The sequence below is a fragment of the Aquarana catesbeiana genome, linkage group LG08 (genome assembly GCF_042186555.1).
Source record: "Aquarana catesbeiana isolate 2022-GZ linkage group LG08, ASM4218655v1, whole genome shotgun sequence".
Lineage (NCBI taxonomy): Eukaryota > Metazoa > Chordata > Amphibia > Anura > Ranidae > Aquarana > Aquarana catesbeiana.
In genome coordinates this window covers 275,417,630-275,489,718 of record NC_133331.1, presented here as the reverse complement: position 1 = coordinate 275,489,718, position 72,089 = coordinate 275,417,630, and the positions used below count along the sequence as shown (strand labels likewise).

Here is a 72,089-nt window from a genome sequence, read left to right as displayed (position 1 = left end):
TATATATATATATATATATATTCAGTGCTTTTCCCGGATTACCTGCATGGTCCCTGGCCATCTCTATGACCCTCGGAGGCTGGAAGCAAAGTCGTGACATCACTTCCAGTGCCGGCAGATGTAAGCTCTGTCGGGTTTTTTGCTGGGAAGCCTGAGATTGTTTGTTTGTTTTTTTTTTTTTCCAGCATAGAGGAGAGATGTGGGGACTTATAGACCCCGGATCTTTCCATAAAAGCCCTATTACAAGGGATATTTACATTCCATGTAATAGGAATAAATGTAAACAAAAACATTTTTTTAAGGGATAGTGTAAAAAAAAATTGAAAGCCCTCGTGCTCGCACTCAGAAGCGGACACATAGGTAGGTCAAGCGTGCATATGTAACTGGTGTTCAAACCACACATGTGAGGTATCGCCGCAAATGAACGAGAGCAATAATTCTAGCACAAGATCTCCTCTAACTCTAAACTGGTAGCCCGTAAAAAAAAAAAATTAAAGTGTCACCTATGCACATTTATAAGTACTGAAGTTTGGCGCCATTCCATGGGTGTGCACAGTTTTAAAGCGTGATACGTCAGGTATCTATTTGCGTAACCTCATCTTTCACATTATACAAAAATAAATTGGGCTAACTTTAGTGTATAATTCATGAAAGTATTTCTTTTCTCCAAAAAAATCGCGTTTAAAAAATTGCTGTGCAAATACCATGTGACATAAAAAATTGCAACAACCGCCATTTTATTCCCTAGGGTCTCTGTTAAAAAAAATATATATGTTTGCGGGTTCTGAGTAATTTTCTAGCAAAAAATCTTTAATCTTGTTCAAAGTGCACTACATTGTGGCCTCATCATACAGACAGGCTCCCCAAGCCAGTGTTTACAAAATAAAAAGAGCTTGCAGGGAAAACCAATTTACCTACTTGCCGCCCGCACCTACAGGCATCACCCCGGTATGAATCTTTTCAGAAGTGATTTGATTGGCTAATTAGCCACTCTATCACTTCTGTGGGTGCCAGAAGGGGGGGTACCCCCCTCCCAAGACCAATGCCAATGCCTTTCCCGGACTCTACCTTCCCATCGCAGAGCCCGGCAGTGATGTGGGCGACAACATTTGCTGCACTGAACAGAGAGAGGAACTGACGTCATTCCTCTTTCTCTGTAACCCCGGAAACCAGGAGCAACGAGTATTATCCTCACTTTTGGTTCCGCCTCTTTGTTTACCTGGCTGCTAGCAGCCAATCAGACCAATCTGTGGCTAATCGGCTGCATGGGAGGCTAGAGGAGAGATTTGGGGTCTAATAGATAGATATAGAATATGTGGAGGAGCCCAGCTTGACCCAGGCATAGCATTGTTGAACATATTTGTTGGCAAAAATTGAATAGTGTTAATTAGACGTTATTGATCCCAAATTTCTGCTTTAACAAAGTGATTTCCATATCAATACAGTAGTGGCCAAAAATGATTGGGACAAGTATTAAAAATGCTGGGGCCACAATGATAGTCTTTTCTATTTGTTAACATTCAATTTGCAACAGCAATGAGCTCTAAACTGTGTGTGATTGTTAACCAAAAATCTAAAAATATGTCCCATTTTCATACACAGGAAAGTCTCAGCCAAGAGGAGGCCATGCTGAGCAGCCAGACTGAATCCCAGGTTCCTCCCCTCCGCCCTCCAACTAAATGGGCCAGGAAGTCGAGGAACCTGGATGAGGCCATGGCTGTGTTTCTCAGGCATGCCACAAGTGCTATTAGCATGCCCCCTGATGCCCAGGAGGCTTTTGGATGCATGATGGGCAACAAATGAAAAGAGATGGAGGAGGACTAGTGCAGTATGTGTGAAGAGATCATCCTTCAGCCCCTCAACAAGGGCTTGTCCTTGCTTCCGAGCATGCGTGTTTGTACGTTGGACTTTTGTCCGACGGACTTGTGTACACACGCTCGAATTCCGACAACACACATTTGTCCACGGAAAATTTGAAAACCTGCTAGCCAACATTTGTTGGCGGAAAGTCCGACAACAATTGTCCGATGAAGCATACACACGGTCGGATTTACCGCCAACAGACTCACATCGAACATTTCCGGTCGGAAAGTCCAATCGTGTGTTTGAGGCTTAAGTTGGGACTCTACAAACCGTTGGGGGAAGCCCTGGCGATTAGATCGCGTGGTGTCAGATGCGCCAATTCCACATTAAAAAAGGTGAATAAAAGAGGCACGCTTGTTTAATAATTATCCACGTACAAGTGGTACCCCTTTTCGAATAAGGGTGACACCATGTCCCACACAATCGTACCAGCACCTCCCTATGTAGTCTGGGCAGTTCTCCGGCTCCACATGAGCTCTTCCCTTGTAAACCATAAAACTATATGTATAGCCTGTTGCTGACATCTTGACCCGCTATCTGGCACGCTTGCTGGGAAGGTACTGTTAGACAAGCTGCCAGAAATTTTAATCAGGGACTCACCAACACAGACAACATGATCGATAGTAAACAAGGCTGCAAACAGGGGCCGAATTTCGTACAGCAGATCAAATCCAGGGTCACCTCGAGGACGACACAGTGCATTGTTGTTGAAGTGCATAAATTGCAAGATCTGCTCGTATGGTGTCCTGGTCATGCAAGCAGAGAACTCGGGCATATGATGAATTGGGTCAGCGGACCAATATGACCGTAATCTTCTTTTTTTTTGTTATGTTCATGAGAAGGGATAGGCCCAGGAAGGTCTTAAATTCGGAAACCGTAATAGGTTTCCATTCTCTGGCAAGGGCCAACTGGGGATTAGCGGCGATGAATTGACCAACGTACAAATTGCTTTGGTCCACAATAGATCTATAGAGATCTTCCAGTGAAAAACAGCAAATAAAAATCAAATGACTTTAAAATCCACCTGAATTCCAGGTTGGTCAGTGAATGGGGAGGTACGGACGCTGCAGAAGCTGTGGGCTCCCAATTCGGATTTGCAAATGCAGCGGGAGGGGCACTTTGGGCTCGACCGGCCTGTGTTTGTCTTCTTGCTGGCTGCGGGACAATACTTGTGCTAGCCACCGCACCAGCTTGAATTGCACTTATGGGACTCGCCATGTCACCAAGTGTTACTGCAGTGCTGGATGTACGACCAGAATGTACTAGGCTGCTGGTGCTTTCCAGTTCACCAGAAGGATGAGCGGCACTAGTTCTGGCTCTCTGCTCCATACGTGAGCCCTGCAGTTCGTGCACCTCAAGAACAGCAGGAGAACAGAGTCTGGTACGCCTGACCTTGGCAGGGACCACTACTCTGTCGTCAGAGCTATCTGTCAGGGTGCCACTGCTGTCTACAGGTTTGTATTCTGAACCTGAATCTGACAGATGAGTGACTTCCTCTTCTTCGCTCTCATCTGTCATGCTCAGAAACGTGTAGGCCTCTTCACTAGTGTACCTTTGATTGGACATTTTGGCCTCTAAATTTACTGGTACAACTAGTGGAGCACTTGATTGTCAGCGACTGCTTCAAACGCTACCGAAAAAACTGTTAGCGATTGCAGGGATCAGGCCTGACTCTGCGAATGCTGCAGTTATGTGTTTTGTGCTTTGTAAGTGACAGTGATCGATCGATACTGCACTTGGGCTGGGCTGGGCTGGGCGGAGGGGCTAAACGCAGGTGCTAGCAGATATCTGGGCTGATCCCGCTAACGCTGCATTTTTGGGAACCCTGAACTACTGGGGATGCTAGTATAGATGTGATAAGATGAAATATATTGATCCGTTCACACTATACTACTAAGGGAGGTGTATGGTGTGTGCGTGGATGTTACCGCTACTGGCACTAATCTGACGCTGCCTGGGGCTGACGCAGAATTCCAGAGAGGGAGATGACATCACTTCCCCTGCCTGTGTTTACACTTACAAGCAGGGGACAGTCTCCCATTTGCCAGAACTGATCACCATGTCCAGGTCAGAAATCATTGGCCTAGGCCTGGAGACTGATCGGTTCTGAAGCTAATCCAATTAGGGTGCTCCAGGTGAACCCAGGAGAGCCAACCTGCTGCAGTGTAACTGCGGCAGCTGGTCTGGAATCGGTTAGAGTGGATGTAAACCCAATTCATGAAATTTGAGCGGGGCACATATATCTGTAGTGTTTTCTTATCTCTCTCCAAAGCACTGAGTCCCGTGTATTTCTTCTGTCCCGTAGCTCTGTTATCAGCTTGACAACTTCTGACAAGTTCTCCAACACGGGAGATAAAAACAGCCTGAAGTTTGTGTCGTGGGAGGTTGCTTGCTATAAATAGATTAACACAGAGCTGCTTGATTCACAGCAGAGCTCTGCACATTCCTTCCCTCCTTTACCAGTGCGGAGAGGGGGTGTGTGCCTTCCTCCAATCAGCTGTCTTGGCTGTATGCCAATAATCCACTCCCAGTGCTGAACAGGAAGAGAAAATCTGTAACACCATGTGCACTTTCTAAAGAATTTATAAAGACAGCAAATATACAAGTAAAACTTTTGTAAGGAGATTTGTTTAATCTTTGTGTATCATCTGAGGCTGTTCACTTCACTGGGTATATGTGAGGGTTTACATCCACTTTAACCATGAACAAAATGTTTTGCCTCACATTAGTAGCACACTAGATAGTGTTTCATCTATACAGTATATACCGGTTAGATAGATAGATGGAAAAAAAAGGTTTAAAAAAGATTCCACTTAAAAATACAAAAAAATTGGACCTAACACCAATAAAGTTTGTATTTTGAATGCAGTAGTTATTTTTACTTACAGAGCATCTTTAATGCTAAAGAGGTACTTGAAGCTCCATGTACATTTGTGGCTTTGCAAGTATATAATCCATGATCCCTGCATGATATGTCTTGAAGGTCAATTTTCCCAGATGGAGATGTGTTGTTCAGGTTTCTAGGAATTAGCCATGTTATTGTGGCTTCTGGAAAACTTTTCGCAAAACATCTTATGCCGCATACACACGGTCAGACTTTTCGTCTACAAAAGTCCGACAGCCCGTCCAACTCGCAGCAGACTTTCTAACGAACGGACTTGCCTACATACGATCACACAAAAGTCCGACGGATTTGTACGTGATGACGTACACCAGAGTAAAATAAGGAAGTTGATAGCCAGTAGCCAATAGCTGCCCTAGCGTGGGTTTTTGTCCGGCGGACTAGCATACAGACGAGCGGATTTCTGGGTCCGGCGTAGTAACGACGTAAAGATTTGAAGCATGTTTCAAATCTAAAGTCCGTCAGATTTGCGGCTGTGAAAGTCCGGGGAAGCCCACACACGATCGGATTGTGAGCCGTATTTTGTCCGTCGGACTTTTGTAGACGAAAAGTCCGACTGTGTACGCGGCATTAGAGAAAGTGTTGATCCTTCTTGGACATAAATTGTGTTATTGTTATGGAAATGATTAAGAGCTACAATCGAGCTCAAGGTTATCTGCTGCTGTCTCTAATTTGAAAAGTGTGGATATGCATGCATATAAAAGTAAACACTCTGAGACACGCTCAGAATTGCTAACTCATTCCACTTCTGATTTATTCAAGGCGGTGTTAATGTTTTATACACACAAATACGTCATTGCTATGTTAGTCTAATAGGTACATCTCATTGGTTAAGATAGAAAAGAAGATGCATAATTTTCATAACGAGGTTTGGCTCTCTTTGGTCTTATCTCCAGTTCCGCGTTCTTCTGTGTGTGGGATGCAGGGGGTAATCGCCATCTTGAGAAAATATAGGAACAGAGCAAACCTGTATACTTATATAATGAGTAAGGAGAAAAATATGTATGCACATAAGAAAATAGACATTTTCAGATTACTATTATTATTATCTACATCACATTCCTTCACAATCCCCCCTAAAATGACTATTTTCTCTTTTCTGTCCCTAATACTAAAGGTCCTACTTTTTAGCCTGGCCCTTCTCCTCAGCAACTCTTTTAGGCTGTATATAGAATTGGGCAGCAACTGTTCACTTCCCTCCTCGATACAGCTGGAGAGGTGCAGTCAGGCGCTATCTATCCCTATAACCCTATAGGACTGTGAGATTATGGACAGGGAGTGACTGTAGAGGAGTGAAGGGTTTGTCATCTTCCATCATAAGGGGGTCCTCTTCTTCTTGGTGGAGAAATGTAGGTGTGCTATTGTCTACAGCCTTGCTCATTAACTTTTTTACAAAAGGTAGAATACAGCATACAATCAGGGCTAAAAGAACCAGGATTATTAATACCGTTACCCGTATCTGGGCGTGCACCTTCTGCCACCCACTCATCCAGCTAAAGTATTGATCCCATGGGTCTGTGATACCTGAGTTCTTCTTCAACTCTAGTGACAGATCTTCTAATTTCTTTATAGCTAAAGTAACCTTACCATTTGGGCCAATATTATCAGGAATGTATGTACAACAGGTTCCCGTTTTTTCCTATGATTTTACAGACACCCCCCTTCTCGGCTAACACCATGTCTAAGGCCATCCGGTTCTGGAATGTCATGTAGGTAGTGGGGGCTAACTGATCAGAAATTCCCTGGAGGGCATCTTTAGTGTAATTTACGAATCTCTGTTGGTTATAATATATGTAATTAATCCAATCTACATTCTTGCTGACAGTTGTTATGGGGATCAAAGACTCAAAACCAGCTTTTACCTGATCCCTGGCTTTAAATTCATCAGGGACCCCCCTTGAAACCCCTATGACATGTATGTATACATGAGGATCAAAAGCTTCCGGAGAGAGCTGCTCGCTTCCTCCTCTGACTGTGTGCTGGGTCAGTGTATGTATCAGGGGTATCTTTGGTTAGGATATGGGGGCTTTCTATTTTCATCTTTTTTGTCTAATGCACTCTGTGGTCGCCCATTCTGGCCCTGTGTTCCAACCCACTGGCCCCCACAGAAGCCACAACTCTGTCCCCAGTAACTGTCTGTGTGGCATACATATATGTCCTTACCGTCAGGGATATCACTGTACCAATGGCATCACCATGAAGGGTCAAACGGACAAGGTACTATGTCACAGTAATCTAAGGTAAAGGTGGTCACATGTGTACCTGAAGAGTTACACCAAAACGTAATTATGTTATCATTTTTGTGATGGCCACCTCCTGGGCCCCTCCCCCCTAGATCAAACAGAAAAAGGATATGCAGCACCCGAAAACACTCTCTCCTGCAGTGATAAGCGTGCATTCAGGTGTTCTTCCTGGCCAACTTGACTGAGGTGGCTGTGGTCAGCAAAACTTGGAATGGACCATCATAACTTGGCTCAAGGATCTCCAGACAGTAGTTGGTGTGTTCCTGTATCTAATTCAGGATCTGGAATGGAAGAAAACACCTGGACATGCATTCAGGTTAATTCTCGTGATAATGTGGTTACATAATTAGTCAACACATCAGACTGTAACTGTAACTGTTGTGGAAAGTAACAACCAAGTCTGGGAGCTGAACCAAACAAAATTTCATAAGGGGATAGGGCATGTTTCCCCTGGGGGTGTGTCTGACACTGAACAGGGCAATGGGCCAACTCATGTTAGTCTATTGGGCCATCTTTAACATCCTGTTTTTAGTGTCCCATTCATCCTTTCTACCTTCCCGCTACTTTGAGGGTGGTATGGGATGTGTAGTGCCAACTGAACCCCCAGTGCTGCCCAAATCTCTTTTGTAAGGGTTGTTGTTAGGGCTGGTCCCTGATCTCTCAATATTACCTCTGGGACCCCAAATCTACATACTATCTCACTCAGTAATTTCTTAGCTGTGGTCCTGGCAGTCATGACCACTTCCACTAGGGCGTATTCGAATCTGCCACTTCTTGGCACTTGAGAATGATCAATTTGCATCCTCTGGAATGGGGTATAGGGCTTTTGCCAGGTGCTTCTTCTGTGCATCCTGGGTTACATTTGGTGCAGATAATGCATGATCTGCAGAAGCTGTCGGTCAGTGGAGTAACTCTTAGTGCAACACTTGTTGATAAGAGAGTTCATAAAGTCCATGTGCCCATTGCACCACGGCTGGGTACATACTCCTGAGTAGACAAGGCTTCTTGTTGCACTCGAATAGTCCATTTCTGAGAGTTGCTCCTTTTCTCCATTTCCAGCTTTCCTTCTTATCCGGACTTGTTTATTCCTGTAGTTCTTTTAGATAAACTCTGTCCACTGGGAAAGTCTGTAAGGTAAGCACGGGGTGGTCTTCTTCTACCACCCTGCTGTCCACTTCCCGTGGACCACCAGCTGTCTGTTTGGCAGCTGTATTGGCTCGATGATTGCCTCGAGCTTCCTTTGAGTTCAGTTTGTAGTGTGCTTTTACTCAGAATAGTCACTTGGGTTGTGAGAAGATCAATCAAGTTTTCACAGGTGTTCCTGCAGCCATCAGGAATCCTCTGTTCTAGATAACACCATAATCATGGGCAATGTTGAAAGCATATCTTGAGTCCATATGAATGTTGGCTCTTTTTCCCTCTGCCCATTTACGTGCTGTAGTAAGTGCTTACAGCTCTGCCTCCTGTGCAGACATCACCGGTGGTAAGGCTTCAGCTTGTAGTACAGTATTTTCAGTGGTGACCGCGTGTCCTGTGCGGTCACGGGGGTGACAAGTCAAGACTCTACTCCTCCTCCTCCTTTCCCCCCTCGAGAAGTGGAAGAAGGGTGGTAGGGTTCAGTGCTTGACAACTTAATAGAGTAATGCTGTCTAGTAGGAGGGAACACAGGAGTCTCAAGTGTCTGGTAGTGGACAAGTGTTTCGGCTGGATCTTGGTTGAATATGGCAACAACGTCATGGGGAACAAGCAGAACGAGGCAGTGTCCGAGGACCAAGTTCAAAGTTTTGTCAAGCAAGGCTTGTGTAGAAAATCCAGCTCGCAGACACAATAGGCCTCCTCTTGCTACCGCATCCAGCCGACAGGAATAATATCCTATGGGGCGTAGGCTGATGTCGTGTGATTGGGTGAGTACACCTGCAGCATGTCCCAGACGTTCGGATACAAAGAGCTTGAGCGTTTTGTCGTAGGCTGGGAGCCCTAGCGCCAGGGGTGGCGCACTCAAGGGTTTCAAACTTTAGATATTTCTTCAGGAGACATCTGGAAGGGTCTGATTGCAGAGCATCAGTAGGAAGGCTTCTGGAATCCATGCTCTGCACTAGGAAATTAGTCCAAGGAAGGCATGAAGGAATTTCTGACCTTGTGGCAGTGGGGTGTCAGAGATTACTTGCACCCTGTCTTCAGTGGGGTGTCTTATCCCATGGGACAAACGGTGTCCAAGGAAAATGACAGGTGTTGAGCACCACTGCAATTTGGGCTTTGAGACTTTGCAGCCCTGGTTGGCAAGATAGCACAACAGGCTTTCTGAGGTGACTTCAACAGGGGGTAAGTCAGCTGCACAAAAGGAGAAGGTCATCAACATGTTGGAAGAGAATCACTTCCGGGTGTTCCTCTTGTCATGTGTTAAGGATGATAGCCATAGCTTTTGCAAACTGGCTTGGAAAGTTCTGTGCCCCTTGTGGCACAACTGTTTAGGTATGTTGCCGTTTCTTTCCGTGGATTAATGCGAAAAGGTACCAGCAGGAGGGGTGAGGGTGGACACTGAAGAAAACGTTTGTAAGGTCCACCTCTGTGAGGTACTTTGCAGTCAAAGGCATCCACAGTAGGTACCTGGTTCTCTTTTTAGGATTCTCTTCTTGGGGTTATTGTGGTTTCCGGGGCAATGAAGCGCCCTCTTTTAGCTTGACTGAAACTGGTGGCACCTTTAAGTGACCGTTGTCTTCCGGTCCTGTGGACCATAGGCACGCAGGGATTCTGTCAAGTACTTCCTGCAGTATTGAACTTGAAGTTTTTTTTCTTCATTAAGTGTCATCAGGAGAGACAGAGAACACAAAGCAGATTAGTCTTCTAAAGAATGGGGAGTATGTAACTTCACCCCCCTTCAGGCGTGTCCTGATTGAGGCCTGTAGTCTGGACAACACATCAGCTCCTAGTAGATTCAAGGGACATGTAGAGGACACCACAAATCTGGCAAGCAAATCAGGAAGTGGAAAGGAAAGAATTATTAGGCAGGTTCACCGCTCTCAACACACTTTTGGCTGCACCCCTGTCAATGAGGAAAGTGGTAGGTTTTTCGTCTGGGACATCTTGGGGCTCTGCATTCTTTCCTTATGTGACCCCGTTTCCCACAGTTGTAACAGGTGATCCTTACCCTGGTATTGGGCAGTGGTGGTGGACGAGTGTAGGCGGGATCTTCATCAAGGGTTACCATGAGGGGCGTTGGTTTTTTACCTTTTTGATTTTCTATACCTCTGGCCACCAACAATAAATCAGACATTTTCATTGAATAGTATTCAGGGCGGGCCACCATCAGGCCTTTTCTGATATCCTCTCTGAGCCCTGAAACAAAAGCAGTTGATAACATGTGTGTGTGTGCCTTTATGAGTCTAGCATGATACTTCTTCACAGACTCCCCTTTATCTTGGGTAATATCTTGGATTGTGGTCTTCTGATCCGTCAACTTCTCCTTTGCCCAGTCGTGGAGTTGTGCACAGAACTCCACGCCTGAGGTGTAGGAAGTGGCACTTGTCAGGCAGGCATCATTGAAGGCCATCTGCATGACTGGCCAAAAGACATATCCTGCTTTGATTTGGCATAGGCTGATCAAGTCTCTCCAGGCAGCTGAGTAAGTTTCTTGTATTTGCACTATCCTGTGGTAGAAGGGAATTGGCTGCTTCTCTGGGTCAGGCAGACTTGTCACTAAGGCCGCTGCTTGTGATAGAGTAAAAGCGACATACATCACTGGTGCCCCTTCTGGTAACCGAGACTGTTGTTGGGGCGGGGGCTGACAAGAGGCACTGTTCTTTACGGTTGCCAGCATGTGTTTGAGATCCTCTCGGAACTGAATTGGGGGTTAAATCAGCAGGTGGTCTTGCTGCCTGTTGTTGGTCTTCCCACTCAGATGCTTCTTCATCATTAATATATCCGGCCTGTGAATGTGGTGCTCCCGTATTAGGGAAGACAGGTGTGTGGTATGAACCATCTTGGTTTAAAACAGGGAGGGCTGGGTACAGGCTGTTTAAGCTTACTGGGTGTACCAAGATGGCCGCCGGCAGGAAGTGCACTGGACTGGGTAGAAAGTGAAGGCATGGGTGCACTAAGATGGCCGCCGGGCTGAGTTGTCACAGTGGGTTGTGCTTGGGTGGTGAGAAAGGAGTGGTTGTTAGACGGAGGGCAGTGCTGTCCCTCCCCTCCTTTGTTTAAAGTTCCAACATATCATCAGTTCTGTGATACAAATACATAATACAATCGCCATCTTTCTTAACTTCCTTTATCCAATTTTCTTTATCACACAGGATTTTTCTCCCTGTCTCTTCAGCAACATAACTTTCGCCATTTCTTTCAACTTTGTTAACTATTTCAACATCTGCTTCTCTCCTTCTTTGAAAAATCACTTTCTTTTCTTTGGTACAACCAAGGGGTTAATATTTTTCTCAGCGTTCTTATCAGCAAATTCTTTCGGTGGGGGCTCATACTGCGCTCCAAGTTGCTACTGTTTGCTATAACCCTGTAATGTACGGTTAATCTCAGAACAAGAACAAACACGTCAGGGGTAGTGAGGAGCAACGGCCCGCGACCCAACAGATCTTTCGGGTAGCCTCCTTCTCTGACTTTCACCAGTCCCCACCCCCTCTCATGCATAGCAAACAATAAACCACAAATACAATCACGACAGGACATTACACCTGCCACTCTTCGAACTGCAAAATTTCAGCAGGCTAAAATAACCGCAAGGGCAGACCACCCTGCAAAAATAAACCCGTTTATAGACGTTTTTCTACAGCTCTACACCAAGAGGCCGACAACTCTTCTTGGGGTGAGTCCTCTGTAACGCTTTCAGACTGCAAAGCCCGCAGCTGAGATAACCCTCAAAGGTTCCTTGAACCTAGAGTACACCCGTCTATAAACGACTGCTACAAGGAAACTATCTCATCCCAGAGGCCGACAGCTCGTCTGGAGATGAGACCATACATTCACGCATGTAGCACTTTTAGACTGCTGAGTTTCGTAACCCAAAGAATGACAGACAGTGAACAAAAAAAAAAATACAGTCAGCAGAAACCCATCAGCAGGTTCGTTAAACAACCTCAGGCGAGGAAATACCTGCCTCTAAGACAGTCTCAGCATACCGACAGAATCCAGCCGTCAACCGAAAGATAAGAGAGTCGTACAGTGGTAAGAATATCAATCAAACTTACCGTACTGTTAGGGCTGCGCAAACCCCCTCTGTTATCAGTTTCAATTAACGCCCGAATGCTTGTCGCGGTATAACTTCGACCGTAGCCTGAGGTCCCGGGTTTCGGCACCATCTGTTATGGAAATGATTAAGAGCTACAATCGAGCTCAAGGTTATCTGCTGCTGTCTCTAATTTGAAAAGTGTGGATATGCATGCATATAAAAGTAAACACTCTGAGACACGCTCAGAATTGCTAACTCATTCCACTTCTGATTTATTCAAGGCGGTGTTAATGTTTTATACACACAAATACGTCATTGCTATGTTAGTCTAATAGGTACATCTCATTGGTTAAGATAGAAAAGAAGATGCATAATTTTCATAACGAGGTTTGGCTCTCTTTGGTCTTATCTCCAGTTCCGCGTTCTTCTGTGTGTGGGATGCAGGGGGTAATCGCCATCTTGAGAAAATATAGGAACAGAGCAAACCTGTATACTTATATAATGAGTAAGGAGAAAAATATGTATGCACATAAGAAAATAGACATTTTCAGATTACTATTATTATTATCTACATCACATTCCTTCACATTATGTTCATCAATGATGCAGTCTGGATGGAAGATGTAAATAGATTATACATATGTCAGTTATTGAGCTCATTCTATTCAGTCATTAATTTGTTCATTCATTAATTTAGTAATATATGTTCTTTATACATAAAATAGTAGCATGATTGGGAAGGGCAAATGATATCGGCTGGTTGACTTTATTATTGACAGTGGGGCTGATTTACTAAAATTGGAGACTGCAAAATCTGGTGCAGCTCTGCATGGAAGCCAATCAGCTTCTACCTTCAGCTTGTTCAATTAAGCTTCAAAAAAAAAAAAAAAACTTGAAGCTGATTGGCTACCATGCACAGCTGCACCAGATTTTGCACTCTCCAGTTTTAGTAAATCAACCCCTATTTTGATATTTGAAAATCTGCTTCTCCGGCGATTTACAATGGGAACATATGTTCCTATCATGACTTTATGAGAATTCCCATTCATTTTGAGATTTTATCTCATTTCTTGCTGTGTATCCTAAACAAGACTCAGAGCACATTCTCTACACAAAGGATAATTTAAAAAAAAGATTACCACATTTTATTCATTCCTTTTTTTAATAAAAAAAAATACAAGTTTTGATGTTAAATATAGCTTAACCAATAACATCTCTATAAAAGAATATCTTAATAAAAGTTGAAAGGTTAGTACTGTCCAAGTATCTCAAGTTACTTCTTTTGCAACTGACCTGACTTCACTTGAGCTTGACACTCAGCAACCAAAGAGGGGTATTGGCACTGAGCAACCTTATATGCGCAAATCTGTGAAAGTTCACGGAACAGCCAGAAAAAAGGATTTCTCCCATGGAAGAAGATAAGGAGTAGATTGGAGCTGGCCTACTATGCCAACTTGCCAGCTGAGGTGGGGAAGGTGGTGGAGGGGGGGGTAATATAGTTTAGGGTGGATTATAGTTAGTTTTTTGGGAGGGGACAGCTTTACTTTAAAGTGTATTTCTATTTTTGCATCCATATAGGGATAATTGTGAATAATTGTGGGAGGAGGGAGGTGGAAGGGAGTTGGGAGCCCCATTCTCCTACCCCCTACATTCAGCCTGCCCATACATGGTTCAATTCTCAGCCGGTTCCTGCTGAACCAGCCGAGATTTGAACAGTCTATAGATGGCTTTACTGTCAAATTTGCCCTTACTGACGCTTATACTTGAAATCTGAGTAATGGGTAGGATTTTTTGTACTCTTGTTCAGCTATGATGTGATGTGTATGTTTCTTGACTATTGTAAATGTTTTTTTTTTATGGTCAATAAATTCTTATGGAATAAAAAAAAGATATATTGGTATATTTCGTATAAGCCTCCAGAATTACAAGAGACTTAAGGATTGAAGTTTAAGTGGGGATTAGCATAATACAAATATTGAACCTTGTCTGTCTGCTTTGGTTAGATGTCTATGACCCTTAAATGTACTTTGCCCATTCATGACCAAAAACTGGTTGGTTGGTTGATAAACTACCTCTTCTGTGGTTCAAAGGTAGCCTTTTTTTTCTAATCTGCATCTACATTCTTTTGCCCTTTCAAAATCCTTTTTTGCTGTTTGGCTCTGGGCCAGACATTCTAAGGCTATGGCAGATTCCAGCACTGGGTGGTATGATAAATGGCAGCCCTCTGTACAGTAAGCTCTGTAAATGTGAAGGCATTTACCATACCCAGCAGACAAAAAGTGACATGGGTGTAGAATGACAAACTGAATTTCAAATGCATTAATAATTACAACAGAAAAACAGATTCATTTTCAACAGACTGTTCATTTAACAAAGTGAATGTTCACATAGTTCAGTATATTAGGTGAAGCTTTCTTTACTTCAGTCTTCCAATCATCTGCAAACAAAAAAACCTTTTTTTTATTTCCCTTGCGCATGATTGGTTATTCAGAATAAGTTCAACTTAATTTCGTTCAATATTTATAATTTTTTTTCCCTGTATATTTTTTGTTGTAAATTTTCATTAAACATTATAAGAAATATCATATATATATATATATATATATATATATATATACAACAAATATATAATATAATATAATATTTAATAATATTTTATAATATAATATTTAATAATATTTAATAATAATAATAATATAATATAATTAATTAATAATATTATATATATATATATATATATATATATAATATATTATATTATATATATTAATATATAATATATAAATATTAATAAATAATATAATAATATAATATAATATAATAATAATAATAATAATATAATATAATATTTTATAATATAATAAATATATATATATATATATATATATATATATATATATATATATACACAACAAATATATAATATAATATAATATTGAATATATATAATATATAATATAATATATATATATATATAAACAGTCTGATAGCATGACTATCAATGTCAAATCGTAAAATGTTCTACACTTCTGTAAGTTGAAGTCCAAAAATAAACACGACTACTTCTAGCCTAACAGAAGCAATGTCAATAACACCATAGTGGTTAGCTGTCTCGCAAATAATTTTTATTAGGAGAAATAAAACCATACATGAAATGAAGGCATAAAATATAGCAACCTAAAATCAAAAAATGCCATTTCTTGATCAGGAATCCTTACATATAACAAGAACATGTACCAACACGGTTTAGTTCAAAGCACAAGGTGAGTGGTCAAGCTTAGAGGGCTGCTCTAAAATTAAGACTAATTAAAATTTGCCATCTAAACGAATCTTCATGTATATGGCCCAGGTAGTCCATGTTTTGGTAAATTGTTTAACCTTGTTACGTATCTTGCTGGCTAGTATTTTATGGGTCATAATCTAAGAGATTTTATGCTTGTTATGTATTATTTAGACTTACTAGACCTTCCTACCTACACAACCTATCCTACCTACACAACCTATCCTACCTACAGAACCTATCCTACCTACACAAACTATCCTACCTACACAACCTTTCCTACCTACAGAACCTATCCTACCTACACAACCTATTCTACTTACACAACCTATCCTACCTACCTTTCCCTTAGGCTTAATGTACATGGGACATTTTAAAACCTCACCTGAATGATTTAACTTGACAGATAATAACCAACGTTTTAAAACGTCCGTTTTGCCACATTTACATGCCGCGTTTAGCCGCGTTTGCATTTAGAGATTTTTTTTTCAAATGGTCAAAAATGTATCTCCATTAAAAACGCCTGTAAAAGAAACGTGTCTAAGCATGAGTTACCGTGTTTATACACGTTTTAGAAGCTGTTACAGGCATTTGGCATTTCAAATGCCTCTGAACATCGTTTTTTTACTTTCCAAAAAATGCTTCTAAACTCAACTGCCTAGAAGTGACTATAAATGACCCTGTGTACATGTACTGATAAGATAACATAGAGGAGAGTTCAATGGCAGATGAAAAAAATGCCCAACTGCTCCTAAACGTCCATTTACCAGCAGCAGTGTACATGAAGCCCCCTCCCCCCCCCCCCCCCCCTCCAACCATCTTCCATTCACCACCTACATACGTGTGTTGTGACCTTACAAAATTATCCCAGTTGTGAGTTATATTTTAGTATTCCCCCCAAAAAAATCTTTTCTCCCTACATAACTATACCCCATCAGAAAAAAAAAAATGGGAAAGTGAAAATAAATCTGTATATTTCTCAACAGGAGATTTGTATATGTTCCAGGAGATCTCCCCTGATTACCCCCCTCAGGCTCTTACAGTCATTAGTACAACATTTATTTCACGGCATATCTATTTCTTTAGGTGGGTTGGAACAAAAACATTAGAGATAAGAGGAAAAATAAAGTTTATTTTACTGTGTCTTTTCTTCTCCATGTGTCTATGGATGAAGCAGAAGACTTCCAGTCCAAGCAAAACAAAGATCTTACCAATTACAATCCCAATTATTATTTGATTATCCATGCACCTAGAAGCTACAAAAACAAAAAAGACAGCATTCAGCAACAATATCAAAACAGTTTTAACTGTTTCAAATGTGACTGCAGTTTTTGCGTAAAGTGGTTGTAAGATAATTTTTTAAACTGAAATAATAAATATAGTTTACTTACTTGCACAGAACGCCCCCAAACCTTCTCTTCTAGGGTCAACACTCTAGGCTCCTCCTCTTCTCTGTGCGACCACCACAGAATTCCTATGATGGGGACTCATGTGTGGGCTCGCTCCCAAACCGGGCTGTGTGCGCCTATAGACGCACACAGCGAGGCTCGGCCCTATCCCCTGATCTCTGCTCGCAGGATTTGACTGACAGCAGCAGTAGACAATGGATCCTACTGCTCTCAGCCAAACTTATGAGAGAGGTGAGGGAAGACCTGCAACCCGACACAGTGCTGAATCGATACAGAAGGGAGAGGTGATGGAGGAACAGCAACTGGGAGTTTTTCTACTAGACATGTGCAATTCATTTTGTTTCAAATACGTTTTTTAATGAATTTTGACAAATTCATTAATTTGGAAATATCCGAATTAATGAAAACCCGTTTGAGGTATTTTTCCGAATATTCGTAAATTTGAATATTCGAAAATTTGGAAATTCTAAATTCAAAAATCCGAAAGTTCGAAAAACTGAAATATTAACTAATAATAACTTAACTATTACTTACTATTCAATTATAAGTATTGGAATTTCCTTTCAAATTTGGCTGTTAGTGAATGTAACAAATACAAATTTATCCGAAGTTACAAATTATCCGAAATAACAAATACCGTATCTAAACGAATGGCACGTAACAAATTAATAATAATAAACAATAATAATAATAAAAACATTTTTTTATTATTATTTATTAATAATTTGTTTGGTTCCATTTGTTTAGATGCGGCATTCGTTATTTCGGATAATTCGTATTCGTTATGTTCACTAACAGCCAAATTTGAAAGAAATTCCAATACCTACAATTTAATAGTCAGCTATTATTAGTTAGTTATTCTTTCGAATTTTCAGATTTTCTTTCTTATTATCAGATTTTCGAGTTTTTGAATTTACGAATTTTCTAATTTATGAATATAGGAATTTTCGAATTGACTCATTTACAAATTGCGATCGAATGACCTGAAAAACAGAAAAAACAAACAAATGAAACGAAAACAAATTTTTCGGCAATGCACATGTCTATTTTTTACCCTAATGCATAGAATGCATTAAGGTAAAAAAATGTTTTTGACTTTCGAACTACTTTAAATTATACAAAATATAAAAAGGTCTAATGAAGATTTGCAATTTATTTACCAGTTGATGATCGCTATTCTGATTTATCAGCTATCGCCTAATAGTCAAATATCATCTCAGAATTCAATAATACTGCAGCTATAGATTTAAGGGAACATATTATTTCCATGTAATCTCGGCTATATGCTGTTAGGCTTGGTTCACACTCCTGCAACTTGAGATGCGACTTGTGAGATCCAAAGTCGCTGGACACGTGAAATGCCATGTATCTCTATGAGAGCCGTTCCAATTGACACTACTGAAGTCACTGCAACTTCAGAAAAGGTTCCTGCACTACTTTGATCCGACTTTGATATACTACTATCAGGGGCGTTGCTAGGTCTGCAAAAGATCTGGGGCTAGAGCCCATAGCAGCGGTCACCAACCTTTTTGCATGCCCGTAGGGGGGGGGGGAGACCATTGGTAAGCAATTTGTCACGGGCAATGGCTGGTGTTGGCGCTTCAATCTTAATGACAAAATGGTTGATATGGTGTCAGGGTGATTGAAGTGCATGATTTCTATTGTTGCATTCTAATATGTAATGAAGTGGTTCAACACACCATACTGCAGAAGAATCAGTGGGAGCCCTGGGCGTGTCACTTGCCACATCTCCTGCCACCAGATGTAGCGTGTCACTTGCCACCGTCGCCTGTCACTGGATGCAGCGTGTTACTTGCCACCATCACCTGCCACTAGATGTGGATTGTCACTTGCCATGTCGCCTGCCACCAGATGTGGATTATCACTTGCCACTTTCACCTGGCAGCAGATGTGGATTGTCACTTGCCACATCTCCTGCCACCAATTTCAGATTGTCACTTGCCACATCTCCTGCCACCATTTGTAGATTGTCACTTGCCACATCTCTTGCCACCATTTGCAGATTGTCACTTGCCACGTCTCCTGGCAACATTTGCAGATTGCCACATCTCCTGCCACCATTTGCAGATTGTCACTTGCCACATCACCGGCCACCAGATGTGGGTTGTCACCTGCCAACTGATGTGGATTGTCACTTGCCAAGCCAGCCAGAGCCACCAAATGTGCATTGACACTGCATTGGTGGCAGGCTGACAGCACTGATCCATTTAGTGAGAGCAGGAGAGTGGTGATGCGGGGCGGGCAGCGAGAGATGATGTCATCTCACTGCTCCCCGCCGCACCTCCAACATTGAAGCAAGGGGGTCCTGCTGCAAAGTGGAGCTTCACAATGTCAGGAAGCACGTGACCTCCATTCCACCATGCTGTGAGGGCGGAAGAGTGCTGATGTGTGGCGGGCAGTGAAAGATGATGTCATCTCTCTGCTGCTTGCCGCACCTCGCTCCCAAATTGAAGAGGCCTGGCTGTGAAGAGCGCTGATGTGGAGCTGGCGGAGAAAGATGTAATCTCTGCTCATTCGCCCGCTCGCTTCTCTCCTCTCCCTCTCTCATGCAGCCAGCCCACCTGCCGCAGCAGCTGCAACCCGCTAGTTAGGCAGGGACCCTGCGGCAAGAGACTGGGGGCTATGGGCCCCAGATTGGGGGCTATAGCCCCAATAGCCACACCCTAGCAACGCCCCTGACTACTATCATTATCATTATTTGTTAAGACTTTTACACTCTCTGGTACTGAAGTCATGTCAAAGTCGGGCTCCAAAGTTACGCTGAAAATCGCACAACTTTTGGAGTCAGCTAGTGTGAACCAAACCTTAGTGTTCTCTCAAGCAATAGGCCATTTGTTGCCAATTATAATAAAAAAAGCTAAGTAAAATGTCTTTGTTACAGACAGCAACCATTCAGATTCCAGGTTCCAATTTTCTACTCCAGGATAGAGAAGAAAAGCTAAAAAGGTCTGCTACTGGCGGCAGTATTGTCTGTCCATTAATGTTAGTTGTCACAGCCTTATTGCCTCTGATGTATAAGAGTTTTGAGTCCTCCAGCCCAGCTATTGATAACTTAAGAAAACAAGAGAGGAGGGAGAGAGAAGCACATTATCCATAGTGTAGCACTTTAAAAACATATCTATTTAAAAGTGGTAATCACAATTGTTAAAATGTAGCTCAACATGAGAGTAGGGCAGACTCTGGGGCAAGAGTGGACATGGAGGCAACCAGGAAGATTTCCTTGGCCACCAGCAAAGGAGAGGTGAAACTGCGTGGACTGGGAGCCGCTGTCACTCTGGAGCCAATGTTGATAATGGAAACCAGATGTGGAAGCCGCCTAATGACGCTGGTGAGCACAGGAGCTGGGACAGGAACATGTTTCAAAGCAACCTTGAAGCTTCTTCAGCCTTGATAACTAAGGTCAAACACCAACACTACAGGTATGCAGCTGCATCATGAACAACATGGGCAAGACATCTTTTTCCTGTAAAGCTCAACACCCAATTGGAGCCCACCCAGATGTGTTAGAAAAGCAAATTAATATTTGCTTTTCTAACACTGAACCGCCTCTCCGCCAATCAGGAAGCGTGGGTCTAATACCTGTCACCTGATTGGCTGAAGGCACAGGCATCCCTATTGGATGCCTAATGAAATGGAAGAAGAGATGCATTGGAGGACAGAGAAGTATGGAGGATGCAGGAGCCATCGCCTGACCTGCTGCATGTCCCACAGCTCGCTTCCGTCACCTGCTGCTTGACCCACCATCAGGATGGTGTGTGTGCCAGGCAGACGGCGAGCGGGGGGGTCACAATGGCTGCATATGATGGACACAGAGGCTGCATATGATGGGCACATCATATGCAGCCCCTGTGCCCATCATATGCAGCCACTTGCCCATCATATACAGTCACCGTGACCCCCCCCACTCGCCCGTTTGCCATCTGCCCGGCACTTACCCCATCCCAGGTCAGGCAGCAGGTGATGGCAGCGAGTTGTGGGACATGCAGCAGGTCAGGCGATGGCTCCTGCATCCTTCATGCTTCTTTGTCCTCCCATGCATCTCTTCTTCCATTCCGTTCCAATAGGGATGCCTGTACCTTCAGCCAATCAGGTGACGAGTATTAGACCCACGCTTCCTGATTGGCGGAGAGGCGGTTCAGTGTTAGAAAAGCAAATATTCATTTGCTTTTCTAAAAGATCTGAGTGGGCTCCGAGTGCAATGCTCTGCGCTCCGAGTCTACCTTTTTTTGAAGCCTATTAGAGCATTTGGCTCTATTCAGGTGATTAAAAAAAACACCCCCATCACTATAATTCAGGCGCCTGGCATCCAGCCCCTTTTCGGATGCCAGGCGCCTGAATAGGGAGTGGCTACAGCGCCCATGGATAGAGTCATGCTGTGCATGACTCTATCCATCTTACATATGGGGGGTGGTGTGACAGAGGAGGCAGAGCCCATGTGCCCTTAATGGATGCACTACCACTGGTGGGAATACATAACAGTGCTTAGCGGCCTTTTACTGACACTTTTTTTTATTTTTACCTCCAGTAGTTTATTGTAAATAGTAGTGTGATGATTACCTATTATACTAAAGATTGGCATGTAGAATCAATAAACATCAACAGATTTCAGTTGTGCCCCACCAGACCGCCCCCCCATGGACAATGTGCCTGGCTGCTGAGTTCATCTCCACATATCTGCACTCAGTGCACTGATTGGCAGCACTGACAGGCAGCAATGATTGACACTGATAGGCAGCACTGATTAGCACTGATTGCCACTGGTTGGCAGCACTAATAGGTGGCACTCATGGGCATTGATAGGCAGCACTGATTGGAAGCACTAGCATTGACTGGTGGCACTGATTGGCACTGGTAGGTGGCATTGGTTGGCATTGATATTAGGCGGTACTGATTGGCACTGACAAGTGGCACTGATTGGCACTGACAGGTATCACTGATTGGAAACACTGATTGGCACTGACAGGTGACACTGAAAGGTTGGACTGATTGGCATTGATTGGCACTGACAGGTGCCACTGATTGGCACTGATTGATACTGGCAGATGGCACTGATTGGCACTGGCAGGTGGCACTGATTGGCACTGACAGAGGAGAGGGAGTTTTTACACAGAGCCAATATTGATGCTTGCCAGAGTCACTCAGTGTGTGAAACTGTCATGTAATGTAACTGCATGCAGAGAGAGACCAGCTGCCAAAATTCAGCGGTGATGTTAGGGGTGGGCGGGACCCAGCAGCTATCAAACACCACCCAATGGGGTAGGGTCTGAGCTTAGTGTGAAACTGTCTAACAGGTAGCAGGGGTTGCACACCATACACACCACACAGCCTTTCACAGAACTCCCACAGGCAGATCTCAGGAGACAGCTGGCACGGGTGATTAGTGTGTGCCCAGGCACACCCCGTGCGCACGCCTATGGCCTGGTGCACAGTCATGTTGAAACAGGAAGGGGCCATCCCCAAACTGTTCTCAAAAAGTTGGAAGCATGAAATTGTCCAAAATGTCTGACACCATTTGTGTCAGACATTTGTCAAAATGCTGACACCTTAAGAGTTCTCTTCACTGGAACTAAGGGGCCAAGCCCAACCTCTGAAAAACAACCCCACACCATAATCCCCCCTCCACCAAATGATTTGGACCAGTGCACAAAGCAAGGTCCATAAAGACATGGATGAGTGAGTTTGGGGTGGAGGAAATTGACTGGCCTGCATAGAGTCTTGACTTCAACCCGACAGAACGCCTTTGGGATGAATTAGAGTGCAGACTGCAAGCCAGACCTTCTCGTCCAACATCAGTGCCTGACCTCACAAATGTGCTTCTGTAAGAATGGTCAAACATTCCCATAGACACACTCCTAAACCTTGTGGACAGCCTTCCCAGAAGAGTTGAAGCTGTTATAGCTGCAAAGGGTGTGGCTGCACTACCGCTGATCTCCTGAGCTCCAGAGTGGCCTACTGATCCAGGGAGCTTGATTACTCCCTATACCCAGAGTGGATGCAGGAATCTGGGGTGGACCCAGGGGAGGATCCCCCGGATGGCCAGAGTACCGGTCCTCCCATACCAGTGTTTGAGGACCTGGGAAATGGCCCAGCTAAAGGTGAAAGCCTGTCAGCCTACAGAAAGAAGGTTTGTGCTAGGATTGCGAGAATTGCCAAGGAGGAGGAAGTACTGGCGAAGTTGAAGTTTGACTTCAAACATAAAAAAATTGCAAATGACCGGCTTCACAGTTCCAAGAGAAGACAGATGCGGCCTGAGTTAATGGCTTTGGAGGCTAAAGTGGAAAAGCAGAGTCTGCTGGTGGCCGCATTGAAAGAAACCAGCGGAGCTTTCAAGGAGAAATATGGCAATGATGATCGCTTCCGTACAATGCGCAGAGGGACCATAGAGTCCAGTGGAGCAGAAGCATCACCAGAGTGCAAGAAAGAAAGGTCAGTACAAAGCAAAAAAGTTTCTTCGGGCTTGGACTGTGTTTCTGGCCAGCGCGCTGGAAAATCTTTACGTTCTGAGACAAGTATCAGTATGCCTGCAGAAAGTGGAGAAAGCTCTGGCACACAGGCTGCGGGTGATCAGCAGTCAGGTGTTTTGACTGCCAGTATGCCACTGGGCCAAGGAAGTTCTGTGCCCTTGTCACCGCAACAGGAGGCTATGGAGCAAGGTGATCCATCTGAGCCTGTGAAGGGAGCAGGAATGCTTAAATCACAGAAATGGAATCCCCTTTGCATGGTCGCAAGTTTTCCGTGTCTGGATCATCTGAGGATGAAGAAGAGGATAGTGATGTCCCCCCAAAACCTTTGAAACATCGGTTGGCTGAAAAAGCTGTTTTTGTTAAAGATTTGCCTATACAGCATAATGGAGATGTAGTTCCTATAGATGGTGCTGTAGAGGGCAGTGGAGAGCAAGCTCATCACCTGGCTGAGACTCCCACCTGTGTACAGAGAGCCAGTGAGGGGTGTGCAGACTCTGCTGTGAAGAGTGCTGATAAAGACATCTCTGCTGTTATTAACCCTTTAGTTACTGGTAATGAAGTAAGAATTACCAAGGGTAATGTAGATGATATTTCTGTGTCAGAAGTGTCTGTTCCATCTGTTGATGATAATGTTGTTTCTAACTTATCTAGAGAGGGGTCTGTAACTAAAAGTGATGTGCAGGATGTTGCAAGGAGTGCAGTTATTTCCTATGCTGCAGCGGTGGCTGCACCTGTCCCAAGGGTGAGTAGGGCCAGTTATTCTGCGGTCACTAGGACTGATGTGGGTGAAGGTCAGGCCAATCTGACACCATCTGGTAGCTCCTTTAAACGCCGCAATGTGGTCCAATTGAGGTGGACTGGAGAAGGCCCCCCCCCAAATAGGAGAGATGTGGTGGACCGTATTCTGGGGATGGGTTTTAAAGCGGAGGAGATTTTTGCCCTTATCAGCCCAGTTGGGTCATATGAGTATGACCTCTCCTTTGTCAAGGCGGAAGGATTAGATGTCTTTTGGGAGAGGTATGAGCAGAGGTGGAAGGAGTCCCCAAAATGGGCAGGTTTGTCACCCAAAGTAATCTCTCGCCAGCCATTATATAAGAACGTCACCATTCTAGTACGCAATGAGTCCATTCCTGCTGCGGATCTGGTGGTGTGGTTGGGGAGATATGCTGATGTCCAAGCTCCATTGAGGAAAGTTGTAGATGATAGGGGGATTTGGACAGGAGGATGGACGGTGTTGGTAAAACTGCATGTCACGGGTAATGTTGTTAAGCACATCCCTTCGTCTGCCTTTATAGGTCGTGACAGGATTATTACTTTTTATGCAGGGCAACCAAAGTTGTGTCATCGCTGTGGTGAAAAGGGGCATTTTTCAAGCTCATGTTCTGTGCAGAAATGTTCCCTCTGTCAGGGCTCAGGGCATGTTGCAAAAGACTGCAATAGTATTCGTTGCAATCTTTGTAACAAGTTAGGTCACCCCTATAGTCTTTGCCCTGAAGCCCTCCATAATCAGCCAGAGGTGGTGGAAGAACTTCTAAGGATGGAGGAGGAGGAACGTGGGGGGAAGCAAGGGGTTGGTGGAGCTGTTTCAGCTAGTCCTGAGGGTCCCCCCCAGGTGTCAGTTTCCCAGCCTGAAGGTGTGATCCCTACTGTGTCTGCTCCCCAGTCTGTGCTCCCTACTATGTCTGTGTCTACTTCTGTTGTGTGTTCTTCCCCAGTGTTTCAAGTGCCCAGTGTTCCAAAAGTAAATAAGTCATCCAGATTGGCTGAGGCTGCCAAAGGGGCAGATTCGTGCAGATCTGAGGTGGCAGCTTCATCTGGGCCTTCCCTAAGGCAGCGTAAAACCTCTAGTGGAGGTTCTAAGGTGAAGAAGGGGGAAGTTGCTACTGCTAATAATGTAGATGAGGTCTTTCAGGGTAATGTTTCAGGGGAGGAGGGAGAGTGGACCAAGGTGGGGAGAAGGAGGAATAAGGTAGTCCTGACCTCTGCCTCCTCGGTTTCATCCTTAGAGGTAGATGATCTACCGCTGGGAAACAAGTTTGGGTCCTTATCTGAGGGGGAGGAGGAGTCTTCTAATTCCATGTCTCAGATGGAGGAGGATGAGGTAGAGTGTTCTCTAAAGAGGTCAAGGTCTCCAGTAAGGGGGGAGGGAGCTCAGGCTAAGAAACGCCTACCTCAATCATCCTGATGGCAGTTCCCACTCCGATAAAGTTGGCAACGATTAATGTTGCCAGCATAAAATCTGTAAGGGCTCGTAATATGGCCTTATTTTTGCTCAGCGAGATGGATGCTGATATTTTATTTTTGCAAGAGACCCGGCTAAATAGCCTTGCCGATGTCCACCTGGCAAAGAGGGAGTGGAGGCGTGGGCCCTCCTTCTGGTCTCTTGCGGCTGAGCCTTACAGCGGAGTTGCAGTACTTTTTACTGGCATGGTAACGTGTCGGCGGGTTATCGAGGTAGAGATTGGAAGGTGTATGGTCCTGGACGTCTCTGTGAAGGGGCATGATCTGCGTTTAATAAATATTTATGGACCTCAGACTAGATGGGAGAGGAAATGCCTCTTTACAAAGATTAAGCCTTTCCTTTTTACATCTCGGCAAGTTGTCTTTGGAGGTGATTTTAACACCGTTACTAGGCCCAAAGACAGGAAAGGCTCCACTGACAGCCTGAGATATGATAGCATTTTTCTTAATACGATAGCCAGGGAAGCAGGTCTGGAAGATGCGCATATTAAGCGTTGCCCAGACAGCACGGGGTACACATTTAGGCGAGGCAGTTGTGAGAGCAGGATAGATAGGTTTTTTTTAAAAGGGGACTCTGCCTTTTCGGCTCCTGAGTGTCGTATGGTGGAGTTTTCTGATCACCTTTTGCTGTCTGTGATTCTCAATGCTTCAGATATACCACCTAAAGGAAAGGGTATTTGGAGGATGAATTCGGCTCTGCTGGATGACGAGGAGGTAAGACAATCTTTTGAGGATTTTTTTCAGGCTCAGGTAACCATCCTGGATTTCTGCAGCAGTAAGTCTGAGTGGTGGGAGCTTGCCAAAAGCCGGATTAGTGGGTTTTTCAAGGCCATAGGAAAAAGGAAATAGCTTGGTAAGTACATTGCCTACCAGCAGCTGCGGAGAAAGCTTGATCGCCTTGTCTCGAGTGGTGGAGATTCCAGGGCAATCTCTGAGGTGAGACTTCTCCTTAGGAAGTATCAGTATGACCGGCACGCTTCTTTGGTTCTGGAAAGGGACTACGGGAAATATCACTCGCCCGACCTTTATCAGAACTGCAAACAAAGCGCAGCAGTTAAGACGGTTGTTGGGCTAAGGGATAGTATGGGCTCTTTGACAAAATCCAGGTCAGGGATCCTGGAGGTCTCAAGGTCTTTTTATGTGGATCTTCTGGGGGAGAAGTACCTCGATCAGGCAAAGATGTCGAGTTTTCTGGATTCTACACCAGGTTTGGGAAATAACATTCCGCTTGCAAGTTTGACAGGGGGAATCACAGCAGAAGAGGTAGTCAAAGCTATAGATGGTCTGGCTATTAAGAAAACCCCTGGGCCAGACGGATTGATGGCTGAATTTTATAAGATTTTCAAATCCAGCTTGGTACCTTATCTTGTGGAGGTATTTAACGGCTGTCTGCAGGAGGGTTCGCTCCCTCCCTCCATGAGACAATCTGCTGTGATTCTGTTGTCAAAAGGCAAGGATCCCTCGATGATTGAGAATTGGCGCCCCATTAGCCTTCTCAATGTCGATAGAAAGATTCTGGCGAAGATAATTTTTTGGCGCTTGTCATCAGTAGCAGACAGATTGCTTTCTCGTCAGCAGCACTGTTCGGTCCAGGGCAGAAGCACTTTTTCAGCGGTGTTAGCTGTCCGGGAGGCTCTGGAACGTTGCAGGGCTGAAGGTTGGGGAAAGTATTTGCTGGCACTGGATCAGGCGAAGGCTTTTGATCGTGTCAATCATGAGTACCTCTGGCTTCTCCTTGACAAGTATGGCCTGGAGGGTGGGTTTATTGGATGGCTTAAGACTTTATACAGAGAGGCAGAGAGCTTCATGCTTGTTAACGGTTGGGTTGGACAGCCCTTCGGGGTTGGATCGGGGGTGCGCCAGGGGTGTCCGCTGAGCCCTTTGCTATACGTGTTCGCAATCGACCCCTTCATCAGAAGGCTAGAGAGCGGACCGTTGTGCGGGGTGCCGGTGGGCATTACTGGTGAGCCGCCCTTGAGGGTTGTAGCCTATGCTGATGACGTTTCTGTCTTTATCTCTGGGACAGAGGAGGCACAGGAGGTGGTTTCAGTTATAGAGCAGTATTCCGAGGCATCAGGCTCCAAGGTCAACCGTGATAAAAGTGAAGTTTTTTGGATGAGCGAGGGAGGTGAGAGCTTTGCACTTCCGGACACCTTCCCGAGGCCTCAGCAGAAAGTCAAAGTATTAGGCATCGAGTTTGGCCCTGATGATTACAGTAAGTCAAATTGGGAAGCCAGGCTGAATGATGCTGATGTCAAGATGAAATGCTGGAAAGGGTGGCGGCTCTCCTTGAGGGAAAGGGTGGACTTGATTAAGACCTACCTGATTCCTACCTTTTTGTATGTCAGCTTTGTTTGCATCTTGCCAGAGTCTTGCTATACTAGGATTTATAGTTGTTTCTTCCAATTATTATGGGGGAACAGGCTGAATCTTGTGAAGCGGAATGTGACTTACCTATCTAGGTGGAAGGGTGGCCTAGGGATGGTCAACCCGGTTGTGTTCTTCTCTCTGATGTTTTTGAAACATAATTTTGGTAACATGCTAGCAGAGAGACCGCCTGGATGGGTGGGTATTTTCCAGATCTGGTTTAGACCTTTTCTGGGCTGTTGGGAGAGTGGCGGGCCAGTGAAAAGCCTAAGGATCAAGCATGGTAAGCTCCCGGCTTATGTTGCCCTGTGCCTGAAAATTCTTAAACGGTGGCATGTGACAGCAGAGGATATCAGGTCCCTTCCTAGGAGACTCCTGGGGGAGAAGATCGTGGGTACTGTCTTTCATGCGCCACTGGCCTTAAGGGATTGCCCAGGTCATATTATGAGGGAGGGTTTACGTTTAATAAATTCTGAGCGGATTCCCTTGAAATTTAGGGACCAGGCCTGGCTCGCTTTCCACGGTAGGCTCTATGTGAGGGGGAACGTGAAGTGCCGCTCTTTGGACAATCGTGGTTGTCCAAGAGTGGAGTGTCAGGGTGAAGTGGAAACCATGGACCACTTCTTGCTTCAGTGCCCTTTCAATATAGAAGTCTATAAAAAGGTGGGGAGGGCTCTGAATATTCCTTTCCTGCCTTGCATGTCTTATGCTGAGTGGGTGTATGGAGCATTGCAGAATCGCAAGGGATTTGATTTGGACACTCTTTTTCTAGTCAGCTTAGTAGTCCGATATATGCACGGTGTCAGGTATCCCTTCGGCAGAAAGTCCTTCCTGTTCCGGTGGTGGTGTGTGAGATTCTTGGTGAGGTAGGGAAAATTCGGGGTCTTGAGAAAGACAGATGGCGGCAAAGGGTCTGGATAAAGGCGTGGAGGAATATCAGGCCTGTAGCTGCTGTTTGTTGATCTCTGGGTGTTGGGTTCTTTCCCTGTTTTCTCTCTGGACACTCCTTTTAGATTTTCAAGGATAAACATAATTTTGAAGAAAGGCTACATACACATGATAATCTATGTTTCTTGGTCTGAATGTTAATCAAGTTGAGTAATGTGTAGAATTGTTGAAGATGTCTGTGCTATTTAGTGATAGATGTATATAGTATAATATAATACAGTGATATTCCTCTTGGTTGAAAAAAAAAACCCTTTTGTTCATACATTATAGGTTGAAGTAAGCCTTTATTATTAAGTTTAGTCGTATATACAATATGTTATGCATATTTGAAAAAAAAAAAAGAAAAGAGGAAATATATGTATGTGTGTATATGTATATATGTATGTGTGTATGTATGTATGTATGTATATATATGTATATATGTATAATATTTATTTTTTTATATTTTTGTATATAAAAAAAAGTTGGAATGTGTTTCTTGTTTGCAAGATTCTCAAATAAAAAAAATTGCCAACCCAATATTGAACCCTACGGACTAGGACTGAGTGCTACATATATAATATAATACTTTTGACAATAACTCTCGGTGGAGCTGCTGGTTTAAAGCGGGCTGTTACCTTCACTCTCGATACCTCTGTTTCACCGGTACCAGGTCTAGGGTCCCGTTGAGTTTACCTCTGGACGATATAAGCACCAAACACTTGAGTATATTTTCCAATGCTTTAATGAACAAGTAATAATGGAAGTAGCTGGAAAGAGGCAGAAGGAAAGCTGCAGGGAAGCTCAAATACCTTTCCTTAGTATTCTTTAGAACATTCTCTGGAATTGAACACTTGTAGTTGAATGCACTCCCCTTGTGGGATTCAATCTTTGCCCACCTGGATAGGTCTCTCTCACTTGCCTAGCAGCCAGTACGCAGCACGAACAAAAGTCTCTGCCACAGAATTGTTTAGAATAAAACCCGAACGATCCTCTGCCACAGGATGTAGTGGTTTGCGATGGATGTCAGACACAGTACTTGAACCTTTAAGCCAACCGGGTAGTACTATGCAGTAAGATTACTTTAGGATACGTCCTCCAACTGAGTCACCAGGCCCCTCTCCAGACCAGCACTCTGCATGATCCTTCCATGACGGATCCTCCCCTGGGATCTCCTCGGTTGTCCAGCTTCTTCACTCTGGCTAGACAGCTCAGGACCATTCCTCTGCTGCTGTGGTAGGCCCCAGACAGGCTTCTGGGCCCACCCACACGCCGCAGCGACGCGGGCCTCCGGAACGGAGGACCACGAGGTGGTACTCTTAACGCATACCTGTTGGCCAGGAGGGCCAGCAGGTGGCTGAAAACGTTCCCCTAAACATGGCGTCTGTCCCATAAATACCCTCTCCCAGAATGCAACTCGGAGGACCACCTCCACCGAGTTATCTCCGGGACAGAGGAGCATACATACGCTTCAACAAGTTGCCCCTCCAACACCAGCCCATGGTGACAACGACACCCACCGGCACAGTGTGGAACTACACGCAACTCAGCCAAGCTGGAACAGAGGCAAATCTAACTTCCTCTAACAAGCAACCCACAAAATGTACCTATCAGCGGTAGATTAAAAATCTACCAGCGCTACATTTGTTATAAAAAGAAATGCAATAAACTCAATCTTAGTCATAGGTCAAAATGTATTCAGCCACATGTCTTTGATGAAAAAAAAAAAATGTCAATAAGTGTTTATTTACTGTTTTGCACAAGAGTTATAGCGTCTACAAACTAGGGTACATTTTCTGGAATTTACGCAGCTTTTAGTTTATGAATGCCTATCTCATTTCTTGAGGTGTTAAAATGGCAGGGAAGTACTGCCGCCCCCCCCCCCCAGATGACCCCATTTTGGAAAGTAGTCACCGCAAGGAATTTGCTGAGAGGCTTTTTGAGCACATTGATTATTTTAAAATGACAAAAAAAAATGAACACAAAGTTGTCCCTAAATGATATATTGCTCACACATGCCATGGTTATATGTGGAATTACACCCCAAAATACATTCTGCTGCTTCTCCTGAGTACGGGGATACCTCACGTGTGAGACTTTTTGGGAGCCTAGCCGCGTACGGGACCCCGAAAACCAATCACCGCCTTCAGGATTTCTAAAGGCATAAATTTTTGACTTCACTCCTCACTACCTATCACAGTTTCTAAGGTCATAAAATGCCAAGATGGCACAAACCCCCCCGAAATGACCCCATTTTGGAAAGTAGACACCCCAAGCTATTTGCTGAGAGGCATGTTGAGTCCATGGAATATTTTATATTTTGACACAAGTTTTGGGAAAATTACAAAATCTTTTTTATTTTTTTTGCACAAAGTTGTCAGTAAATGATATATTGCTCAAACATGCCATGGGCATATGTGGAATTACACCCCAAAATACATTCTGCTGCTCAGGGGCGGACTGACCATTCGGGCAGTCGGTCACTGCCCGAGAGCCCCATGGTGGGAGGGCCCGGGCCGGCTCAGTCTGCCCCTGGAGGTACCCATAGCTTAATATGCAGAAAAAAAATTCTGCAAAATGATTCCCCCCGAGGAAGCAGTAAAACCCTTTAAATCCCGGTTGATGCGGCTATATGAGAGCTGGCTGGGATGGATCATTGGTCAGAGGCGAGCCGTCATCTGTGCAGGGATGATTTTAGTGACAGGCGCTCCGGCCACCTCTCCCCCTGAGGAATTCAGCCGAGGGGCGGGGCCATTCATCACTGCCGCGGGGGACAGCCGGTAAAGGAGCTGGAGGCTGCAGAGTGAACACAGAGTGGAGTCATCTTACAATTTCCCAACGGCACCCACACTAACCTGCCTTGTGTGCAGCAGCAGGTCAGTGTGATACAAATACAGCAGCAGTTGGTGTATGTGATTGTGTTGTAATAAGAAAAACGAGCCATGCTGCTGAGTGTTCCTGACAAGGGTAGCTAAGAGCTTACCCCTGCAGTAACCCTTACCCTTTTTACCTTATCATAAATTTACTATAATTTAGAATAAACACTCGACACCTAAGGTGGGTTAAATGGCCAACGTGGCCTTTTATTAATAAAACAACATTTTGTTACAATACACACTGTAAGAACCCACCTAACTACACTATTTCACTAAACAGTCTATATATATATATATATATATATATATATATATATATATCTCTATCTTTTAAGATTCAAGGCGGTACCAATGTAACCATTACCCTCTTAATTTGTGTCAGAGGCACATCCAACTGAGTTGCCACCCCAGCCGCTATATATGAAGACTCAGGGCCTAAACCCAGCTAACCTCAGCCACCCCAGGGTCCTTAAGCTGCACGGTCACTAGCCAGTGAACCGTTCCCACTCGAGGATACCATACCTGATGGTTCCCCACCGTTTACCCAGAATGCACCACATTCTACCACCGCCAAGGATCCTAACATGCCACAGCGCACAGGTATGACTCCTTATACCTGAGCGCTCCGCCACACACGAAGAGCCCTGTGTACTCCATCCTCTAGGCCCAAAAACCACATATCCGTCCCTATCGCGTTAAGGTGAACGCCATCACCCCTGAGGTAACGCCAGGTCTCGGACTCCAAATCCTGATGTCTAATCACCAGGCCCCCATTCCTGACAAAAAACCGCCCCACCTCCTTATTGACTTTAACACGGGCCTTATTGATTCGATCCACAGATCTGGCTTCTCTCCAAACAGTGCGAGCCACGATCTCGGACCAAACAAAAACAGTGCCCGGGAAGTCACAGCGAAGCCTGAGGAAATCGAACCGAACGTCTCTGATCAGTTCTCTGGAACGCCTGACGCCCAGATCATTTCCCCCAGCATGAATAACCAAAATATCTGGGGCCCTGTCCCAGCGTGCAAATCTATGCACCTCGGGAACCACTCTGTTCCACATCATGCCCCTTACCCCTATCCAGCGAACACTACCCTCTTCCCAGGAGAGACCTAACTGCCTAGCATCGGGTCTAACTTCAGCCCTCCTGGCCCCCCAGTAAACAAATGAATGCCCGAGGATCCACACTAGGCATCTGCGACCTGAAAACAAATAGAGAAAAAACATTGCCCCACCAACCTGGACATATAACAACTAGAACAAGCAGACCAACACCTAGAAAAGAGTTAGTATGAGTGTCACCACAAACATGACGACAAAGACCCCCCTCCCTATGCTCACATTAAGTGGGGTCTAACATATAACCTGAAACGATTCGACTCCCACCTGCCGATACGCTTTATCATCTCTGCTCCTAATCCCCATCTTGACGCCTCCGTGGCGGCTCCGATTCGGAAAGAGTGTGAGCCGAATTGCCTAGGATCCAGGCCCGCCGCTTTCAGACATTTGCGAAAAACCGCAATGAACTGAAAACGCGACAAATACGAGCCATTCTCATGTATCAAGAAAGGTCCCGCACTGGCAGGCCTGACCGCAATAAATTGTGATACCGCCGAAACTGGGCACAGCCCGGCTACCTCACCCCGGAATAACTCCAGGATTACACCTTTTCCAGCCTGATCCGTTTTAGACTTATGAATCACTAAGCTTACTGACACTTCTGTGACAGACACCTCGTCTCTAAATAGGCCCCCCGCAACGTGCTTGGCAGGGCTAACCAATTCCCCTATGCGTAAAGCCCCAAAAAAGGCCAACTGAAAAGCCACCCGAAACAAGAGCTGCTCGTACCCGTCCCCACACACCCCCGGAATGTGAGCCATAATCAACCACAAAGTGGTGAAGGAAACCGGGCGCCGCAGATCTCTGGACTTACTCCCCTTACGATATCCCTTCATAGCCTGCCTTATTATAAAAGATTTCGTGACATCCTTACCTCCCTGTAGTTTAAACCAAAAGGCCAAACCCGCTAATTTACGGTCCACTGAGGATACCGATGCCCCATTCAAAAAGTTTTGAACAATGAAATACAGGACCAATGCTGACACGTCGTCTCGGGGCTCAAGCCCCCCTACCTCCTCCAGCAACGCATTCCATTCCCTCCACGCACCAGCGTATGCACCCCATGTCGCCTCACTCAGGGATTTACGGATCAATCCTGCGGCGACTCCAATGCGATCGTCCATAACCCCGGAGGACAGGGGGTACCATGCTGTTCCGCGTCCGGCGCCAGTCTCCGAAACTCTTTCCACTGTGAACAAGACAAAGCATCCGCAATCCTGTTAGAAACCCCCGGGATGTGCACCGCATAGACAAAAGCATTCAGGTGAAGGCATAACAACACCAAATGCCGTAACAAGCGCACCACCGGAAGGGAGGAGGCCGACAGGGTGTTAAGGGCAGTGACAACTCCCAAGTTGTCACAGTGGAAACGCACCTTCTTGTTCTGAAACGCCCTACCCCAAATTTCCACCGCCAGTACAATTGGAAATAATTCCAAAAGCGCTAAGTTACGCAACCACCCAGCCTCCCTCCAAGCATCAGGCCAACCACCGGCGCTCCACCTACCCTGGAAGAACGCTCCGTATCCTCCGGACCCGGCCGCATCCGTAAACAACGCCATGTCCGCATTGCTAACGGGGCCCGACATCCATATTGACCTTCCATTGTAGGTTCCCAGAAAATCATCCCAGACCCTGAGATCAGCTTGGTGATCCCGGGTCAAGCGAACGAAATGTCTGGGGTTGCTGACCCCCGCCATGGCTAACGAAAGCCGACGGCAGAATATCCTGCCCATTGGAATGATTCTGCAGGCAAAATTTAATTTTCCCAAAAGGGACTGCAGCTCCCTGACCCGAACCTTACGTCTGCCCCCCATGGCCCTGACTTCCTGCCGCAAAGCCACAAGCTTTGCTTCCGGCAAACGGCATTCCATGGCTACGGAATCGATCGTGATCCCCAAGAAAACCAATTCCGTCGTGGGACCGACCGTTTTCTCCGGTGCTAAGGGAATGCCAAAACGATCCGCCACATGCTGTAACGTGCCCAGCAGTACCGCGCATGCGTTAGAACCTGCAGGGCCTATACACAAAAAATCATCCAAGTAATGGATGACGGAATTGAGCCCGGACACATCCCGCACTACCCATTCCACAAAGGAACTGAATGTTTCAAACAGCGCGCACGAGATGGAGCACCCCATTGGTAGACAACGATCGACAAAATACGACCCTTGCCACCTGCATCCTAGGAGGTGCATGCTATCCGGATGGACCGGAAGTAGACGAAAAGCCGACTCCACGTCAACTTTTGCCAACAAAGTCCCCCGTCCATACCTGCGTACCCATACTACTGCGGCATCGAACGATGTGTAGGTGACCGCACAGGCCTGCGGATCAATCCCATCGTTTACTGACGCCCCTTTCGGATGCGAAAGGTGGTGTATTAAACGGAACTTCCCAGGTTCCTTTTTGGGCACCACACCCAGGGGAGACACAATTAAGCCCTCAATGGGCGGGGAAGAAAATGGACCGCCCATCCTGCCCAAAGAAACTTCCTTCTGCAGTTTCTCCGTTACTACCCCCGGGAAAAGGCGAGCTGACTGCAGATTATCGGAAATCGGCGGAACCGTATTCAAAGAGCATGGGATTCTGAAACCCACCGAGAATCCCTCCCACAGGAGTCTAGCCGACTCCTGGTCCGGATACCTATTTAGGAAAGGAAACATCTTTTCTGCCCTCACTGGTGTCTTCCCTTTTTCCAGATCCGTCCCCCGCCCTGTTTTTACCTGCCTTGAAACACCTACTGAAGGAATGACTGCCCCCGCATCCTGAGCATTCATGCTTGAAGCGACAGGACCCTCCAAATCGGCACGAGCTGTCATTGAACTGCCAGCAAACCCCCTTTTTCTTAACGGCCGACGAGCCTGAGGTGGAAGCACCGCCGGCCCCTCCTGGAAAAACCTGACTCCCGCTCCTAGCCGGGGTCATCAGCTTCATCCAAAGCCCTATATCCTTGTGATCCCATCGAATAGCTGGCCTGACCTCCTTCCGCTGGCGAAACTGTTCGTCGTAGCGTAACCATGCCATGCCGCCATAGACCCTATATGCCTCCCCAATTGCGTCCAAATAGCAAAACAAGGCCGAGCAGCTCGCCGGCTCTTTTTCGCCAACTACGCTAGCTAAGATTGCAAACGCCTGCAACCAATTACTGAACGTGCGAGGAATAAGGCGATACCGCCGTTTTTCCTCGTCCTCTTTCTTACTCTCGTCAGGTTTCACGCGGTCTAAGTTAAATTTTTCAAGGGGGAGCAGGGAAAATATTTCCACGTACTCCCCTTTCCAAATACGTTCCCTCACTTCCTGTTTCAGGTGTGCACCCAAAGGACCTTCAAAGCACACGTACACCTCGCACTTCGCCGCATCCGCCAATCTTACCTTATCCACCTCCTTGTCACTTTTGTCCGGCGGCTTTTTCCCCGAGGTCTCTCCACTGGGTCCTTGCGGCACATCCGATGCTACTACTACAGCCGGAGGAGATTTCCGTTGGCAGCACTTGTTTTCCTGGACTATCCCCCACCACGGCCGCCCCCCCAGGCGCCCCCCCACTGCCCAGCCTTTGCAGCAACTCCCTCAACCCCAACAATACCTCCCTCGTGAGTCCCTCTGACCCCACACTCCCAGAATCCCCCCCGACCTGACCCTGGGCCCCCACACCTGACCACACAGAGGGAGAAAAGAAAGGAAGCATATCAGTAGTGCACTCACCAGGCTGCATGGGGCAGGGGACCCCTCCAGCCGCCGGACCGACTTCCCCCACGGCGTCACCGACATCCTCTTCCACTTCTCCCTCTTCCACGCTGCTGACATCCTCCCTCTGTCTCACCGCTGGCATCTCGGGAACCGTAAGCCGCCTGTGAGCCGGCCGTCCTCTCTCCCCTTCATCCGCCGCCGTTCGTCTCGGCACTGACAGGCTCGCCGGCCTGCGCCGCTCTGGGCGTCCGACCGCTCTGACGTCAACCCCCTGCGCCCCGGCCTTACCCGGGCTCGCAGGCACCACCTGTGGTCCGGAGGTGCGCGTAGTCGCAACTCTTCCTCGGGCAGACGTGCCCCTCTCGCAGCGCTGTTCCTCTCTTCGGCTGTCAGAGCCACCGGCCGCCTCCCGATCCTGGCCGAGGCCCGCTCCTGCTTCTCTTCCCCGACGGGCTGGCGTGTCGACCGGAACATCGCCATCCACGCCAGCCGCTCGTTCCTGAAACTGGTCGGAGGAGGATGGGTGAGTCGCCATCTGTCTTGCAGGTCCCATCCCCCGCAGGCTCCGCCTAGGATGGGGATTCCTCCCAGGCTCTCCCCTGGCCAACACAGGCAAGCGTTTGACAGGGGGGCCTGAAGGTTCCGCAAGCGGGCTCCCATTGCGGCGCTGAGCCTGAGGAGGCCTGTCAGGGGTGAACCGCTCAGGAGGCTTAGACCTCCTAGCACGCTGTGAAGCAGGTCCTACTTGTGAAGGACCCTGCTGGACTCCTTGTAAGGACACAGACACTTGTCTCTGTATCCACTCCGCTCCATGTATCCCAGCAGCAGCCCTGAGATGGGCTAGAAGTTGCTCAAGTTCGCTCATCACTTTAAGAAGCACCCCACTGCAAACGATGATGCTCTCAACAGGTTCCACTAGAACTGTTACAGCCCCACCCCATTCACATTAATTTATTAACTATTAGCTCCCCCCTTTGCACCAAATTCTGTCCAATAATGACCACTTAATTACAGCCATATGCCACACCTTTCTGACCACACCTTTAACCCTGACCTTGCTGGTTTGCCTTATCACCCTGTCATGTCCCCCCTGCGCTGACTGCGTTCCTTCTCAGCTACGGGCTTCTCTTTCTTACCCTGTGCTGTGCCAATTTACCAGGTGGCAGGCGCTATTAACTAGTGCACACTGACATCTGGTACATTGAATGCCACTCAGTGCACTAAGTGTACAGATATCAGTATATAAATATAAATATAGGGAATAAATATAGGGAATAGCACGTAGCCCTGGTTCACATTGGAGCAATTTGCCATGAGATTTGACATGTCAAATCAGCGGCAATTGCTGGCAATAGCACTACCCGAATTGGTGTGATGCCGCATTTGTGGCACCACACTGATTCCCAAAAGTAGTTTCTGTACAACTTTTGGCAACTTCTGGGTGCGATTTCCATAGACATCTGTGCAGCAACCCGCACAGATGACTCTGAGATCACTGCCAAACTCGCACTGACATGCGGGTATGAAATTGTGCGAGTTTAGCTGAACTCACATGCTTTCATTCCCATTCCCGCTCTCAATGTGAACCTAGGCCAAGTGAGTTTATTATATATATATATATATATATATATATATATATATATATATATATATATATATATATATATATATATATATATATATATATATATATATATATATATATATATATATATATATATATAGCACTGACCCCCACAGGAGCTGCTGTACTTTAATTGGGCCTGTACTCTGCTTCGCTACCCCTTTGATTTCTCTCAGTCCCCCTGACACAGCTGTGATGTAATATAGTGTGCAGTAAAAACCTTAAAGACAATTTCACAATATACAATGTAATATACCTTTTTGACTTTACCTTTGGTCTCCAGTCTCAACTTGGCCAATAATGCAAAGGAAAACAACACTCACACAAAATTACTTAACCACTTCAGCCCCGGAAGGATTTACCCCCTTCCTGACCAGAGTACTTTTTACAATTTGGCACTGCGTCGCTTTAACTGCTCATTGCGCGGTCATGCAATGCTGTACCCAAACGAAATTTGCGTCCTTTTGTACCCACAAATAGAGCTTTCTTTTGATGGTATTTGATCACCTCTGCTGTTTTTATTTTTTGCGCTATAAACTGAAAAAGAACAAAAATTTTGAAAAAAACCCCGATATTTTCTACTTTTTGTTATAAAAAAAATCCAATAAACTCAATTTTAGTCATACATTTAGGCCAAAATGTATTCGGCCACATGTCTTTGGTAAAAAAAATGTCAATAAGCGTATATTTATTGGTTTGCGCAAAAGTTATAGCGTCTACAAACTAGGGTACATTTTCTGGAATTTACACAGCTTTTAGTTTATGACTGCCTATGTCATTTCTTGAGGTGCTAAAATGGCAGGGCAGTACAAAACCCCCCCAAATGACCCCATTTTGGAAAGTAGACACCCCAAGGAGGTGCTTGGTTTTTGGGGTCCCGTATGCGGCTAGGCTCCCAAAAAGTCTCACACATGTGGTATCCCCATACTCAGGAGAAGCAACAGAATGTATTTTGGGTTGTAATTTCACATTTGCCCATGGCATGTTTGAGCAATATATCATTTAGTGACAACTTTGTGCAGAAAAAAAAAAAATTTCTTTTTCCCGCAACTTGTGTCACAATATAAAATATTCCATGGACTCGACATGCCTCTCAGCAAATAGCTTGGGGTGTCTACTTTCCAAAATGGGGTCATTTGGGGGGGTTTGAACTGTCCTGGCATTTTATGCACAACATTTAGAAGCTTATGTCACACATCACCCACTCTTCTAACCACTAACGGCTACAATCAAATCAAGTAACCACTTGAAGACAAAGCCCTTTCTGACACTATTTGTTTACATGAAAAAATATTTTTTTTTTTTTTGCAAGAAAATTACTTTGAACCCCCAAACATTATATATTTTTTTAAAGCAAAGGCCCTACAGATTAAAATGTGGGTGTTTCATTTTCTTTTTTCACACAGTATTTGTGCAGCAATTTTTCATGCATTTTTGGGGGAAAAAACACACTTTTTAAAATTTTAATGCACTAAAACACACTATATTGCCCATATGTTTGATGAAATAAAAAAAAAGATGATCTTAGGCAGAGTACATGGATACCAAACATGACATGCTTTAAAATTGTGCACAAACGTGCAGTGGCGACAAACTACATACATTTTTAAAAGCCTTTAAAAGCCTTTAGAGGTTACCACTTTAGACTTACAGAGGAGGTCTACTACTAAAATTACTGCCCTCGATCTGACCTTCGCGGTGATACCTCACATGCATGATGCAATTGCTGTTTACATTTGACGCCAGACCAACGCTTGCGTTTGCCTTTGTGCGAGAAAAGGGGGGACAGGGGTGCTTTTTTTTTTTTTTTCTTTATTTTTTTTGCTTTTTTATCTTATTTTTAAACTGTTCCTTTTATTTTTTTTATCATTTTTACTGTTATCTCAGGGAATGTAAATATCCCCTATGATAGCAATAGGTAGTGACAGGTACTCTTTTTTTGAAAAAAAATGGGGTTTATTAGACCCTAGATCTCTCCTCTGCCCTCAAAGCATCTGACCACACCAAGATCGGTGTGATAAAATGCTTTCCCAATTTCCCAATGGAGCTGTTTACATCTGGCGAAATCTAAGTCATAAAATGCTTGTAGCTTCAAGTTTCTTAGGCCATAGAGATGATTGGAGCCATTCTGGTCTCTGATCAGCTCTATGGTCAGCTGGCCGAATCACCGGCTGCATTCTCAGGTTCTCTGTTGGGACAGGAGAGCCAGAGAAAAACACGGAAGACGGTGGTGGGGGGGGGGGCATTCCCTCCCACTGCTTGTAAAAGCAGTCTAGAGGCTAATTAGCCACTAGGATTGCTTTTACATGAAAGCCGACCGCTGGCTGGAAAGAATGATACCTAAACCTGCAGGCATCATTCTGGTATAACCACTCAAAATCCAGCAATATACCAGTATGTTGCTGGTCCTTGTTGGGCATATATTGTAATCTTTTTTTTCATGCAGCCTGTGGGCTGAACGAAAAAAAGAGATTGATCGGTGAGTATGCCCACCATTAGAATACCTCCCTTCATCCACCCACTTCTAATGATGGGCATACATGCACCGTATATATATGCCGAAGCATGGGGGCATCCGCCTCAAAAGTTAGGAGCAAATCGCTGCTCCACCCACTGCTGCCCCCATGCTTCGGCATATATCACCTCCGCTGGAGTCCCGGCTTTATATATCGTGGGAGCAAACGCTGTTGCTGTCAAGATAAATAAACCCGCGCTGCAGCTGAATGGCGTACCTGAAGACAAAAAATGGTTAACAATAAAACACAGTAAACAGTAAAGTATAAAAAATTGCATACCTGAAAAGCAAACATGATAAAACATAATAACAATAAAACATTGCAAAATAGAATACAGTAAAAAAGAGCAGAACAATAGAGAGAGTAGAGAGAGAGAGAGAACAATAAAACAACAACTATTTTTGTTTTTTTTTATTTTATATATTTTTTTGTTTTTTTTACACTTTTTTTTGTAACTGTAACTTTTATAACTGTAACCAGTTTCAGGTTCGGGTCTCTCAAAATGCGATGGCATCTTGGGAGACCCTGTGAAAGTGTGCCTAGTCTGTGCAATGCTGTACTCTACGCTAATACTCAACTAGTGAATGGTAGCGTTCAAAACATTCACCAATGCAAAGACCAGGATTGTCAGGACAGGAGGGACAATAATAGCGGGTGTCACGCCTATATCCGCGCTTGCTGCAGACACGACATCTTTTTTGGGGGGTTCGTTGGGTAGGGGTACTCGGGAGGACATAAAGAAAATGCCTCTCATGCAGCCGACTGCATTTGGTTGGGGATGTGAATGGGGGAAATACGGGCGCTGCAGAAGCGGTGGGTTCCCAATTAGGATTGGCGAATGCAGCAGGAAGGGCATTATGGGCACGACGGGCCTGTGTTTGTCTTCTTGGTGGCAGCGGGACACTACTTGTGCTTGCCACCTCACCAGCTTGAACTGCACTTATGGGACTCGCCACGTCACCAAGTGTTACTGCAGTGCTGGTTTGACTACGACCGGGGTGTACTAGGCCGCTGGTGCTTGCCAGTTCACCAAAACGCTACCAAAAAAACTGTTAGCGATCGCAGGGATCAGGCCTGACTCTGCGAACGCTGCAGTTATGTGTTTAGTGTTTTGTAAGTGACAGTGATCGATCGATACTGCACTTGGGTGGGCTGGACCGGGCGGAGGGGCAAAATGCAAGTGCTAGCAGGTATCTGGGCTGATCCCGCTAACACTGCGTTTTTGGGAACCCTAAACTGCTGGGGACGCTAGTATAGATCTGATCAGATATCGATCCGTTCAGATACTATACCACTAAGGGAGGTGTATGGTGCGTGCGTGGGTGTTAGCGCTACTGGCACTAAACTGATGCTGCCTGGGGCGACGCAGACCCTATCTGACTCTAAAACCTAACTTATATCACCGCCGGGTGATCAGGCGGCTAAACCTTTATTGGGTAATAAACGGCGGGTGCCCTGACACTAACTAACCAGCGTCACCCGTAACAGTTATACGGTGATCACTGGTAAAAGGGTTAACTAGGGGGCAATCAGGGGGTTAAAACCTTTACTAGGTAGTATATGGGGGTCCCTGATGCTATAAAACGCTGACGGCAAACCTAAATACTTATCTCCCTAACTAGCGTCACCAGCGACACTAATACAGCGATCAGAAAAACGATCGCTTAGTGACACTGGCGACGGGGGGTGATCAAGGGGTTAAAACTATATTGGGGGGGTTAGGGGTATCCTAGACCTAAAGGGGGCTAATACTAGCTGCCCTACCAGTTCTAACTGTCACAAACTGACACCAATGCAGTAATCAGAAAAAAAAAAACTGCTATTGGTGTCACTGTGACAGGGGGTACAGGGGGGTGAAATGTGTGCCTAGTGTGTTTTACTGTAAGTGTATGTGTTGTGCACTTACTCAGATGTCTTCTCTCCTCGGTGCCGGAACAGAAAACACCGACTCAAGGAGAGATGACATCACTTCCTCTGCCGCTGTTTAGATTACAGCAGCAGAGGAAGATTTTCATTCGTTGGGAGCGATCGCGAGGGGGTGGCCACGAATGAGTGGTCTCCCCCTCAGCCTGGATCGCTCCCCTAACAAAGCCGACTGCCCCCCGCCCACGGGCAGCAGATCACGTACCAGGTACGTGATTTTACCTGCCCGTGCCATTCTGCCGCAGTATATATGCGTTAGGCGGTCGGCAAGTGGTTAAAGTGGAACTAAACCTTCCTATCGTTTTCAGCCAAGGAAGCTGCCATCTTGTCCTCTGTTTGATCTTCAACTGCCATGATGCTGCACATGTGATCAGTTATGACACCAGACATTGGATGGTTTGACAGTATGGTTCACAGCACAACCAATGTGATAGCTACATCCTCAGAAACAATTGTTGCCGATTCGTTGGATATCAATGCCCCCAGGTGTGGGACACATTCTGTGTGACCTGTCTCAGGTCGAATGTCTGAGGTGAGAAGCTAGGATCGTCTGTGGTGGACGGGCTGCATTCACTCTTGATCACTGTCTCATTTGACATCAGGCACAGTGCACACAGAGGAGGACCATCTTGCATGTTGGGACTGTCATTTGATACATGCTATTTTTTATTATTGCGCTGCACTGATTGTGTTATTTAGTTATTTTGAGGTTTGAGTTTGAATTATCCTTGTAGTGTTCAGTTTGCAAACAATTAATCTTTTCTTATTTCATTTATCTGCGCTGCATATTTCTAATTATATTAAATTTTGAAAAAAAAACAACTATGTTTTTTTACTTTTTGCTATAATAAATTTCCCCATTTAAAAAAAAAAAAAAAAATAACACATTTCTTCATTAGTTTAGGCCGATATGTATTCTACATATTTTTGGTAAAAAAAAAAAAAAAAAATCGCAATAAGCATATATTGATTGGTTTGCGCAAAAGTTATAAAGTCTACAAAATAGGGGATAGATTTATGGCATTTTTATTATTTTTGTGTTTTAACTAGTAATGGTGGTGATCTGCGATTTTAAGCAGGACTGCGACATTGCAGCGGACAGATCAGATACTTTTGACACTTTTTTGGGACCATTGACATTTATACAGTGATCGGTGGTATAAAATTGCACTGATTACTGTATAAATGTCACTGGCAGGGAAGGGGTTAACACTAGGGCGAACAAGGGGTTGAATGTGTTAGTTCCTGTGTGTCTCTAATGCCCCGTACACACGATCGGACATTGATCGGACATTCCGACAACAAAATCCATGAATTTTTTTCGACAGATAATCATATAAGACACAGACAGACGTAGTTAAAATATTTTTTATTCACACCATTCTCTACATATGCAGCATCATGATATCACTTGCTGTAAATTAAATAAAGGGGTACATATTTCATAACCAGACAAAACATACAAAAAACCCTCCAGAATGAGCTTACAGTCATGGAGGGGGGTGACGTGGGTGCTACATAGAATAGATTGGGGTGATAGTGACCGCTTGGAGGAGAGGGTAGCTGAGGACGTGATTATAAATAACTGGGGTAGGAAGATCAATAGGGCAGTTTGGAATTGCCTTCTAAAGTGGACCTGTGCTTTGTTTATGCGGAGTAAAACAACAGATCAACCTAAAGTGTTAGTTAATCTTTTTCTTTTTTTTTTTTCTGAAAAGGTGAGCTAACACCTTACATCCTCCCCACCGCCCCAGGTCTCCGGAGCACTTACCTCCGTAGGTAATACCGTTTCACCATTCATGCAGCCTGGTGCAGCGGTCCTGAGATTTGAAAAATCGCACTGTCCTTCCTCTTCTTTCCCTAGCGACACCTGGATGGATCAGAGCAGTTCTGATAGGTCAGCACGGTCAAATGCCCCAGGACTGGGCTGCGAGGACATTAAAACTGAGGTAAGTACAGCGGGGACTGGGGAGGGTGTGGGATGTTAAAGTGTTACTAAACCCATATGCAGGAAAGCGTGCTTGTTATACTCACTGTGGAGCCTGAGGGGTTAATCCTCTGCATTGTGTAAAAGGGCTGTTTGTTCCTGTCTTCTCTGATCCTCCTCTTCTTCTACAGTTCCTAATGCATCTCCTGATACTACAGAGCCTTGGAGGCACTCTGCACATGCTCAGTTTGGTGTGTTTCGGTAGAGAGTATTTTTCTTCTTTTTTTCTGGGGAGGGTGCATGTGATCGATACAGGGCCAATCAGCAGTTAGAGGTCATGCAGCCTCATAGGACAGTCAGAGGAGAATGAAAACTCCTCCTACAAGCTTTAATCAGTGCTGGACCGGACAGAAGTCATAAGACTGCTATATACTGCTGATGAGAAAAAGGTATTCAGCCGTTTATATATTTACTAAAATAATTGCATGTCCATGTTCTGTGTACTGTGGGAAACCAGATATAGTGAATGCAGGGTCCTGGGTTTAGTAACACTTTAATTCATCTTTTCCAAACACCTTAATGAGACTCTGCTACTTGTCATAAATCTGCACATTTGTCCTCCTCCCAAGCAGCACATATCACATCTTCTTTTTGCTCAGCTCCTCATGTAAGCTACCCATGTATGTTGGCCTGTACTAGATCACAGGAAGCTTAGAACTTTCTTCCACCCCCACAGAGCTTACACAGAAGACTGCAATTATTTTAGTAAATATAAACTGCTAAATATCGTTTCTCATCAGCAGTATATAGCAGTCTTGTGACATCTATCAGTGTCTGGCTGAGCACTGGTTAAAGCTTGTAGGAAGAGTTTTCATTCTACACCGACTGTCCTATGAAGCTGCAGGACCCCTGACCCTCCGTCCGGACAGTGCTGATTGGCCCTGTGCTGATCACATGCACCTTCCCCCCCAAAAAATAAAAACTCTCTGGCAATACAACCAAACTGAGCATGATGAGAATGACTCCAAGGATCTGCACTATCAACAGATGGATTGGGGACAGTAAAAAAAAAAAGGGGAGGATCAGAGATCAGAAGGGACACATCCCTCCTCGGTATATGGTCAGACATGTAAGCTTACACAGGCCGCCACCAACTGCATATTTGTTCGTAATTGGAAATAATTTAAAAAATAGACTTTAACCGGTTCCTGAACAGCGCACGCCGATGTACGTCGGCAGAATGGCACGGCTGGGCAAATGGGCGTACCTGTACGTCCATTTGAATTCCCCGCCGTGCCATTGCGTGCGTGTCGCCGGCAGCTCCGTGAGTCAATACCCGCGATCGGCTCACGGAGAGGACGAACGGGGAGATGCTGATGTAAACAGCATCTCCCCGTTCTGCCTAGTGACAAGTGTCACTGATCACAGCTTCCTGTCATCGGGAGCTGTGATCAGAGTAATGACACTGCTAGCCCATCCCCCCTACAGTTAGTAATCACTCCCCTAGGACACACTTAACCCCTCCCCGCCCCCTAGTGGTTAACCCCTTCACTGTCATTTACACAGTAATCAGTGCATTTTTAGTCGCACTGATCGCTGTATAAATGACAATGGTCCCAAAAATGTGTCAAAAATGTCCGACATACCCGCCATAACATCGCAGTCACATGTCCGCCATAACGTCGCAGTCACAATAAAAAAAAAAAAAAACAAAACACTGATCGCCGCCATTACTAGTAAAAAAAAAAATATATATTATTAATAAAAATGCCATAAAACTATCCCCTATAACTTTTGCACAAACCAATCAATAAACGCTTATTGCGATTTTTTTTTTATACCAAAAATATGTAGAAGAATACGCATCGGCCTAAACTGAGGAAAAAAAATGTTTTTTTATATATTTTTGGGGAATATTTATTATAGCAAAAAATAATGCGTTTTTTTCAAAATTGTCGCTCTTATTTTGTTTATAGCACAAAAAATAAAAATCGCAGAGGCGATCAAATACCACCAAAAGAAAGCTCTATTTGTGGGAGAAAAAGGACGTCAATTTTGTTTGGGAGCCACGTTGCACGACCGCGCAATTGTCAGTTAAAGCGACGCAGTGCCGAATCGCAAAAAAACGCTCTGGTCAGGAAGGGGGTAAAATCTTCCGGGGCTGAAGCGGTTAAACGACGCTAGGGCAGCTATTGGCTACTGGCTATGAACTTCCTTATCCTAGTCCGGTCGTACGTCATCACGTTCCAATCAGTCGGACTTTGGTGTGACCGTGTGCAGACAAGACGAAAAGTCTGACGAAAAGTCTGACGAAAAGTCTGGTCGTGTGTACACGGCAATAGTGTCCAATCTTTCCGCCGCAATGTCACAGTTCTGCTAAAAAACGCTGATTGCCGCCATTACTAATAAAAAAAAAAAAAAAAAAAAGGGAAGAATAAAAAGTCCCTAAATCCATATCAGAGTTTGGAGACGCGATAACTTTTGTGCAAACCAATAATTGGGATTTTTTTTCCCTAAAAATATGTAGCAGAATAGAATACAAGTTGGCCTAAATGGCCTGATCATTAAGGGGGTAAATCCTTCCGTGACTGAAGGGGTTAAGCTAACGAGAATTGTCATGCAACTTTGGACAATTCACAGCCCACTGGTTTCAATATCACCCGTTCCAATCTAAGCGACTTAAAGTTGATGCGACTTGAGTGCCAGAGTGTGAAGTTGCATCAAAGTTGCACTCAAAATCGCACGACTTTGGAGTCGCACTAGTGTGAACGGAGCTTTAGGCTTTGACAATAAAACCTGGAAGCTGATTGGTTTGCATCAGATTTTCCACACTCTAGTTTTAATAAATCCCCACCATTGTTTCCAAGTTCCCATGAGATTTTATTTTCACTATTGCTTCATATTATATTGTAATGTAAAAGGTCAGTTTATTTCTGAGTATCATCATCTCCGTAATGTTTCTCAGCTGCCACTTCCGGACTCAGAAACGTCTTGTCCCTTGTGTGAACTCAGGTGTGTCATGAGGGAAAACCGCTCTGAAAACTGTTTGCCGCATTCAGAACACGAATAGGGTTGATCCCCGGTGTGAATTTTTTCGTGCCTAACGAGGTCAGACTTCTGGGTAAAAGCCCTCCCGCATTCAGAACATGAATAGGGGCGATCGCCAGTGTGGATCCTTTGATGAGTGACCAGGTTTGATCTGTCGGTAAAGCATTTCCCACACTCCAAACAAGAATAGGGCTTCTCCCCTCTGTGAACCTTCTCATGGGTGAGAAGATATGACTTTCGAGAAAAACATTTGCCACATTCAGCGCAGGAGAACGGTTTCTCCCCTGTGTGGGACCTCTGATGTGTTATGAGCGTTTCTTTCCGGGTGAAACATTTGCCGCATTCTGAACAGGAAAAAGGCTTTTCAGCTCGGTGGCTTCTCTCATGAATGACGAGATTGCTCCTCTCTGTAAAACACTTCCCGCACACAGAACAGGTAAACGGCTTCTCGTCTCGGTGGCTCCTCTGGTGCGTGAGAAGTTGTTTCCTCCATGAAAAACATTTCCCGCACTCAGCACATGAAAAGGGCTTCTCCCCCGAGTGGTTTCTCTGATGTGAAATCAAGTGCCCTCTTTGGGTGAAAGATTTCCCGCACCCAGAACAGGAAAATGGCTTCTCGGCCCTGTGCGTTCTCTCGTGGGTGACAAGGTTGGATCCCACACTGAAGCATTTCCCGCACACGGAGCAAGAGAATGGCTTCTCTCCAGTGTGAACTTTCTCATGTGTGATGAGATTTGACTTCCGGGAGAAACATTTCCCGCACTTGGGACATGAGAATGGCTTCTCTCCTGTGTGAGTTTTTTGATGCCTGATGACGTCTGACTTCTGCACAAAACACTTCCCACATTCGGAACAGGAAAAGGGCGTGTCACCACTGTGCCATGCTTGATGCCTCCGGAGAAGACATTTCTGGGTAAAACTCTTCCCACACTCAGAACATGAATACATTGTCCCTGCTGCGTGAGTCTTCTGGTGTGAAGTGAGTTCATCTCTGCTATCAAAACGTTCGCCACACCTAGAACACGGAAACATTCTCATTCCTTTGTGTACAGTGATAGATGAGGGATCAGGAATGTCATCTTCTTCTGTTTTACTGTCGGACGAGACAGTGGGATGTTTCTCCGTGTTGTATCTTCTATATCGTCCATCTGGAAGACAAGCACAGACAAATAAAGACAAGGACAAAAAGGGTTGTTTAACCACTTGCCTACTGTGCACTTCCCCTCCTTCCTGCCCAGGCCAATTTTCAGTTTTAAGCGCCATCACACTTTAAATGAGAATTGCGTACTCATGCAACACTATACACATGACATTTTTTATCAGTTTTTTTTTTTTTTTTTTTTTTTTTTTTAGACAGACAGAGCTTTCTTTTGGTGGTATTTAATCACCACTGGGGGTTTTTATTTTTTGCTGAACAAACGAAAAAAGACCGAAAATTTTGAAACACCCCCCGTTTTTGTTAGTTTCTGTTATAAAATTTTGTAAATAGGTAATTTTTCTTCTTCACTGATGAAGCTGCACTGATGAGGCGGAGCTGGTGGATACTGATAGGCACTGATATTCAGGGTACTGAGGATCACTGCCCTGATTATTAGTGTAAACAAAGTACTGAAAATCTTGCCGGGTATCGGCTGTCCTTTCCTCACACAGACAGAGCGCTTGAGGAAAGGACTGCCGATAACCAGCCAGTCGGTTTACATGTGATCAGCTGTGATTGGGCACAGCTGATCACATGGTAAAAGGCCGCTGTGATTGACCCTTTACCGCGATCTGTGGTCAGCTGTGTCCAAAGGGGGCATGCGGGAGGCGGGGTTTTGGGAGGACGTCTATGGACACCCTCTCAGAACAAGACAAAAGACGGCTACAGCACAGTCGGGAAAAGTTACTGTGTGTGTGTGTAATATATATAACACAGTTAGGTCCATATATATTTGGACACAATTTTAGTATTTTCAGGTATTTACCAAAACATATTCAAGCTATATTTTATATAATGTACAGTATCTCACACCCCTCACATTTTTGTAAATATTTTATTATATCTTTTCATGTGACAACACTGAAGAAATGACACTTTGCTACAATGTAAAGTAGTGAGTGTACAGCTTGTATAACAGTGTAAATTTGCTGTCCCCTCACCCCTAAGTGAAAATGTCCAAATTGGGCCCAATTAGCCATTTTCCCTCCCCGGTGTCATGTGACTCGTTAGTATTACAAGGTCTCAGGTGTGAATGGGGAGCAGGTGTGTTAAATTTGTTGTTATCGCTCTCACTCACTCTCTCTGGTCACTGGAAGTTCAACATGGCATCTCATGGCAAAGAACTCTGAGGATCGGGAAAAAAAAGAATTGTTGCTCTCCATAAAGATAGCCTAGGCTATAAGAAGATTGCCAAGACCCTGAAACTGAGCTGCAGCACGGTGGCCAAGACCATACAGCGGTTTAACAGGACAGGTTCCACTCAGAACAGGCCTCGCCATGATCAACCAAAGAAGTTGAGTGCACGTGCTCAGCGTCATATGCAGAGGTTGTCTTTGGGAAATAGATGTATGAGTGCTGCCATCATTGCTGCAGAGGTCGAAGGGGTGGGTGGGGGGGGTCAGCTTGACAGTGCTCAGACCATACGCTGCACACTGCATCAAATTGATCTGTATGGCTGTCATCCCAGATGAAAGTCTCTTCTAAAGATGATGCACAAGAAAGCCCGGAAACAGTTTGCTGAAGACAAGCAGACTAAGGACATGGTTTACTGAAACCATGTCTTGTGGTCTGATGAGACCAAGATAAACTTATTTGGTTCAGATGGTGTCAAGTGTGTGTGGCGAGAACCAGGTGAGGAGTACAAAGACAAAAGTGACTTGCCTAGTCAAGCATGGTGGTGGGAGTGTCATGGTCTATGGCTGCATGAGTGCTGCCAGCACTGGGGAGCTACAGTTCATTGAGGGAACCATGAATGCCAACATGTACTGTGACATACTGAAACAGAGCATGATCCCTTCCCTTCGGGAGACTGGGCCCCGCAGGGCAGTATTACAACATGATAACAACCCCAAACACACCTCCTAAACGACCACTGCCTTGCCAAAGAAGTGGAGGGTAAAGGTGATGGACTGGCCAAGCATGTCTCCAGACATCTCCTAAACCCTATTGAGCATCTGTGGGGCATCCTCAAACGGAAGGTTGAAGAGCACAAGGTCTCTAACATCCACCAGCTCCGTGATGTCCGTTTCATGGCCAGATGTGGACTACTCCTTTATTATTGGTTCATCAATTAAGCAGGTAAAAGGTCTGAAGCGGATTCTAAGGGGTTGATTTACTAAAGGCAAATCCACTTTGCACTACAAGTGCACTTGGAAGTGCAGTCACTGTAGATCTGGGGGGGAAGATCTGAATTGAGGGGAAGCTCTGCTGATTTTATTATCCAATTATGTGCAAGCTAAAATGCTGTTTAATTTCCTTGCGTGTCCCCCTCAGATCTACAATGACTGCACTTCTAAGTGCACTTGTAGTGCAAAGTGGATTTGTTTTAAGTAAATAAACCTCTAAGTGTGGCATTTGCATTTGGAATCTATTGCTGTGAACCAGGTCAAGTGAAACAGGCCATTGTAAAGCTTCACAAACTAAACAAATCCATCAGAGAGATAGCAGCAACATTAGGAGTGGACAAATCAACATTTTGGTACATTCTGAGGAAAGAAGAACCCACTGGTGAGCTCAGCAACATAAAAAGGTCTGGACTTCCATGGAAGACAACAGTGGTGGATGATTGCAGGATCCTCTCTATGGTAAAGAAAAACCCATTGCCAGCATCCAGACAAGTGAAGGACACTCTCCAGGAGGTGGGCATATCTTTGGTAAAGTCTACATTCAAGAGAAGCCTTTGTGAGAGCAAATACAGAGGGTTCCCGCAGGTCCCGGAGTGACGGGCTGCATTGGAGAGCCAGCTGGCTTGTTTTTTATGCTTTATATATTCTACCTAACTGTAAGTGCAATATTTTTTTACCTATTAAATTATCACAGAGATTGTACACTATGGAAGCCTTTATTTCTTTAAAGGGATCGTATGGCAATATGTACCTTTGAGTGGTGTTATCCAGGAAGACGCTGAGACAATTGCTGTGTTTACCAAAGGCCCGGGCTGGGTATTAAGCCGAAAGCGCTTGTGATCTCCCGTGATAGGAGATCATTGGAAGTCGGTAAGCGGCAATGTGTGTATTGGTGGAAGTCATCTCTCTCCTATCCCATTCTTTGGGTGCATCGTTTGTTAGCTTCACATCAATTTTTCATCTGATGGACTTTATTTGTGATATTCATTTTTCAATTTTGTATTATATGGATTTATTAATGATTCAGCAGTCTAGCGCAACTTATTTAGAGATATACTATCAGCCCAGATTCAGCCAATTGCAGCAAAGTTGATTGGACGGCGCTTCACAGTACAGATGGATAATGATCCAAAACACACTGTAAAAGCAACCCAGGAGCTTTTGAAGGAAAATAAGTAGAATATTCTGCAATGGCAGAGTCAATCACCTGATCTCAATTGACCATGCATTTCACTTGCTGAAGACAAAACTAAAGGCAGAAAGACCCACAAACAAAGAACAACTGAAGACAGCTGCAGTTAGAGCCTGGCAAAGCATCAGAAAGGAGGAAACCCAGTCTTTGGTAATGTCCATGGATTCCAGACTTCAGGCAGTTATTGTCAGTAAAGGATTATCAACAAAATATTAAAAATGAACATTTCATTTATGATTTCTATTCATTTGTCAAATTACATTTGAGCCCCTGAAAATGGGGAGGGGCTGTGTATTAAAAAAGGTTGCAGTTCCTAACATTTGTACTTGATATTTATGTTCAACCCCTTGAATTAAAGCTGAAAGTCTGTACTTCAAATTAATTTGGATTAGAAAGTCAAAAGTATATCACACACGTACACATAGTTTCTCACAAAAGTGAGTACACCCCTCACATTTTTGTAAATACTTTCTTCTATTTTTTCATGTGACAACACTGAAGAAATGACACTTTGCTACAATGTAAAGTAGTGAGTGTACAGCTTGTATAACAGTGTAAATTTTCTGTCCCCTCAAAATAAATCAACACACAGCCATTAATGTCTAAACCGCTGGCCACAAAAGTGAGTACACCCCTAAGTGAAAATATCCAAATTGGGCCCAAAGTGTCAATATTTTGTGTGGCCACCATTATTTTCCAGCACTGCCTTAACCCTCTTGGGCATGGAGTTCACCAGAGCTTCACAGGTTGCCACTGGAGTCCTCTTCCACTCCTCCATGACGACATCATGGAGCTGGTGGATATTAGAGACTTTGCGCCCCTCTACCTTCCATTTGAGGATGCCCCACAGATGCTCAATAGGGTTTAGGTCTGGAGACATGCTTGGCCAGTCCATCACCTTTACCCTCAGTTTCTTTAGCAAGGCAGTGGTCGTCTTGGAGGTGTTTGGGGTCGTTATGTTGGAATACTGCCCTGTGTCCCATTCTCCAAAAGGGAGGGGGATCATGCTCTGCTTCAGTATGTCACAGTACATATTAGTAGTCATGGTTCCCTCAATGGACTGTATCTCCCCAGTGCCGGCAGCACTCATGCAGCCCCAAACCATGACACTCCCACCACCATGCTTGACTGTAGGCAAGACACACTTGTCTTTGTACTTCTCACCTGGTTGCCGCCACACACGCTTGACACCATCTGAACCAAATAAGTTTATCTTGGTCTCATCAGACCACAGGACATGGTTACAGTAATCCATGTCCTTAGTCTGCTTGTCTTCAACAAGATCTTTGCGGGCTTTCTTGTGCATCATCTTTAGAAGAGGCTTCCTTCTGGGACGACAGCCATGCAGACCAAATTTGATGCAGTGTGCGGCGTATGGTCTGAGCACTTACAGGCTGACCCCCCACCCCTTCAACCTCTGTAGCAATGCCGTCAGTACTTAAAGGGCTATTTCCCAAAGACAACCTTTGGATATGACTGAGCATGTGCACTCAACTTCTTTGGTTGACCATGGCAAGGCCTGTTCCGAGTGGAACCTGTCCTGTTAAATCACGGTATGGTCTTGGCCACCGTGCTGCAGCTCAGTTTCAGGGTCTTAGTAATCTGCTTATAGCCTAGGCCAGCTTTATGTAGAGCAACAATTCTTTTTTTCAGATTCTCAGAGTTCTTTGCCATGAGGTGCCATGTTGAACTTCTAGTGATCAGTATGAGAGAGTGAGAGCGATAATACCATATTCAACACACTTGCTCCCCATTCACACCTGAGACCTTGTAACACCAACGAGTCACATGACACCAGAGAGGGAAAATGGCTAACTAGACCCAATTTGGGCATTTTCACTTAGGGGTGTACTCACTTTTGTTGCCAGCAGTTTAGATATTAATGGCTGTGTGTTGAGTTATTTTGAGGGGACAGCAAATTTACACTGTTATACAAGCTGTACACTCACTACTTTACATTGTAGCAAAGTGTCATTTCTTCAGTGTTGTCAAATGAAAAGATAAAATAAAATATTTACAAAAATGTGAGGGGTCTATTCACTTTTGTGAGATACTGTATATACACAAATTCTGTAAGTTGGGAATGCTGTGCATATTGTCCTTTGTAATTGCAATCTACAGCAGGGGTCTCCAATTTTTATAAAGAAAGGGCTAGTTTACTTCAGACCTTATGGGGGCAGGATTGTGGCCAGTGTGAGTAGAAAATGCCCTGGCATTAGTGGGAGTAAACAATGCCCCATCACTGGCGTCAGTGGGAGGAATAGTGCCTCAACATTGGTGTCAGTGGGAGGAATAGTGCCTCAACATTGGTGTCAGTGGGAGGAATAGTGCTCCATCATGGGTGTCAGTGGAAGGAATATAGTGCCCCAATCTTTGGTGTCAGTGGAAGGAATAGTACCCCAATCTTTGGTGTCAGTGGGAGGCGCCAAAAGACCACCCACAGTCCAGAGTGGAGAAGAGCGCCAGAGGTAAAAAATACAGCCTCTTCCTCAACCCTTGCATTTGGGGGCCCCACTACAAAGTGTTTTTCTTTTTTCCCCATGCTGAACCTTAAACTGAAATTTACATACATAAGTGAATGAGTCAGGGTAGTCACACCTCTCATCCGCTCCATCCTGAGGTTTCAATTAGAGACAGAGCATCTAAAAGGAAGCAGCCTCTGCTGTTCTCTCACACTAGAAAACCCATATTGAACCTTAATGGGGACACACCCTACAATTAAGACCTGACAGGTATTCTAACTCTTCCCTGTTCTATCCAAAACTGAAAAAATACAAATTCTGGCTGAAGTTGGGCTTTAACGGTTCATTACTCACCCGAGCCTATCTCTGAAGATTTTTCCTCCTCCTTACAGGGCTCATTATCGATCCCATACATCTCTTGTGCTTCTTCTTTAACAGTAATTTGATTTGTACCCTGAAAAAAAAAAAAGACACAAAAGTAACTTAAAGCAGAACTTTTCAAACAGTTTAAACAAAAACAAGATTAAACAGCTAATCAGATGTAAAATTATGAAAATCAGCTTTTGCTGCAATACTCACTCTTTAGCACTGATCCCCACAGAAAGTCCTCTCTGCTGCCTTCCATGTTAAATGATAGCCATTGTCATTCAACCCACTTCCTGTGAGCCCAATACATCATAGTGTCACCATGTCACCCTTCAGACCTTTTTGAGAGCCAATAATCATCTCTCTTGTAAAAGCAATCCTGGCAGCTAAGTAGCCACTGGATTGCTCTTACAAGCAGCAGGGGGGGGGGGGGGGAATGCCCCTCCTCCCACCTTCTGGGGCCTTACCAGGATTTCCTGTCCCACTGGGAGTCCCGATTGTTGAGCCGGCCCTTTTGCCGGCTGATCACAGAGCCGTACAAAGACCTGTTCAGCTTTCTCATCCATAGGATCTCTGAAGTCAACCAAGTTATAAAAAGGCGAAGACACTTGCTACATCAGATACTAGAGGGCAGCATCCACCACTGGAAGTGTAGTGCACAAACATACAGCAGCCATCATATATGGATAAAGTTTAGAGAACCTGTTACTGTAAATTAGTCTTCTGACAAGGTATCTGTCATCCTTCATCAACGAGCGCTTTACACTCTGCCATTATGGGAAAATGTCATCCTTCATGAACAAGCACTTTACGCTCTATCATTATAGGTGTTGCTTGTAAGGTGGATATTTGTAGCATCCTTTCCACAATAGCTGCCTTAATAGGGCTTAGAATTTTGCACAACCACATCCTTGTGAGGCAACCTGTGCAATTTCATTTCTCTGCCACTGCAGACTGCATGCAGGCCCAAAATGCATCGTGAGCTAGGTGAGGCATTCTCTATCATGCTGACAAACACATTTGTGCCAGTTTCCTGGATCCTGTCCCTTCACAGGATAAGTGGAAACAACTCCTTTAGAGTATATAGACCACATGCTTAAGTGGATGTGAACCGAATTCATGAAATTTGAGCTGGGCACATATACCTTCAGTGTCCTGTTATCTCTCTTCAAAGAGATAAGTCCTGTAGCTCTCTCCTGACCCAGTCTTCTGTTATCAGCCTGATAACTCCTGACAAATTCCTGGACACAAAAGAAAAAAAAGCAGCCTGACATTTCTGTCTGGGGAGGGGCTATAAATAGATTAGCAGGAAGCTGGCCCTGTACAAAACGTGATGAGAGGGGGTGTGTGCGCCTTTCCTCCAATCAGCAATTTACGCTATCTTGGCTGTATGCCCAGACATCACACTCTGTGTTAAACAGGAAGAGAACATTTCCTAACACGATCTGAACTTTCTAAACAGTATATAAATGTGAAGACAGCAGATATACATGTAAAACCTATGTAGGGAGATTTGGTTCATCCCTGTGTATCATCTGAGGCTGGTCACTTCACTGGGTGTATGGTGGGTTTACATCCATTTTAATGAATGTGACAATGTTAAGTGTCATTGTCCTGGTCAGGACAAGATGATTGTTGGCAGGTTTTATGTTTTTTTGGAGCGTTTTGCATTCAGGGTTTCTGATTCTAAAATAATGCAAAACCCCTAATTTGCATAATCTCCTTGGGCACTCTTTTAAGAACCATGTCCCACGTCGCCCCCTCCTACCTTTGCTAATCTTCTGAGCCACTGGAAAGCTCATATTTGCATAAAATATATGGAGAAAAGCATATTACCTCTCAGCAAAAATATGGTACCCTGTCTCTTTAAGAGCCATCTGCCTTCATCCGCTCACCTTAGAAGCATCAGGTGAGCTTCAGGCAGCCATCAGACACACACTATACAATCTTCTCTGGATTTTCTTCCCTCAGATTCACCAAAATCACACAACAAGAGGCCAAACCTTAAGAGCCGGTTCACACAGGGGCGACTTGTCAAGCGACCTAGTCGCCTGACAAGTCGCCTCCCGTTCTGTACAATGGAACCGTTCTAATCGGAGTGACGCAAGTCGCTTCGACTTAGAAAAAGGTTCCTGTACTACTTTGAGGGCGACTTGCATAGACTTCTATACAGAAGTCGTTTTGCAAGTCGCCGTGGCAGTCGTGTGCAGGTCGCCTCGGTGAGGCGCCCTGCATGTCGTGCCGCCCCTGTGTGAACCGAGCCTCAGAGTCCTGATTTGTATGCAATCAGGCAGACCCTTGCACCACATGGCTCTGCTAAATCTAAAGGAAACCAGACAAAAGTTGCATAGTGTGTATGGGGTCTCAGAGTCTGAGACAAAAAAAACAGTCAGACTGTCAAGCCCACAGGAGTACACAGCACTGCAAGGGAGCCAGGACAGACATCCAGAGACAGACAGGAGACTCAGAATCTGAGGTAAGTCCTTTATCTGGCAGGACTGCAGAGAAAGAGGGAGAGAAGCCCTCACAACTGCAGACCTCCAAGATCATTACACCATTGCATGGTGTCTGGCAGTCCCATCCTGTGCTGCCCACTCCCAACACCATTCACAGCCACTCTCACACTGACAATAAAGCCAGGAGAGCAGTGTAGTGTGCTGCATATAAAGACAGGAAAAAATAAAACCAAAGGGAGAGACAATGATAACATTGCAGAACTTTTATAATACCCCACATGTACAATATCAATGCTGTTTAAGCATCATTTTGTCCATAGCCTTGGCACAAAAAGGCACCCAGTTTATAAAAAAGGATTTACCTTCAGCATTCAGAGTCTTCCAACTCCATGAGAGGCTGAACATGGAGGGGTGAGTTCGGCAGGGGGGGATGCAGCAAACAATTTACTTACCACCTGCACTCAACAGGTGGCCTGAAGCAGACCAAAAAAGAAGAACTATCTTAGTTGGGGAGGAGCTGCCTTTTATTCAGCTATACAGGTGGTAATTGGGGCTCCAGAGGAGATGTTAACCCATTGTATGCTGACGGGAGGATGGGCCAGGAAATATATATGTGTATATATATATATATATATATATATATATATATATATATATATATATATATATATATATATATATATATATATATACGCAACTGTTGTCATACAGCTTACAACATCAAATAGCGTGAATATACATTTCATAAAATATAAATACTGATAAAAAAAAGTGATCCATATGACAGACCAGCTGCCTCCAGTCCCCTCCCCTAAACGTGTCAATACAAGGGAAATATCGTATCTTTATCATCCCCCTGATGAAGATACGATATTTCCCTTGTATCGACACACGTAGGGGAGGGGACTGGACGGTGCAGGAGGCAGCTGGTCTGTCATATGGAGTAGGAGCACACAATCTCATCCACGGCTTGGCACTATTAAGGCATGCTATAGAGCAGTGCACTAACGCACCAGACCCATGTGAGTACCATATAATAGGGCTTTGTTTGCATTAAATAAAATATTTTAAAGCGTTATTACACTATGGAAGTCTCTTTTTGATATCTATATATGAGGATGCCACATCTTTGAGCAGTATTTGGACCATGCAACCTGACCTGGAATCCATTTTGACGATTAAAGAGCGTGTAGTGACCAAACTTAATTGCGAGGTCACACGCTCTGAGGTGAGCGGCCATTACCTTGGGGTGGGGAGCACCTGAGTGTAGTCACTACTGAAGATCACTATATTCACAGTCACCTACCAAGTTTATTATCTTTAGATTAAGGATGCTGAAAACTGACCCTGGATGGTCAGAGTATCACGGACCTATATGCACCTGAGCACTTTATGGATCACTTTTGTATCAATATTTATATTTTATGAAATGTATATTCATGCTATATGATGTTGTAAGCTGTATGACAACAACAGTCGCATATATACATATATATATATATATATATATATATATATATATATATATATATATATATATATATATAAAAATTTTTTTTTTTTTTTTTTTATTCTTGGAATTTATAGGCACATCACTTTAGTTAACAATTTTGTTTTTTAGGTTTTTTTCTGCAGGTTCAGCTGATCATTAAGGGGATAGCGCAGGACATGATTTATTCAATTATCTGTAATTCTCACACGTTAGTATGGGACTTGATTAGTGCTAGCAGCTGTCATCATACTATTATAAGATAGGAGATCCTTGATTTGGTAGCTCGCAAGACCTTTACTACTATGAGAGTTTTTACATCCATTTATCTGAACCCCCCCATCATTTGATGACGCTCTGGGTTCCACCTACCTGATCATCCTGAGGGATCTTGTGACGTCCTTGTTTGTCATCTTGGGAATAAAGAGGACTGGGACTTTTCTCTGGGGTATTTCTATTACTAGATCCAACTGCAAGAAACATGCTTATATTCATATGATCTTAATTAATATAGAGAACAGAGTCATAAATCAGTAGAGCAGGGTGCAGAGTCAGAAGTCAGTAATGCAGGTGCCAGAATGAGGAGTCAGTAATGTCGGTAATGCATGATGCAAAGGCAGAGCGTCATTAGCCCAGGGGTCAGAAGTCAGTAACGCAGAGTGCAGGATCTGGAGTTCAGGATGCAGGGGCCGGGTGTTATTAGTGCAGGGCACAGGTTTAGAAGTCTGTAATGCAAGGTCAGGAGTACCTTATGCAGAAGGAGTCAGTAGTACAGGGTGAAAAGCTAGCGAGTCAATAACGCAAAGTGCAGGATGCAGAGTCAGTAATGTCAGGTGCAGGATCAGGAGTCCATAATACAGGGTGCAAGGTCAGCAGCCAAAAGTGGTCAGAAGTCAGCAGTGCTGGGTCAGGAGTCAGTAATGCAGGCATAAGGAGTCACTGCAAAGTTTAAGGATGAAGACTCAGTAATAAAAAGAGTACAAGGTTTAAGAGTCCATAATCCAAGCTACAGAGTCAGTTGTTAGTTTTACATGGTGCAGGGGTCAGGGGAGAGTGATGCAGGGCACAGGGTCAGGAATCAGTAACACAGGGTTAGGAGTCAGTAATGTTGGGTGTAAGGGACAGAATTCAGTAACACAGGACACAGGTTTAGGAGAGAGTGATGCAGGGCGCAGGGTCAGAAGTCAGTAACACAGGGCACAGGTTTAGGAGTCAGTAATGCAGGGTTCAAGGGTCAGGAGTCAGTAACACAGGGCACAGGTTTAGGAGTCAGTAATGCAGGGTGCAAGGGTCAGGAGTCGGTAATGCAGTGTGAAGGGTGAGGAGTCAGTAATCCAGGGTGTCGGGTCAAGAGCTAGCAGTGTTGGTTCACGAGTCAGTAATGCTGGGTGGGGAGTGAATGCAGAGATCAACGGTGAGGAAGCAGCTGTGCAGAGTGCAGGGCTCAGGAGTCAGAAATGCAGGGTGTAGGGTCAGGAGCCAGTAATGCATTGTGCTGGGGTTTAGGAGCCAGTAATGTAGGCCACAGGGTCAGGATTCAGTAATGCAGGCCACAGGGCCAGGATTTAGTAATGCATGGTGCAAGGGTCAGGAATCAGTAATTAAAAGTGCACGGTCAGGAGTCTGTAATGCAGGGTTTGGAGTTAGTAGTGCTAGGTCAGGAGTCTGTAATGTGGGGTGTAGGGTCTGGAGTAAGGGGTGCAGGGTCAGGAGTCTGTAATGTCTGGTGTAGGGTCTGGAGTCAGTAGTGCTGGGTCAGGAGTCTGTAAAGTAGGGTGCAGGGTCAGGAGTCAATAATGCAGGTTGCAGGGTCTTGAGTTAGTAGTGCTGGGTCAGTAGTCTCTAATGCAGGGTGCTCAGCCAGGAGTCAGTACTGCAGGGTGAGGAGTCAATGCAGTTCAAGTTCAAGGGGTGAGGCATCAGTAATGCAGAGTGCAGGGCTCAGGAGTCCTTTATGCAGATTGCAGGGTCATAAGTTAGTAGTGCATGTTAAGCAGTTTGCAATGCAGGTAGCAAGGGCATACACTTATGTGCACGTTTTTTTTCTTCCTCCAGCACCCCTTTCTCCCCCTTATGCAGAGCAGCGCAAAGAAGGGGAGGTGAGGCATAGTTACCCGTCCAATACAAGTGTATGGGATGGGCAGAGAAAGTGGATCAGCAGCAATTAGCAAACCAAAAGCTGTGTCCCACCCTCACCTCCCTGCGCCAGTTTGTAGTTTTGGGGGGAAGATGTGTTCCACCAGAGGAGGCTTTGTGTTCCACCTGTGACACGTGTGCTAAAGGTTGCTGGCATCTACATCTGTCCTCTGAGCAAAAATATTCTGTGCAAATTTCCTTTATGGCTCACCTGTGCTGATTTCTATAGGAATTTCCTCCTCTTTAATCCTCACATGTCCATCTTCCTTCTCCTCAGTTTTGATATCTCTCTGAGTCTTTCTGGTGTCTTCGGGGTCTGTGAATAAAGATGAGAGTAAAGCCCCCTGTACTGAGATGTATGAGACCCCAGAGAGTGTGTGTGGGGGGAGACTGGTCACGTCTCTTGGCTGGTAACACACAATGACATGATGTGAGGAGGAGAGCCGGAGTCTAATAGAGGCTGATGTCTCCTGACTTCCCCACTGGGCACATACTGTCTCCTCATTACTGTCTACTGACAGAGGAGGGGGGAGAAGAAGAGATTGTTGTAGTGACTGAACAAGGAGAATCTGGGACTCTTCTCTGGATTTACTGTTTATTCCTCACCTGTGTTGATCTCTGGAGGAACGTCGTCCTTGTATTGCTGATCACCCATCTCATACATCTCCTCTTCTTCTTCTTCTTCCTCTTCTTCAACTTTGACAATAGTGACTCCTTCACCCTGGGTAAGACATGTCCTGTTCTTTGTAAAATCTTTCTTATTATAAGAAGAAACATAATAATATGAATTTTAATTTAATCGCTCAATTTCTCTTACCTGATAGTCCTGGATAATCTTTTGATCTTCCTGTGTGGAGTCCCGGGAATACAGAGGACGGGGACATCTCTCTGGTGGATTTCTTTTACTGGATCCATCTGTAAGAAACACACATACATTTACTTGAATACTCTGAGGGGAGCAGCTGTTAATGGCAACCAATCAGCTTCTAGTTTTCAATTACAGAGCTTAACTGAACAAGCTGAAGCTAAAAGCCGATTGGTTACTATGCACAGCTGCTTCAGATTCTGTCTGCTCCAGGTTTGGGAAATTCCCCTATTGTTTCTATGGGGGGAATATATTAAAACTGAAGCAGCTGTGCATAGTAACCAATAGGTATATAGAGGTTAAGTACAGCGCTGCGCTAGAAATAAGACACAAACAGCAGCCAACACACCCGTAGACTCAGGATCAAACTAACAGTAAAAATTCAAAAGTGTGGCGCTATGAGCTACGTAAAAAAGTGATAAATAAATGATTAAAAAAAAATCTTAAATATTCCGTGACTTCAAAGCAAATATTTTTGTATGAACCAGAAAAATGCTACGTGAATGAATGTAATAGTGAATAAAATGATAACACTTAAATACATATACTAAATCAGGTGATAAAAAAAATCACAAAATGATATTGAATGCAAAGTCCAAATAGGTGAAAAAACAAAAAATCTTCTGTGCACTTCTGGTCTCCCTACGGTCCATTTATCTACCAGGTTGCCGGGTCTGAACAATCCCCCTGCATGCTCAGGAGATACCTGTTCATCATTATTTTTGCACTGCTACCACAGACTCTTTGCTTTTGTTTTTTCACCTATTTGGACTTTGCATTCAATATCATTTTGTGATTTTTTTATCACCTGATTTAGTATATGTATTTAAGTGTTATCATTTTATTCACTATTACATTCATTCACGTAGCATTTTTCTGGTTCATACCGAAATATTTGCTTTGAAGTCACTGAATATTTAAGATTTTTTTTTAATCATTTATTTATCACTTTTTTACGTAGCTCATAGCGCCATAGTAACCAATAAACTTCTAGCTCCAGCTTGTTCAGTTACCACTTTAATACCGGGCACTTTCACCCCCTTACTGCCCAGGCCAATTTTCAGCTTTCAGCGCTATGACACTTTGAATGACGATTGTGCGGTCATGCAACACTGTACCTATATGACATTTTTATCCTTTTTTTGAGACAGATAGAGCTTTCTTTTGGTGGTATTTATTCACCACTGGGTTTTGTTTTTTTTTTTTGCTAACAAAAGAGTCTGACATATTTTGAAAAAAATAAAATAAAATTTTGCAAATTGCACTGATGAGCTTCACTGATGAGGCTGCACTGAAGGGCACTGATAAGCTGCACTGGTGGGGTGGAACTGATAAGCACTGATGGGGCTGCCCTGATTATCAGTGTAAGCAGTGTGCTGACAGGCTTGTCGGTTATTGGCACTCCTTTCCTCACACAGACACAGCGTGTGAGGAAAGGACTGCAGATAACTGGAAAGTCTGTTTACATGTGATCAGCTGTGATTGGACACAGCTGATCACATGGTAAAGGGCTGCTCTAATTGGCCCTTTACCCCGATCTGTGATCAGCTGTGTCTGAAGGACACAGCGGTCACAGAGCACGCCCGATGCTTGCCACAGGGGGGTGGGGTTTTGGGAGGAGGTCTATGGACACCAGATGGCTACAGCAAAGTACTAAAGTGATTTAAGTGTATCTATGGTAAAAATGCAAAATCATATATTCATGTCCATATTGTATTCCAATTATTTCTAGCCTACTCCTAAACCTAAACAATCTTGAAGTCTGTACACATGTGATCCCCACACATTTATTGCCTTGAATTCTGTGCCTCGTATTCACTATGCCCTGTGGGTAGACACTGCTGTGTCACACATTTCACAGAGCCTTCCTTCTAAACTACAGAGGAGGAGAGGAATCACTGTTTGCAGGTAGCAAGGTACCATGGGACATGTAGCCCTTATAAATTCAATGTAAACATCAGAGAAGAAGCTGCATGTACAAAAGAAAGTGTATGCTGTGACCATGGAACTCCTTAAAGCTTTGAAAATAAATGATAGATGACATGGTTACCATGCACAGCTGCTCCAGATTCTGGCCGCTCCAGTTTTAATAAAATCCTTTCTATGTCTTTATACGAGAGGATGTGTGTATCTAGGTGGATCCTCAATAGTCTTCTCTCCTTTACAAGAAATGAAAGTCTTCTCTTACCCGGTGATGTGAGGGGCGGCCAGTTCTCCATCATGATGTCCTTGTAGAGATCCTTGTGTCCTTCTATATACTCCCACTTCTCCATGGAGAAATAGACAGTGACATCCTGACACTTTATAGGAACCTGACATACTTTCTCCTTATATCAGAGGATGTGTGTATCTAGGTGGATCCTTAATACCAAAAATTAAAAGTCTCCTCTTACCCTTTAATGTGAAGGGAGGCCGGTTCTCCATCATGATGTCCTCTTACAGTTCCTTCTAAATATTCCCCCAACTCCTGCTCCTGCCTGAGTTTGGAGTACAAGATACAAATGTAAATCATAAAAAAGCATTAAAATAAACAAAAATAAATTATAAAAAAAAAATATTTCCAAACTGTATAACATAATTTATATACTATTTATTAGAACTATACAGCTCTATCATCTGGGTGAGAGTCTCTATAACAACACATAGAGATGTATTCATAAAAAATACGCAGAGCTATTCATCCTGTATAACTACATTTTGTCTATGTGAAAGGTAAAAAATCAAATGCTATTAGGCTATTTCCTCTCCAGGTTGAATGTTCTTCATAGAATGAACCAGACAAATATTGAATCAAGGCTACTAGATGGAGCTGATGATCATAGGAAATAACTACGTATTTACTATGACCGCTAGCTACATCTAGGGGCCATAAAGCGGTATGTTCCTGATTGCCTTAAAATTAGCTGCAATTTGTCAGCTGTCGTGCAAGCTCCTTCGGTTGACTGCTGGACTCCCTATGTGATGGATCGAAAAGGCAGCCCAATGCCCAGCTGAGGAAGCGCACATGGCCGACTGACAACACTACTACTAATTGACAGGCAATGGCTTGGGGTTGTCAGCCTGGAACACAAAGTGGTGTTACTGGCAGGACCTCCAGGTAGGAAACTATATAACATATACACAAAAAAATATTTGATTAAACCTGATCTCAGGGCTCCCCTTTACCTGCCTCACAACTCCTCCACTCTCTAGCTCAGGGGTCTCCAAACTTTCCAAACAAAGGGCCAGTTTACTGTCCTTCAGATTTTAGGGGGGGGGGGGGGCAGACTTGGGCCAGTGGGAGTAGAAATTGTCCTGGCATCCAGTTGGAGTAAACAATGCCCTGCCAGTGGAAGGAACTCCGCCCCATCTTTGGTGTCAATGGAAGAAATAGTGCCCCATCGTTGGTGTCAATGGAAGCAATAGTTCCACATTTTCGGCGTCAATGGAAGGGATTCTGCTGCCCCATCGTTGGTGTCAGTGGAAGGAATGGTGCCTCATAATTGGTGTCAATGGAAGGAATTCTGCCCCATTGTTGGTGTCAATGCAAGGAATTCTGCCCCATTGTTGGTGTCAATGAAAGGAATTCTGCCCCATCATTGGTGTCAACGGAAGAAATTCTGCCCCATTGTGGGTGTCAATGGAAGGAATAGTGCCACATCGTTGGTGTCAATAAAAAGGAATTCTGCCCCATTGTTGGTGTCAATGGAAAAAATTCTGCCCCATTGTTGGTGTCAATGGAAAAAATTCTGCCCCATTGTTGGTGTTACTGGAAGGAATTCTGCTCCATTGTTGGTGTCAAAGGAAGGAACTCTGCCCTATTGTTGGTGTCGATGGAAGGAATTCTGCCCTATTGTTGGTGTCAGTGGGAGGAATAGTGCTCCATCGTTGGTGTCATCAGAAGAAATAGTGCCCCAAGGGCCAGATAAAAGCAAGCAAAGGGGAGCTTCTGACCCCAGCCGCAGTTTGAAGACCACTGCTCCAGCTAAATGTTGGAATAAAAATGAAAAAACCTAATCATAATGCCCCTTTCTACTCACCTAAATCCATGGTCACAAGTCTTAAGTCTTCTCTCTCCTTCCGTGCACAGGAGGTAGGGTCCTTCTTTGGGTTTTCATCACCTGCAAGACCTGGACACTTCTTACTGGCTGTCCAGAGTCATGGTCCTCTTAGGATCCAGCAGAGGCCTGCAGGTGATCACAGCATAGCAAGTGGACCGGCTGGTGTGGGCAAATCTTCAGCTCTGGATTATAGGACACCCCCCTGCACCTGCGAGGGTGGACTTAAAGGGGAACTAAAACCTCCTATCCTTTACAGCTGAGGAAGGTACCATCTTAGCCTCTGTTGCCATTGTGCTGCACATGTGGTCAGTTATGACACCAGCCATTTGAGGGCTTGAAAGTTTAGTTGAGAGCTGACATATGCACACTGGCAACTGTGACTGTTATCACCAGAGGCATGCCTTGAATTAGTAATGGTTTTGTGAAATTTGTGGGTTTTGCTCAGTTTTAACCTCTCCATGAGCTACTAAAAAAAATGTTTATACTGGCCGCAGACTTCCTTCCCCCAGGTGCTAGGATCTAGCAGGCATGTTGTGCTTGTCTTCCCACCCTGTGCCCCCTAGAGACAAAAAGCTTGCCCCCAGCCATGCACCTGATGTGGCTATGTGGGAAGAGGATGGAGCCTGTTGCCTGGGAAAACTGATGCTAAGCATTAGCTTTCCTGGACAACAGGATCACGCCCCTGCTCAGATAAATCTACCTGGCGAACCTCTTGCAGTGCATATTACTGCCCAAGGATCATCATCCCTTTCTGTGCCTATTACTGCCCCGAGGATCACCTCCTCTTGCTGTGCCTATTGCTGCCCTGAAAATCACCTCTCCTTGCTGCACCTATTACTGCCCTGAGATCACCTCCCCTTGCTCTGGCTATTACTGCCCTGAGGATCATCATTCCTTGCTGTGTCTATTACTGCCCCGAGGCTCACCTCCCCTTGCTGTGCCTATTACTGCTCTGAGGATTATCTCCCCTTGCTGTGCCTATTACTGCTCCGAGGATCATCTCCCCTTGCTGTGCCTATTGCTGCCCTTGGGAGCATCTCCCCTTGCTGTGCCTATTACTGCCCCAAGGATCATCATCCCTTGTTGTGCCTATTACTGCCCCAAGGATCATCATCCCTTGCTGTGCCTATTACTGCCCTGAGGATCATCTCCCCTTGTTGTGCCTATTACTGCCCCAAGGATCATCATCCCTTGCTGTGTCTGTTACTGCCCCAAGGATTATCTCACCTTGCTAGATCATCATCCCTTGCTGTGCCTATTACTGCCCTGAGGATCATCTCCCCTTGCTGTGCCTATTACTGCCCCGAGAATTATCATCTCTTGCTGTGCCTATTACTGCCCCAAGGATCATCATCCCTTGCTGTGCCTATTACTGCCCCAAGGATCATCTCCCCTTGCTTTGCTTATTCCTGCTCCAAGGATCATCATCCCTTGCTGTGCCTACTAATGCCCCGAGGATCATCTCCCCTTGCTGTGCCATATACTGCCCCGAGGATTATCTCCTCTTGCTGTGCTTATAACTGCCCTGAGGATCACCCCCCTTTGCTGTGCCTATTACTGCCCTGGGGAGCTTCACCCCTTGCTGTGCCTATTACTGCCCCAAGAATCATCATCTCTTGCTGTGCCTATTACTGCCCGAGGATCATTTCCCCTTGCTGTGCCTATTACTGACCCAAGAATCACCTCCCCTTGTAATGCCTATTACTGCCCTGAGGATCATCTCCCCTTGCTGTGCCTATTAGTGCCCAAGGATCATTTCCCCTTGCTGTGCCTTTTACTGCCCTGAGAATCACCTTCCCTTGCTGTACCTATTACTGCCCCAAGAATCACCACCCCTTGTAATGCCTATTACTGCCCCAAAGATCATCTCCCCTTGCTGTGCCTATTACTGCCCCAAGGATCACCTCCCCTTGCTGTGCCTATTACTGCCCCAAGGATCACCCCCCCCCCCCCCCCGCTGTGTCTATTACTGCCCAGAGGATCTTCTCCCCTTGCACTTGGGCACTGAGCCATATAGCTACCCATGAACTGTGTTGTCCATGCTGTGCCCATTGATACTCCATAGACTGTCTCTTTACACCATCCCTCCCGTACACCCCAATTCCTCAATAAACGAGAGGCATGTATACATGTGGCTATAGGGAGGGAAATGCCTCGGCCTCTTATGATTGGATAAGTAGAGTGAAAGCTTCCTGGTGAGATCGCTCAGGTGGCTTCGGACTAGGATCCGCCTCAGCCCCTATCAATGACATTGACTAAATATAGGAAGGTGTCCATAAAAGGTGCTGACATCACCAGTATCCCAGCCCTTTGTTTATGTGTGCTGGGAGCCCGGAATGACCCAGCCCTCAGCTGATTGGAGTGAAAAAAAAAAAACGGTGACTCTGATGTTCAGATTTACCCATCCAACCACTATTTTTTGTAAGAACATCTATGAACCATAAAGAAAACCTGAATATTAACTATAGATCAGCTACAAACTACTCAGCGGCTCACAAATGCGTTTAATTGCTTGCTGCCTGCCCACAGTAGTTGTACTGGGAGCCGACGGCAGCTCCAGGCCGGGTAACGTACTGGTATGTCGCGGCCTTTCTTCCGGGTTTGAGGCGCATGCCACCGCGCTGTGTCCAATCAGTTTGGCAGCTGATTTCAGTCAGTGATGTAGCCAATCACACACAGAGTTCTGTGTTGTGAACATGGATCTGGCTGCTTCCTCTCCCTGCAAACCAGATGGTTAAGTAAAGCCGCATACATTACACATTGTTAGGCACATAATTAACCCCTTGATTGCCCCTGGATGTTAACCCCTTTCCAGCCAGTGTCATTAGTACAGTGTCAGTGTCCAGTGTCACTGATCATTCCATTAGTGTCACTACTGATGTCAGAGTCAGTTAGTGTACCTCCCAGCCAAAGTCAGCTAGTGCCAGATTGCCCACCACCCTATCACAGTCCCACTATAAGGCACTGATCACCGCCATTACCAATATAGCGTCTACAGCTGTGTAAATTCCAGTATATATACCATAGTTTGTAGACTCTATAAATTTCACACAAGCCAATTAATATACACTTATTTGGATTTTTTTTTTTTTACCAAAGACATGTAACAGAATACATTTTGACCTAAATTTATGAAAAAATTAGATTTTTTTAAATTTTTGTATTGTATATGTTTTACAGCATATTGTTTTTTTTTTTTTTTAATTGGTCTTTTTTCATTTATATTGCAAAAAAAAAAAAAATAAAAAAAAAACGTGATTAAATATCACCAAAAGAAAGCTCTATTTGTGTGAAAAAAATGATATAAATGTAATTTGGGTACAGTGTTGCATGACCGTGCAATTACCAGTTAAAGAAATGCAGTGCTGAATAGCAAAAAATGCCCTGGTCATGAAGGGGGGGGTACAACCTTCCGGAAATCAATCGGTTAAAGAATTACAAACTTGTATCACCATTAGGCCTGGTTCAGATGTCAATTTTCCAAAGCTCGATTTACATTTGTTTCCAGGCGTCGCACAAAGGTGAGCCCATTCACTTCAATGGGCAGCCCTATACATGTTTGTCGCCTAAGAGACGCTCATGCTCCTTTTTGAGTGACAAGCTTTGCGTGATTTTTAACCATTTGCCTACTGGGCAATTTCATCCCCTTCCTGCCCAGGCCAATTTTCAGCTTTAAACGCTGTCACACTTTGAATGACAATTGCGTGGTCATGCAACACTGTACCCATATGACATTTTTATCATTTTTTTCACACAAATAGAGATTTCTTTTGGTGGCATTTAATCACCACTGGATTTTGTATTTTTTGCTAAACGAACAAAAAAGGCTGAAAATTTTGAAAAAAAATAAATAAAATTTCATAGTTTGTTTTAAAATTTTGCAAACGGTAATTTTTCTCTTTCACTGATGTGCGCAGATGAGACTGCAGTGATGGGCACTAATAGGTGACACTGATGAGGCAGTACTGAGAGGTGGCACTCAGTGGCGGCTGGTGCTCAAAATTTTGGGGGGCGGCGCAAAAAAACTGAAAAATACTGAAACTCCCCCCCTCAATTGCAGCCTCACTGTGCCCATCATATGCAGCCTCACTGTGCCCATCATATGTAGCCTCACTGTGCCCATCATATGTAGCCACTTGTGCTCATCAAATGCAGCCACTTGTACCCATTAAATGCAGCCACCTGTGACCACTGAGCCCCCCCCCCCCCCCCCCCGTGCGCGGATCCGTCACCCCCCCCCCGGATCTGATAGAGCCAAGGGAACTTACCGCAGCACTGTCCTCTCAGAGCGGCGGCTCCAGCGTGTGTCTCCTTGCTCCTCTTCCGAAGCGCCTGCATCCAATAAGGTGGCCTGGCGCTTTGGACAATCAGGAAGCAGGTCTGACGTCCTGCCTCCTGATTGGTGGGGGAGGAAGGTTAGTGTGAAAATAGCGAATGCGCCCTGAGCCCACTCTATTTTGAAGCCTATTAGAGCCTCTGGCTCTAATCAGGTGCTTCAAAATGTACCACCCCCGCCATAGGAATCCATGCGTCTGGCATCCTGAAAGGGACCGGGCACATGGATGGAGGGGCAGCGTCCGTGCGCCCACGGTGCACTAATGGGCACTGATAGGTGACACTGGTGATAAGGCACTGATTGGTAGCACTGAAGGGTGCTGATAGGTGGCACTGGAGAGCACTGATTGGCAGTACTGATTGGCACTTATAGGTGGCACTAGTGGGAAATGTTGGGACTGATGTCCCTTTGGTTATCGGCTTTCTTCTTTTCTCCTCATGCTGTCAGCGTGAGATGAAAAAAAGCAGATAACTGACTTCTGTTTACACCGTTTGATCAGCTGTCATTGGCTGACAGCTGATCACGTGGTAAAGGGCCGCTGTGATTGGCCCTTTACCCCGATCTGTGATCAGCTGAGTCTGAAGGAGTCGGCGATCACAGAGCGGGCCGCATGCCCGCCGCAAGGGTCACACGGGCAGCACGAGCACAGGAGGACGTCCATGGATGCCCTCCCGGCATTGTAAGCCCACGCTGTAGTCATCTTTTGGCTATAGCGCGGGCAGGAACTGGTTGAACGCGCGTTTTGGCGCATAACAATCGTGGAAAAATTGCACCACGTTTTGGAGTGCCAGTAAGATTAGAGACACACAAACGCAGGCATGCTTTGCCTCAACTTGGGGTCACAGGCAGAATCGCTGTGACAATTCCAAAGTGTGAATGGGTCCTCAGAGCCTTGCTCCAAACATCACATTTTCCACTACTGAGTTTCCCTTTTGTGTCCCGATTGATGGGCGTGTTTCTTTAAGATGCAAGTCATGACTTTCTGGAGAGTACGCCCCCGGCACCAACACACCCTGCCCCAGCGGAGCTCCTCTTCTGATGTTCTACACCTCAGAGGAAGATGATGATGTGTGGAGGTGACATGATCCCCCCATCCAATCCACACACAGTGCTGGGACCCCCTTCTCTCATAATAAGAAGACATTATTACCTCCTCCTCACTGGGCACACACTCCCCAGTCTCACACCCCTTCAGAGGGATTCCACTGCTGCATATCCTTCCTTTCTCCTCCTCCGGGCTACAACAAAATGGCCGCCGCCCTTCCTGCATTGGGGACAATTGTCTCAAAACACACGGTTGTATACTTTTAGCCTTTTATAATTACTCTTAAAAGGAAACTATAAAATCGATACATATTGGGTTAGAATCTGACTATTTATCTGAATGAATTAAACAAATGTCTACTTTAGCTATAGTTTGCCCGCCCCTGCTCGTCAACCAGGAAGCAGCTGTAGACCCGTGGAACGCACACAGCGAAAGGACTAAACCACAGAGGGGAAGTGATTGGAGTGTTTCCTGTTCTCAGTTAACCACTTGCCACCCGGGCCCTTTCTGAAACTTCACTCCTATATGTAAAAAATCGACTTTTTACTTTTTTTTTGCTAGAAAATTACTTAGAACCCCCAAACATTCTATATTTTTTTTTTTTAGCAGAGGCACTATAGAATAAAATGGTGGGTGTTGCAATTTTTTAAGTACGCGGTTTTTGCGCAGCGGTTTTTCAAACACAATTTTTTGGGGGAAAAAACTTTCATGAATTAAAAAAAAGAACAAAAGTTAGCCTGAATTTTTGTCTAATGTGAAAGA

At 44.9% G+C, this 72,089-nt stretch overlaps 1 protein-coding gene across 3 annotated transcripts; it reads right to left on the bottom strand.

The window, feature by feature from the left end:
- Positions 1–47,424: 47,424 nt before the first annotated feature.
- On the bottom strand, positions 47,425–71,698 carry LOC141106516 (uncharacterized). 3 transcript variants are annotated; one of them, XM_073597344.1, is made up of 9 exons: positions 71,433–71,698; positions 64,300–64,383; positions 61,859–61,956; positions 61,648–61,778; positions 61,253–61,357; positions 59,278–59,375; positions 56,106–56,201; positions 54,949–55,048; positions 47,425–48,764 (listed from the first exon to the last, which is right to left on the bottom strand). In XM_073597344.1, the coding sequence occupies exons 3-9, from the start codon at positions 61,954–61,956 to the stop codon at positions 47,530–47,532; spliced, it is 1,863 nt and encodes a 620-aa protein (XP_073453445.1). In that variant the 5' UTR covers positions 64,300–64,383; positions 71,433–71,698; the 3' UTR covers positions 47,425–47,529. The 3 variants fall into 3 exon arrangements, with proteins under 3 accessions (XP_073453445.1, XP_073453444.1, XP_073453446.1); XM_073597343.1 differs by having other exon boundaries at positions 61,648–61,762; positions 71,433–71,581; XM_073597345.1 differs by lacking the exon at positions 56,106–56,201 and having other exon boundaries at positions 61,648–61,762; positions 71,433–71,575.
- Between the last annotated feature and the right edge of the window lie 391 nt (positions 71,699–72,089).

Excerpts from the sequence above, each read along its gene's own strand:
- LOC141106516 (XM_073597343.1), bottom strand. The coding sequence starts at position 64,333 with ATGATGGAGAACCGGCCTCCCTTCACATTAAAGG. Across the intron at positions 61,763-61,858 it reads AGATTATCCAGGACTATCAG|GGTGAAGGAGTCACTATTGT; the intron begins GTAAGAGAAATT and ends TGTCTTACCCAG. Across the intron at positions 48,765-54,948 it reads ATCTTCAGAGATAGGCTCGG|ATGGACGATATAGAAGATAC; the intron begins GTGAGTAATGAA and ends CTTGTCTTCCAG.